The 72,089-nt window shown below is 39.4% G+C and overlaps 1 long non-coding RNA gene across 1 annotated transcript; it reads right to left on the bottom strand.

The window, feature by feature from the left end:
• Window positions 1-38,868: 38,868 nt before the first annotated feature.
• LOC112441988 (uncharacterized) lies at window positions 38,869-60,137 on the bottom strand. The gene is made up of 2 exons (XR_003029944.2): window positions 58,788-60,137; window positions 38,869-39,162 (listed from the first exon to the last, which is right to left on the bottom strand). It is a non-coding gene; the product is annotated as an uncharacterized lncRNA (long non-coding RNA).
• Window positions 60,138-72,089: the final 11,952 nt, after the last annotated feature.

Genomic DNA, 72,089 nt, shown 5'->3' with positions numbered 1-72,089 from the left:
ACATGTTCTATAAGGTGTGTTCATCACAGTGATGTCCTCACCTCTCAAGCCCTTGACACTTTGGCTCTCTCCAAATGGAGGCAGAGACCTCTTTAATTTGGACAAATCTTCTTTCCTATTTATGACAACTATGTCAAATAAGTTTTATGTAAATGAGTGATCTTTACTAAACCCTTTCAGTTCAGTTCAGTCGCTCAGTCATGTCTGATTCTTTGTGACCCCATAGACTGCAGCACGCCAGTCTTCCCTGTCCACCACCAATTTCTGAAGCTTGCTCAAATTCATGTCCATTGAGTCGGTGATGCCTTCTAACTATCTCATCCTCTGTTGTGCCCTTCTCCTGCCTTCAATCTTTCCCAGTATCAGGGTATTTTCCAATGAGCCAATTCTTCACATCAGGTGGCCAAAGTATTGGAGTTTCAGCTTCAGCATCAGTCCCTCCAATGAATATTCAGGGTTGACTCCTTTAGGGTTGACTGGTTTATTCTCCTTGTAGTCCAAGGGACTCTCAAGAGTCGTCTTCATCACCACAGTTCAAAAGCATCAATTCTTCACCACTCAGCTTTCTTTATGGTTCAACTCTCATATCCATACATGACCACTGGAAAAAACATAGCTTTGACTAGACGGACTTTTGTTGGCACAGTAAAGTCTCTGCTTTTTAATATGCTGTCTATGTTGGTCATTTCTTCCAAGGAGCAAGTGTCTTTTAGTTGCATGGCTGCAGTCACCATCTGCAGTGATTTTGGAGACCAAAAAAATAAAATCTCTCACTGTATTGTTTCCCCAGATATTTGCCATGAAGTGATGGAACTGGATACCATGATCTTCGTTTTTTGAATGCTGAGTTTTAAGCCAGCTTTTTCCATTCTCCTCTTTCACTTTCATCAAGAAGCTGTTTAGTTCCTCTTTGCTTTCTGCCATAAGTGTGGTGTCATCGGTGTTTCTGAGGTTATTGATATTTCTCACAGCAATATTGATTCCATCTTGTGCTTCATCTAGCCCAGCGTTTCTCATGATGTACTCTGCATATAAGTTAAATAAGCATGGTGAAAATGTACAACCTTGACATACTCCTTTCCCAATTTTGAACCAGTCTGTTTACCCATGTCCATTTCTAAATGAAACTTCTTGACCTGTATACACATTTCTCAGAAGGCAGATAAGATGTTCGGATATTCCCATCTCTGTAAGAATTTTCTGCAATTTGCTGTGACCCACACAGTCAAAGGCTTTGGTGTAGTCAATAAAGCAGAAGTAGATGTTTTTCTGGAACTTTCTTGCTTCTTCAATGATTCAGTGGATGTTGGCAATTTGATCTCGGTTCCTCTGCCTTTTCTAAATCCACCTTGAACATCTGGAAGTTCTTGGTTTCAGATCAGATCAGATCAGTCGCTCAGTCATGTCTGACTCTTTGTGACGCCATGAATCACAGCACGCCAGGCATCCCTGTCCATCACCAACTCCCAGAGTTCACTCAGACTCACGTCCATCGAGTCAGTGATGCCATCCAGCCATCTCATCCTCTGTCATCCCCTTCTCCTCCTGCCCCCAATCCCTCCCAGCATCACAGTCTTTTCCAATGAGTCAGCTCTTCACACGAGGTGGCCAAAGTACTGGAGTTTCAGCTTTAGCATCATTCCTTGCAAAGAAATCCCAGGGCTGATCTCCTTCAAAATGGACTGGTTGGATCTCCTTGCAGTCCAAGGGACTCTCAAGAAGCTTCTCCAACACCACAGTTCAAAAGCATCAATTCTTCGGTGCTCAGCCTTCTTCACAGTCCAACTCTCACATCCATACATGACCACAGGAAAAACCATAGCCTTGACTAGACGAACCTTTGTTGGCAAAGTAATGTCTCTGCTTTTCAATATGCTATCTAGGTTGGTCATAATTTTCCTTCCAAGGAGTAAGCGTCTTTTAATTTCATGGCTGCAGTCACCATCTGTAGTGATTTTGGAGCCCAGAAAAATTAAGTCTGACACTGTTTCCACTGTTTCCCCATCTATTTCCCATGAAGTGATGGAACCGGATGCCATGATCTTCGTTTTCTGAATGTTGAGCTTTAAGCCAACTTTTTCACTCTTCTCTTTCACTTTCATCAAGAGGCTTTTTTAGCTCCTCTTCACTTTCTGCCATAAAGGTGGTGTCATCTGCATATCTGAGGTTATTGATATTTCTCCCAGCAATCTTGATTCCAGCTTGTGTTTCTTCCAGTCCAGCATTTCTCATGATGTACTCTGCATATAAGTTAAATAAACAGGCTGACAATATACAGCCTTGATGGACTCCTTTTCCTATTTGGAACCAGTCTGTTGTTCCATGTCCAGTTCTAACTGTTGCTTCCTGACCTGCATACAAATTTCTCAAGAGGCAGATCACGTAGTCTGGTATTCTCATCTCTTTCAGAATTTTCCACAGTTTCTTGTGATCCACACAGTCAAAGGCCTTGGCATAGTCAATAAGCAGAAATAGATGTTTTTCTGGAACTCTCTTGGTTTTTCGATGATCCAGTGGATGTTGGCAATTTGATCTCTGGTACCTCTTCGTTTTCTAAAACCAGGTTGAACATCAGGAAGTTCACGGTTCACATATTGCTGAAGCCTGGCTTGGAGAATTTTGAGCATTACTTTACTAGCGTGTGAGATGAGTATAATTGTGCGATAGTTTGAGCATTCTTTGGCATTGCCTTTCTTTGGGATTGGAATAAAAACTGATCTTTTCCAGTCCTGTGGCCACTGCTGAGTTTTCCAAATTTTCTGGCATATTGAGTGCAGCACTTTCACAGCATCATATTTCAGGATTTGGAATAGCTGAACTGGAATTCTATCACCCCCACTAGCTTTGTTCGTAGTGATGCTTTCTAAGGCCCACTTGGCTTCACATTCCAGGATGTCTGGCTTTAGGTCAATATCACACCATCGTGATTATCTAGGTCATGAAGATCTTTTTTGTACAGTTCTTCTGTGTATTCTTGCCATCTCTTCTTAATATCTTCTGCTTCTGTTAGGTCCATGCCATTTCTGTCCTTTTTCGAGCCCATCTTTGCATGAAATATTCCTTTGGTATCTCTGATTTTCTTGAAGGGATCTCTAGTCTTTCCCATTCTGTTGTTTTCCTCTATTTCTTTGCATTGATCGCTGAAGAAGGCTTTCTTATCTCTTCTTGCTATTCTTTAGAACTCTGCATTCAGATGTTTATATCTTTCCTTTCCTCCTTTGCTTTTCACTTCTTTTCTTTTCACAGCTATTTGTAAGGCCTCTCCAGACAGCCATTTTGCTTTTTTGCATTTCTTTTCCATGGGGATGGTCTTGATCCCTGTCTCCTGTACAATGTCATGAATTTCTGTCCATAGTTCATCAGGCACTCTATCTATCAGATCTAGTTCCTTAAATCTATTTCTCACTTCCACTGTATAATCATAAGGGATTTGATTTAGGTCATACCTGAATGGTCTAGTGGTTTTCCCTACTTTCTTCAATTTAAGCCATAGTCAGCTCCTGGTCTTGTCTTTTGCTGACTGTATAGAGCTTTACTGTTAAAGCCTCACTTGGAGAATTTTGAGATGAGTGCAATTGTGTGGTAGTTTGAGCATTCTTTGGCATTGCCTTCCTTTGAGATTGGGATGAAAACTGACTTTTTCCAGTCCTGTGGCCACTGCTGAGTTTTCCAAATTTGCAGGCATATTGAGTGCAGCATTTTCAGAGCATCATCTTTTAGGACTTGAAATAGCTCAGCAGGAATTCCATCACCTCCACTAGCTTTGTTCATCGTGATGCTTCTAAGGCCTACTTGACTTCATGTTCCAGGATGCCTGGTTCCAGGTGAGTAATGACACCATCGCAGCTTTCTGGGGCATGAAGATCTCTTTTTGTAGAGTTCTTCTGTGTGCTGTTGCCACCTCTTCTTAATATCCTCTGCTTCTGTTAGGTCCATAATATTCCTGTCATTTATTGTGCCCATCTTGTATGAAATATACTTTTGGTGTCTCTAATTTTCTTGAAGAGATCTCTGGTCTCTTTAAATTCTCTAAACTTTTTAGGTACAAAATTATTTTCAGGTTGAATATTTCCCTTTACCCTTAATAACAGTCTAAATTTAAGCATGACTTACCTCAATTTTTCTTAAAACTGAGAAAATTGTTTTAAGAAACAGAAAATATCATATAATGGGAAAGAACCAGAATACTTATGCAAATAAGCATTTCAGTTAATATGGTCTATATAAAAAAGAATACTTCATAGCCAATAAACAAAAGATGTTATTTTCCTTCCCCCATTCTTTATAAACAAACTCATTTTCTTTTTCTGATAATAAAAGCTATGCATGGATATTGAAGACAATTTAGAAAGCAGAGTAAAGAGAAAAGCATGAATTACCTACAATCCCATGATGACATATAGTGTGGTACTGAGAGAGTCATTTCCTAGGCACGTTGATAAGGAGTCTAGGGGTTCCCAAGGAGAGAGGGGTCTGGAATTCTCGAGGAAGGAAGGACAAACCTTTTTCTTTCTCCACATTCCTTAGCATTATATAACAATAATGTATCCTGCCTAAGGACAGTCTCTGGACTAAACCTTCTGTTATCTTAAAATGTAAATTATGGGAGTAGACCTGGTCTTTACAAGGATGTATCCTGCCTGAGGACAGTGTTATCTTAAAGTGTAAATTATGGGAGTAGGTCTGATGAGGCCTTTACAACCTCCAGACATTCTTTGGATTATATAACTTCATTGTTAACACTAGCAAGCGGGTACTCTTTCTGCCCTCTTCTGATGCCTATGTCAGAAGCTTTCTCTATCTCCTTTATTCTTTAATAAAACTTTATTATACAAAAGCTCTGAGCGATCAAGCCTCATCTCTGGCCCCGGATTGAATTCTCCCCCAGGGGCCAAGAATCCCGGTGTCTTCACGTGATCCAACAACAACCTTTCAGTACTTTTAATATTTTTATAACCTCCTTGAATTAGGAAAAAACACTATTACTGTGTTTCTTTTTTGAACTTCTATTCTGTATAATTTAATTCCCATTCTTTTTATTGCTATAAAACATCTCCCTTCCACTTAAATCCTACGTGTGCAAAAAACTTGAAGTTTAAATTTTTTGTGTAGATGGGGATAATTATTAAATACAAACCAAGATGCTTTTAAATAATTTTAAAATCTATGTCTGGAAGGAATAAAAAAGGAAAGGACAATGGACAACCCCTCTTGTAATCCTTCTGGTCAAAATTATAATTAATTTTGAAGTCAGATTCACTCATACCAATCATTCTATTATTTTAATAATGAGAAAATAGAAGTTCAGGGAGTTTATATGCTTGTTCACGGTCACATGCTTTCTTAGTTCTCTCTTTTGCTGAATTTTCCAGTCAATGATACCTGCATTGGCCCTTCCATTTTTATGAATAATTTACACAGATTCGGATCTTACTGACAGTGCATGTGAGTAGATTTTCCTGAAAACATGTCTTTTGTCTTTATAATGTATTTTTTTAGATTAACATTGTCAATATCCATTCTATTGTACCTTGACAATTTCATTTTCTTGGAATTTAGCATTGCCTTGTATGATCTAAAGCTGATGCATGCATTTAGAATCATAATTTCAAGAACTATTCTGGGGACATTTATATTCAAGCAGTTTCTTTGTGAAATGCTTTCCTGGCATTGCTGGCTCTTGGCCAGGATTAGATGGCTTACTATGCATCAAAATTTAACAAACTCCCAGGCAAAGAGTCAGCATCTAAAATTGCTTCATTTTTGTCTGACGTTTTGCAACCCTATGGGCTGTAGACTCCCAGGTTCCTCTTTCCATGGGATTCAGGCAATAATACTAGAATGGGTTGCCATGCCCTCCTCCAGGGGATCTTCGCAACCCGTGGATCCAACCCACATCTCTTATATCTCCTGCATTGTCAGGCACGTTCTTTACCACTAGTGCCACCTGGATAATTTCTAGGACTTATGAATTAAGGAGAGACATCTAGATTTCAGAATAAAAGGATTATCCCTGAAAATTCAAATCAAAGGTAGGTCAACAGTCCTTGAGTCAAAAGTAGTTTGGAGGAATATTAAAGAAGGTGGTTGAGTGTAAGTTGTTTGAGCTCCTAGTGATATCCAGGCATAAGTAGAACCTGAAGATCAGAAGAAATTAGCTTTCATGAGTAACTAGGAAATTCATTTTGGGGAGCTAAACCTTGAATGAGAGCAGAGTGGCTTCAAAATGGTAATACAGAGTCCTTGGTAACAGAGTGAGTGAAGGATGGGTTGAAAAGAGGTTGAAGTTTTGAGAAGGCCTGAGTAAAATTCTTGCCACTGGCTAAGGAAATTTGTTTTTGGTTTTCCCTACAATTGTAACCCCAAACAAAAACAAACTACCCTTAACAATACAGAAAATTAGCAACAATATCATTTTTTCTTCTAGGGCTTTTACCTTTAAATATACTAAAATATAATGAATTTTCTGAGCAAATTATGGATGACACATTTCAAAAATTACAGAATGACAAAAAATGCAAAGCACACTAACATTTCAAGTTGTATATTTCAATTTTTTTTCTTAGAAAAACTCTTAAGTTTTACCCTATAGCATGAAAATATCTAGTGATGGTATATCATTCTACTCATTGAAATTCTTAGAGCCCAGGAATTTCTCTGTTCAAACATCAGTATGCTGGGTGGCAAATACTAGATTGGGTGGACTTCTAGATAAGACCTTGCAGACCAAAGCTGGTCAACATAGTCTTTGGATACCAATTAGTTTAGTACAGACATTGGAAAGTATTGTCAAGTAGACATCTGTTAGTGCTCTACTTTTCTACTGTTCTGTTTCCACAGTTCTCCTCCTCAAATTTAACAGTGCTCTCTTTGGGCACCAGAGAGTCTCTCACTCCAATTTAAATTATGCTCACTCACTATAAAAGACAACCACGATGGAGAAGGATTTGTAAACTATGTCGTAGAAGGAAGCGATAACCTCACTTTATGATGAGGAGCTTTAGGAGACACATGGAGCTGGACTTCAGACAGCTGAGAGATGACATACAGCGCAGGGGACAGATGCATTTCCTTTTGACAGAAGGAAAAACCAAGATCGCGTGATTGGAAATTTAGTGACTTAGGGATTCAGACTTCTACCAATTTATATACATTTTGTACAAGTTGAGGGAAATTATTTCAGGGAAAATTATTGACCTATTGCAAATGAATTTAGTCATAAATTGGATTTCTAACGGACATTGTAGAGGAAAATTCTGTTCTAAATGGGAGTATTGAACTGAGTATCAGTTCAGTCGCTCAGTTGTGCCTGACTCTGCACGACATAGACTGCAGCACGCCAGGGTTCCCTGTCCATCACCAACTCCTGGAGCTTACTTAAACTCATGTCCATAGTGTCAGTGATGCCATCCAACCATCTCATCCTCTGTCGTCCCCTTCTCCTCCTGCCCTCAATCTTTTCCAGTATCAGGGTCTTTTCCAATGTGTCAGCTCTTCACATCAGGTGGCCAAAGTATAGGAGTTTCAGCTTCAGCATCAGTCCTTCAATGAACACCCTGGACTGATCTCCTTTAGGATGGACTGGTTGGATCTCCTTGTAGTTCAAGGGACTCTCAAGAGTCTTCTCCAACACCACAGTTCAAAAGCATCAATTCTTCAGTGCCCAGCTTTCTTTATAGTCCAACTCTCACATCCGTACGTGACTACTGGAAAAAACATAGCTTTAACTATAGGGACCTTTTTTGGATAAAGTATTGTCTCTGCTTTTTAGTATGCTGACTAAATTGGTTATAACTTTTCTTCCAAGGAGCATGTGTCTTTTAATTTCATGACTGCAGTCACCATCTGCAGTGATTTTGGAGCCCCCCAAAATCAAGTCTCTCACTGTTTCCATTGTTTCCCCATCTATTTGCCATGAAGAGATGGGACCGGATCCCATGATCTTAGTTTTCTGAATGTTGAGTTATAAGCTAACTTTTTCACTTTCTTCTTTCACTTTCATCAAGAGCCTCTTTAGTTTCTCTTTGCTTACTGCCTTAAAGGTGGTGTCATCTGCATATCTGAGGTCATTGATATTTCTCCTGGCAATCTTGATTCCAGCTTGTGCTTCATCCAGCCTGGCATTTCACATGATGTACTCTGCGTATAAGTTCAATAAGTAGGGTGACAATATATAGACTTGAGGTACTCCTTTCCTGATTTAGAATCAGTCTGTTTTTACATGTCCAGTTCTAACTGTTGCTTCTTGACCTGAATACAGATTGAGAAATCTCCCTCCTGAGAAGGAGGCAGATCAGGTGGTCTGGTATTCCCATCTCTTTCAGAATTTTCCACAGTTTATTATGATCCACACAGCCAAAAGCTTTGAACGTAATCAATAAAGCAAAAGTAGTTGTTTTTCTGTAACTCTCTTGCTTTTTTGATGATGCAGCAGATGTTGGCAATTTGATCTATGGTTCCTCTGCCTTTTCTAAATCCACCTTGAAAATCTGGAAGTACACAGTTCACATACTGTTGAAGTCTGGCTGGAGAATTTTGAGCATTACTTTGCTAGCATGTGAGATGATTGCAATTGTGTGGTAGTTTGAGCATTCTTTGGCATTGCCTTCCTTTGGGATTGGAATGAAAACTGATCTTTTCCAGTCCTGTGGCCACTGCTGAGTTTTCCAAATTTTCTGGCATATTGAGTGCAGCACTTTCACAGCATCATCTTTCAGGATCTGAAATAGCTCAGCTGGAATTCCATCACCTCCACTAGCTTCACATTCCAGGATGTCTGGCTCTAGGTGAATGATCACACCATTGTGATGATCTGGGTCATGAAGATCTTTGAATATCACTTGAAGCTTTTCCAATCCTAAGATTCTCTGAGAGCTGAATATCAGAAAGGATTTAGATGAGATTTAACTGTATTTTCCATGGTCCCAGTAAACAATTTGACAGCCCTAGGAGTGAAACTAGAGAAAACTGTTGGTGAGACTGGCCTTGGGTAGAAATTGTTGTGACTGAGGAGGAAGAGGCATGACATTATGTGACACTATAGTGAGCAGTGGTTAGAGACTGAGCTCAGAGTCAAGGCCCAATGGAAGGGGAGTGAAGCCAGAGACTGATGGGAAGAATATTTTAAGGATTCTACTTCTTTCAGTTTCAATTGCCTTGAGCTTTTTGGAAAAAAATATGTTACTTGTTGAGTTGAAAATTAGTTAAGAATTGCTGTTGGCAGCACTGTACTATGTTTCAAGAGGATTTTTATTACTGTAATGGGTGTAGTTGCACAGGAGTGTTCAGTGGGGTTTTCTGTAGCCGCAGTAGTCCTGATGTGGGCACTGAATACTCCTCTCCCTGGTCTGGGTAAGGAAGGGTGACTCATCACAGGATTTCCACCCTAGCTTCCTTCAGCCCACACCGGTGGTTTTCATTCCCACCTCTTTGGATGCAGGCATCCTCTCAAGCTGGTAAAATTCTTTAGAGGAAACCTGCTCAGGTCTCCCCCTAGAAAACCCTCTGCACTTTCCTCTGTAAGGACTGTGGGAACCTTCTCGCGCCCCTCTTGTACTCTCTCAAAGCTGTAGGATAGCCACATATTCTGTCTGTGTTACGTATGCTGTACCGTAATCCTTAAATTTCCACAGCTATGGCACTTAACGTGAATCACAAAGTGTTTAGCACCTCAATGGAGGAGGAGGACATCCCAATAGTTATAAGAACTGACCTGAAATCATTTGGTTATGTATCACAATTAGGTGTTTGATAATATGTAAGGCAGCTACCAAAGAAATTTAAAGTGGTGGAAGTTGGCTACAGTCTATTATATTAAAATAAAATAAACTTTATGTTTCATATACAGTGATACATAAAACTAAGTTTATTAGCCTAGAACACTTTCAATATTTCCCACTCCAGTGTTTTTGCCTTGGGAATCCCATGGACAAAGGAGCCTGGTGGGCTACAGTCCATGGGATCGCAGAGTTGAACACAACTGAGCGACTAACACACATTCTACAGACTCACTAAAAGTCCCCATTCTTCATTCAGTTAGTTGCTCTGACCATACCTTGAATGAGGTATGGCAATAAAAGGTGTTAAATTTATCAAATAAAAAAAAAATAATAAAATGCTGGAAAATTAAGCTGTCAAAAAAAAAAAAAAAAAAGAAATTATACCAATTTTCTACAATCTTTTTTAAAAGACAAAAGTAGAGAAATATTAATACTTGCCAAGTTATTCTGAGGCCAGCATTACTCTCATACTGAAACCAGATGAAAGAAAACTGCTGACTAATACAAAGTATCCCTTGGTACCAGTTATATTCATTTCTAGGTTTTGAATATGGAGGATATTATCTAAATCTGTTTGATTGTTTTTTTTTTCCCCTGAGTTTTGGATAGTGTGTAGCTGGAGTTCTAAAAGCTTGAATAGAATTCTTGAACAGTGAGATACCTGTAGTGTGAATCAACTTTTAATTGTACTTCTGCCTAATGTGCTGAACTGGGACTAACTCATACCACAAGTAAGGAAGAGAGTTTAGAATAATCAGAAATGATTGAACAAACTTTTAGAGCACCTTGAAACAATAGAAGCTTTAATTAATATGCAGACTGGATAGAAAGTATGGTTTAACTAAGCCCTTTTGGGCCTTTAAAAATTAATTTAGGTGAGTAATCCATAAATACATGTTTGTTGTGGAAATTTAAAATATACAGAAATATATGGAAAAAAAAAAAGTTCACAACAGCATGGCAGAAGTGGGGTTCTTTTATCCTTATAGTTAGCATCACATATTCAGAATTCCTTCTATTATCAATGACAAGGTAAATGGCAGACTAGGGAATCAACACTCAGGTTTTATCTCTAGAGGTGAAAGATAGGTAGATTCTTATAACTTCTTCATCCAAGGATGGGGAGTGGATCTCAAATATTCCATCAACTCATATGTCATAAATGTTGGCCTGTTTCACCAACAAGAGCCAATCCTAAGACTTATATACTAAATGCTAAAGCCGTAAGTTTCAGTTGTGAAGACCCATGTCTGATACACAGGGTGATAATTGCCAAAGTGTCAATAGTTGATAAACACAGGATAAAAGAAGTACTTATAATAGTAACCTCTAGAGTATGCATGTTTTTGATATGCTAGTCGACCGTTCTGGACTGTGCAGTCTGATTTGGGCAACTGCCTCTAGACTTTAAGTTTTAACCAACTGCTGGAAATACATTATCACACAGTCCATACTGAAGTATTCAGAAGTCCATTATAGTCACTGCTATCAACTTCAAACCTTACAAGTGGTTCTCTGGAGACTACTGTTTGAAGTTCAAGGTGCTGTTCCTGTGTTTATCCCATCAGTGTAAGAGGAAGGGATGAACTCCAGTTTCTGTTCTCACCCAGAAGACCTTGCTCTATCCCTCCATCTAGCCACTTGTCTATGGATGTTGGGGAGTGTAGGAGTGAAAAGTATTGCCACACAACTTTTGCTGGATTGCAAATATATTACAGAGGGTAGTTGAAACCCACAGGGGAAATGGCACTTACATAGTAAAGCAATCACTAAATTTGTCTGTACTTGGAGCCATGCTTTCCTAGGACAGCTGTTTTCTGGCTCAGAATCTGGGTTTACTCTCAGAATCTTGGTTCTCAATGCAGTTTGTGTAGTGAAGGCTGTCCTTAGGATAAAGAAAGGAGAGAAAAGAAGAAAAAAAAAAAGAAAGAAACCCTCCACTCACCCCAACACTGTGGGAAATGCAAGAGCCCAGTTCCCCATTCCTCTTGCTAGAGTGAAGAATTTCCCCCTAAGATTCTGGGTACCCACTGCATGATTGACAGTACTGCTGCTACCCTAGCATTGCCATTTTGAGGCTGAGGCTAGCCTCAGGGAGGACCAAGGAGATTTAAAAAGAAAGAGAGAGGGAAAGGAGGGGATCTCTGTTTACCCATCAGCATGCAGAGGACCTCGTTTCTAGTTGTCTGGCTTGAGATAGAGTGTTTTTTTCTGGGGTTTCCACTGTTCATGCCTGTTGCACAGTTCCAGGACTTGGCCCACTTTTGGGTGAAAACGTGGAGATAAATGAGGATTTATGCTTTTGGCCATTTTTCATGTTTTGATTTTTCTTCTTAGTTATTTTCTACTATTTAATTTTCAGAGTTTTCAGGTAGTTGATTTTTATATTTCTCAAAGTGTATGTTTGTAGTCTGTTAGGAGACATAGTCCATACTAGGCTTACTCCATCTTGTTTGGTACCAGAAATAAGCACAATTTCTTCTAAAATGTTAATTCCTATATAGAACTGGTAGTGTAAACACTGGGAGTTGTTCCCCTCCACTTTTTTCTTTTTTTGTAATATAGGTGACTGATTGAAGCATCTATTTTAAAGAGACATCCACTTCAAAGACAGATCTCTCTCTTCTACCTCTGGAATACAGTAAATGCTGCCAGCCATAAGATGAGTGAAGAGCTGGGCAACCTCCTCCTACTTAGGCTCCTTAGTTTTAAAGAACTTGATTGATTTGGATAACTGCCATTTGGGCAACTTGTTTTTTCTCTTACAAATCTTTAAATTCCCACTCTTATTTTTTAAATTTACCACTGAAGAATGAACCCTTGAATTCCTTGGCCCATCCTTGACCCCAGTAAAAGCAGAACTCCAGGCTCCTATGCAGCATTTCAAACTTTCTTTCCATGACTCACAGAAGAATTACAGCAGGGAAAGAAGAATTTAGGGCTTAGGCAGGAAGTAAGAGTTTTCTTTCTGTGGTTCTTAGACTTTAAGTTGCTTCAGAGAACCTGACTCTGTAAGCCTAGGAAACTACAGCTTTAGCAGCTATATCCTCATTATTCTGAAACAGATAATTCTACAAGCAAACTGAATTCCATACTGCTTCTCTGGCAGGGTGATAAAAGTTGACCATATGCTGAATTCTGTTTGAAGTTGAATTTTTTTTGTTTTGTTTTGTGATGTTAACAGCATCACATCATGTCTCAGAGCACAAGAAATGACCCAAACAGCCTCTGCATTTGTGTCAGCCTTTCACATCAACTCTATGTATTTTGTTTAATGGGAACCACGTCTCCATAGGAAATGACAACCTTTTAGAAGTCACTCTCTTTGATTTGGGGGCAATATACCTTTTGCTCCTAATGTCACATCCATTGCTGTTATTAGCAGTTTCTCAGTTCTTGTTGCTTACCCTTGTCACCAGGTTCATTCTACTGTTGCAAGTGTTTTGAGATTCTGATGTGATTTGTCATCTCCTTCTATAAATTCACTATTCAGCTTTTGTCCTGGTTTAAAGGACAGAGCATAGATCAGGAGTCAGGAGACCTGTCTGGTGTCTCAGTCATGGTTAAGGTGACTTTTGTTCTTTGAGTCAACTGATACGAGCTGCTGTTTTACAAAATGACATTAGTAATCATTTCTAGAATTTTATTCTTTTGGTCTAGGGCTTCCCCGGTGGCTCTGACAGTAAGGAATCTGCCTGCAAACAAGAGACCCTGGATCGGGAAGATCCCCTGGAAAGGGAATGGCAACCCACTCCAATATTCTTACCTGGAGAAGTCAATGGACAGAAGAGCCTGGCGGGCTACAGTGCACGGGGTCTTAAATAGAGTCAGACACAATTGCTGCTAAGTCACTTCCGTCGTGTCCGATTCTGTGACACCCCAGAGACGGCAGCCCACCAGACTCCCCCATCCCTGGGATTCTCCAGGCAAGAACACTGGAGTGGGTTGCTAATTATTTTCTTTTAGTCTAATCTACCCTTAGGTGGCGCTAGTGGTCAAGAATCCACCTGCCAATACAGGAGACAAAAGACTCAAGTTCGATCCCTGAGTCTGGAATATCTCTTGGAGGAGGGAATGGCAATCTACTCCAGTATTCTTACCTGGAGAATCCCAGAGGAGCCCTGGACAGAGGAGCCTGGTCAGCTGTGGTCCAAAGGGTGGTGAAGAGTTGGACATGACCGAAGCAACCTAGTACACCCTATTTTTATTCCTTTTTGTCTCTAGCCCTAAAGTTAGTTGGAATAAAAAGATCCTAATTATGATAATATACCAAAAGTACTTCCAAGATGTCACTATTTTGAGCACATTTGCTACTGGACGGTAAATGTAGCTTAATTTCTAGATCTAGGAATGTATCATTATGTTAGGATTCTTTTAAGGTTCAACAGCCAGGTGGCAAGATTGTTAGGAATTTTGCCAAGTGAAATTCTATTTTGATGTCTATTATATTTAGTTTTCATGCTTTGAGGTTAATTAACCCTCCTCTGAAGCTCTTTTCTAATACCTCCAAATTCTCCTGGCACCATAAATACAGCTGCTGAGACAGCTCACCTAAGCATAGCATATCATAAACTCCTGGCAGGAGGCACTATCCCCTCTCCCTGGCAGCCTTAGCAAACAGTGTGCTCTCTGTGGTGCTCACCAAGCACCTGTAGGAAGGTTGAATTAATAAGCAGAATCCTTGTCCCCTATAATGTTTAGTTGACAGTGTGCCCCTATGGCACTTAGGAAGCACTTGGAAGTTTGAGTCATCTCTGTTTTGCTGAAGGAACTCATTTTGAGAGCAATAAATATCCTTATCTCATGAAATAAAGATTCAAAATAGGGAAACGGAAACTTCAATGTCTGGGTAAAGGCAGACAAAAAAATAGTTAACTACTTTTTCTCCCTTTTTAAATGGCGCATATGAGTTTGAACATTGCAAAAGCAGTTAAGAAAATGGCTTGTAGGAAATCGGAGAAATTGTAATAGCTAGAGGGGAAAGCATTTGTTCTAGTTCATCAGTCTCACAAAACATTTTGAGATTTCCTTCATTTCACTTATTGGATTTTTAATATCAACTATTTTTCTTGAGAAATTCTTATATTGAAACTGTTATCAGGGTTTAGCTAAGATTTCACTGATAATAAGCTTAGACAATCCATTTTGGGGTTATGAGTATAGTTATATAACATTGAATTTCAATTCTCTTTTGTGAGTGGTGATTCTTTGGCTTAGATGGTTATTTTTAAACAGCACAACAAGATAAAAGTTCTAAACTTGAGGAATCGCCAATGTATTTTAAGAAAAAATGCATTGGATGGATATTAGCTGATGATTCATTGATTCCAGAAATACCTAAATCTTGAAATATTCAGATACTAATAGAATTTTTTATTGGTCAAGTAAACTGTTCATTTGTCTTGCAAAATGAAGGAAAATTTAATAACTTAGGTGTGAACTAATATTTTAATGAAACAATATTGCCCAAGATTTCTACATATACAGTGTATTGAAATTAGGACAGCTCTATCTGCTATTAATTTAAACAATAATTACCATGTACCATAGCACATGGCACCCTTCAAAAACTGAGTTTTACTATTGACATTTTGTCAGTGAAGAGCAACATATTAGGTTTGAAAATGTGGCACAGAACTTCTGGTTTCTAGCTTAGAGTATAATGAGCTTAGAGGTCCCTAATCTGTCTTAATTGCTCAGTTTGTCCTCAGCTGAAGAAACTGAAAAATCATTATTTCTTGTTAGATCCAGAAGAAAAGTGAAGTCACAGAGCAAACTACAGCCCCTGGAGAGACAGTCACAACTTACTGGAGCATAAATTTGAGCAAAACCTTTGCAGAAACAGGTGCTGGGGTAGGCAAACTGGAACTATGGCTGCTACATTGCTACAGGCACAGTGGGGACAAGTCTGAGCGTTAAAAACTCCAGGGAAACACCGTCATAAGGTTCCTCTAGTTTGCGATTTCTACCAGCAAGAGTTCAACTTGGTTTTCATAGTAAATTTTGAACAAAAATCTCCTGGTGCTTCTATAGGAAGAGTAGAAAAGAACTATTCAGAAAAATGTCATAACATTTTGCTTTTCTTTATAAGACCTGCTTTCAGGTGAAATTATTTTATCAGATCAAAACCAGGTAGGGTTTTATCAGAGACTAACTTACCTGGGGAAAAGAAATATCCAATTCCAGCCCCCTCTAGCCTTTTAACTCCACCTTAAGAAGCAACTGTGAAATTCACAACCCAGGGCCAGAGATTCACCAAAAGTCTGAGACACAATCGTAAGACTACAGGGCATTTTCCCTCCCATCTTACCACTACATCCCTAAAGGTCTTTTACCAACTATGTCATGTCTATATTTCAACAGAAACTTATGAGGCATACTAACAGAAAGAAATGCAGCTGGAAGAGGCTGAGCGAGCCGCAGAAATAGAGTTTGGGAGGGCTTTGTGGACAAGATTGTGGAGGAGAAGGACTTGAACTCATCTCCTCTCATGAGCATACCAAAATCACAGCTAACTGCTGAAGAAACATTGATAAAAATGACTCTAACCTACCAAAGATATATTCTACATCCAAAGAAAGAAAGAATAAACCAAAACAAGATGATAGAAGGGGCACATTCATGATATAACCAATCCCATACATCGTGGATGGGTGGCCCATAAGCTGCAGAAAATTATATTACAGGAATTCTCCCATTAAGGAGTGAGAGTTCTGAACCCCATGTCAGGCTCATCAGCCCGGGAGTGCGCACTGGGAGAAGGAACCCCTGGAGCACTTGGTTTTGGAGGCCAACAGAACTTGATCTTGGAATTCCATAGGACTGGGGAAACACTCTGCTTTTGGAGGGCACACACGAGGACTCATGCATACCAGGACCCAGGGCAAAAGCAGTGATTTTAAAGCCTGGACCATACCTGCCTGTTGATCTTGGAAGGTCTTCTGGGGAAAGAGCTGGCTGTGGCTCACTCTGGGGACGCAGACACTGCTGGCAGAGGTATCAGGGAGCATTCACTGGTGTGAGTTCTTCTGGAGGCTGACATTTTGGCACCAAGAACTGCTCCACCCAACAGCCTGTAGGCTCCAGGACTCAGGCCAAACAACCATTAGAGTGGGAACATAGCCCCATCCATAAGCAGACCTAAAGATTTCCTGAGCCCACGGCCACCACTAGACACAACCCTCAACACAGCTCTGCCCACCAGAGGATCAAGACAAGCTCCACCCACAAGTGGACAGGCACTGTCCTGTCCTACCAAGAAGCCTGCACAGTTTTCTAGTTCAGCCTTACCCACTAGGGGGTAGACATAGGATGCAAGAAAATTATAATCATGCAGCCTGTGGAACTGAGTCCACAAATAAAAAAATTTAGACAAAACGTGACAGCAGAGGAATGTGCTCCAAATTAAAGAACAAGATATTAATAAAACCCCAGAAGAACAACTAAGGGAAGTTGGAAATGGCAACCTACCTGAGAAAGAATTCAAAGTAATGATGATGAACCAAGTTAGTTTATGAAGATGAACCAAGAACTTGGGGAAAGAATGGATGTGCAGAACAAGAAGTTACAAGAAGATTTTAATGAACATAAAATATAAAGAATAACCAGAGTTGAAGAATATAATAACTGAAATTAAAAATACACTTGGAGTAATCAATAACAGAATAAATGAAGCTGAAGAACAAGATAAGTGAACTAGAAAACAGAATGGTGGAAATCACTGCTATGAAAGAGAATAAAGAATAAAAATAAATGAGGACTGTTTAGAGACATCTGGGACAATATCAAACACACCATTTGCTATAGAGTTCCCAGGAGGAAAAGAGAGAGAAAAAAGGCCTGGGAAAGTATTTGAAGAGATAACATTAGCTGAATACTTTCTTAATACGGGAAGAAAACAGTCATCAAAGTATAGGAAGCTTGGAGATTCACACATAGTATTAACTCAAGGAGGAATATGCTGAGATATATAGTACTCAAACTGAAAATGATTGAAGATAAAAAGAAAATGCTGAAAGCATCAAGGGAAAAGAAACAAGTAGCAAACGACAGAATCTCCATAAGGTTATCAACTGATTTTTAGCAGAAATTCTACAGGCCAGAAGGGAGCGTCAAAAGGGATCAATACAAGAAGAAGATATTAATGTAACAGCTGTAAACATATATGCATCAGCACAAGAGCAACCCAGCTATTAGGCAAATGTTAAATGAAATAAAAGGAGAAGTTGACATTAACACAATAGTGCAGAACTTTAACATCCACTATGAGAAACGCTGGGCTGGAAGAAGCACAAGCTGGAATCAAGATTGCCGGGAGAAATATCAATAACCTCAGATATGCAGATGACACCACCATTATGGTAGAAAGTGAAGAGGAACTAAAAAGCCTCTTGATGAAAGTGAAAGTGGAGAGTGAAAAAGTTGGCTTAAAGCTCAACATTCAGAAAATCTAAGATCATGGCATCCGGTTCCATCACTTCATGGGAAATAGATGGGGAAACAGTGTCAGACTTTATTTTGTGGGGCTCCAAAATCACTGCAGATGGTGACTGCAGCCATGAAATTAAATGATGCTTACCTCTTGGAAGGAAAGTTATGACCAACCTAGATAGCATATTCAAAAGCAGAGACATTACTTGGCCAACAAAGGTTTGTATAGTCAAGGCTATGGTTTTTCCTGTGGTCATGTATGGATGTGAGAGTTGGACTGAGAAGAAGGCTGAGTGCCGAAGAATTGATGCTTTTGAACTGTGGTGTTGGAGAAGACTCTTGAGAGTCCCATGGACTGCAAGGAGATCCAACCAGTCCATCCTAAAGGAGATCAGTCCTGAGTGTTTTTTGGAAGGAAAGATGCTAAAGCTGAAACTCCAGTACTTTGGCCACCTCATGCGAAGAGTTGACTCATTGGAAAAGACTCTGATGCTGGGAGGGATTGGGGGCAGGAGGAGAAGGGGACGACAGAGGATGAGATGGCTGGACGGCATCACCGACTCGATGGATGTGAGTTTGAGTGGCCTCCGGGAGTTGGTGATGGACAGGGAGGCCTGGCGTGCTGCAATTCACGGGGTTGCAAAGAGTTGGACACAACTGAGCGTCTGATCTGAACTGAACTGAACTATGAAAAAAGTGGATATAAGAACCAAAGGCATGCATATCAGTACATGTTAATGATAATTATTTGCATTTTTCTGATGACATTATGTGGAATATTATTATTGGTATGCTTCCCTGGTGGCTTGGTGGTAAAGAATCTGCTTGCCAGTGCAGGAGACACAGGCTTGATCCCTGGGTTGGGAAGATCCCCTGCAGAAGGAAGTGGCAACCCACTCCAGTATTCTTGCCTGGGAAATCCCACGGGCAGAGGAGGCTGGTGGGCTACAGTCTATGTGGTTGCAAGGAGTTGGACACAACTTAGCGACTGAGCATGATGACATTATGTGGAGTATCATTTCACGTGCTCACATATTATCTGTATATCTTCTTTGGTGAGGTGCCTGTTAAGGTCTTTTATCCACTTTTCAATTGAATTATATATTTTCTTATTGCTGAGTTTTAAGAATTCTTTATATAGTTTGGATAAGTTCTTTTCCAGATATTTATTTTTGCCTTGCCTGTAACTTGTCTTTTAATTCTCTTGCAAAGCCAAAGTTTTAAATTTTAATATAGTTCAGCTTATTAATGATTTCTTTCATGGATTGTGTCTTTGGTGTAATTATTGCAATTTAAATCACAGACTATATATTTGCATCATGCTTTATTATGCTTTTTATGCACATCTTGAAACATAAATTAAAAACACAGAATAAAAATTTTATAATATTTCATTTACCTTAAGAAAAAGGTTATTGAACTTGACTGCTTTTTTCTGAAATAAGTGTTCTTTCAGTTTGCAAACATGAACATTTTATTTCATGCATCATTTTAATAAAAACAGAAAAATTCTGGAGTGCTGAAGTTGTTATGCATTATTTAACTGTAATGAAAATTACAATGCAGAACTCAACATGCTATATATTCTGGGTAATATTCTAGTTTTGTGATAATCACATATAGAATCTCTTCAATAAATATAAGTAACTATAAAGATATTTGTCATCTGTCATAAAAGCATATAAATCATATAAGTCATTAGCTTGGTTTCTTGTGTGTTTCCTTGAAATAGGCAAAAAACTTAACTGAATTGCTTCACACACTTTTAAAATTTGTCATTTTGACAAGTCTTTTTGAAAAATTATCTTGTAGTTTAAGTATTTATTTCTTTTCCTGTTTTCATGGTTGAGATAATAGTTTTCGGTAACAACTTAGGGGACAATTCAATTCAGTTCAGTCGCTCAGTCATGTCCTACTCTTTGCAACCCCATGAACCACAGCATGCCAGGCCTCCTTGTCCATCACCAACTCCTGGAGTCCACCCAAACCCATGTCCATTGAGTCAGTGATGCCATCTAACCATCTCATCCTCTGTCGTCTCCTTCTCCTCCTGCCCTCAATCTTTCCCAGCATCAGGGTCTTTTCAAATGAGTCATCTCTTTGCATCAGATAATGGCACCCGACTCCAGTATTCTTGCCTGGAAAATCCCATGGACGGAGGAGCCTGGTAGGCTGCAGTCCATGGGGTCACTGAGGGTCAGACACAACTGAGTGACTTCACTTTCATTTTTCACTTTCATGCATTGGAGAAGGAAATGGCAACCCATTCCAGTGTTCTTGCCTGGAGAATCCCAGGGATGGGGAAGCCTGGTGAGCTCCTGTCTATGGGGTCGCACAGAGTCAGACATGACTGAAGTGACTTAGCAGCAGCTTCAGCATTAGTTCTTCCAATGACTATTCAGGACTGATTTCCTTCAGGATGGACTGGTTGGATCTCCTTGCAGTCCAAGGGACTCTCAAGAGTCTTCTCCAACACCACAGTTTAAAAGCATCAATCCTTCAGTGCTCAGCTTTCCTTATAATCCAATTCTCACATCCATACATGACCACTGGAAAAATCATAGCCTTGACCAAACAGAACTTTGTTGACAAAATAATGTCTCTGATTTTTAATATGCTGTTCAGGTTGGTCATAACTTTCCCTCCAAGGAGTAAGCATCTTTTAATTTCATAGGCTGCAATCACCATCTGCAATGATTTTGGAGCCCAGAAAAACAAAGTCAGCCACTGTTTCCACTGTTTCCCCATCTATTTGCCATGAAGTGATGGAACTGGATGCCATGATCTTAGTTTTCTGAATGTTGAGCTTTAAGCCAACTTTTTCACTCTCCGTTTTCACTTTCATCAAGAGGCTCTTTAGTTCTTCTTCACTTTCTGCCATAAGGGTGGTGTCATCTGCATATCTGAGGTTATTGATATTTCTCCTGGCAATTTTGATTCCAGCTTGTGCATCTTCCAGCCCAGCATTTCTCATGATGTACTCTGCATATAAGTTAAACAAGCAGGGTGACAATATACAGCCTTGACATACTCCTTAGGAAAATAAAATTTGACTGTGCTTTGTAAATGTTTAGCATCTTGTGAGAAGAATTAATACAGAACTCTGGCAACTTAAAACTGGGTACTGATTGTGATTAAGGCTTGTCTTGCAGAGTTTAAATTTTAAGTTTTATTTGCCTTCTAAATAAGCATATTTGTATATATACTATACACATAGTTTAGAGTACATCATACTCAAGATTATAATTCTCTGTAAAATTCTGGAATTAAACCAAAGCAAAGATAAGGGTAATACTTGGGATAAAAACATTTTCTGTATCACTTCAGTGTAACTGCTCTGGTGAAGATAACTGATGACCTTCACACTTGTGGGCCCAGTGGTTAGTCTATAGTGTTTATTTCTCTTGAGCTTTTCACAGTGTTTACATTCTCTATTCTTGAAACATTTTCTTTGTGTGATGCATACTATTCTCTGAGTTTATCTTCTGTCACACACACCAGATCTTTTCAGTATTTTCATTTTTTCTATTTTACTATCTATTAATATCTATCATTTGCTTTATTCAAAATATACTGATTTAAAGGTATTTAAATCTGAAATTTAAATGCATTTAAATGTATAATTCATCTGAAAAATATCTTCACAGTGATATTTAGACTGATATTTGACAAAAATCTGGATTATTTGGTCTAGCCAAGTTGACTTATAACATTAACCATCCAATACACTATATATGATATACTATATTCATTGGAAGGACTGATGCTGAAGCTGAAGCTCCAATACTTTGGCCACCTGACGTGAAGAGTGAACTCATTGGAAAAGACCCTGATGCTGGGAAAGATTGGAGGCAAAAGGAGAAAGGAGCGGCAGAGGGGAAAACGGTTAAATAGCATCACCGACTCAATGGACATGAATCTGAGCTGACTCTGGGAGAGACACTGAGCTTGGTGTGCTACAATCCATGGGGTTGCAAAGAGTCGGACATGACTTAGGAACTGAACAATAATGAACAACACTACATATCTGTGTACCTACCTCAGAACCTCTATCTCTGTCTCTGATAGGGGTTTTATTCCATAAATATTGGAGTCTTTCTTGAATCCTGTATTTCTCTCACACTGAACATCCACAGAGTACTTTGACTTTACTTTTATAGTATATTCTGCACAAAGTTTTATATATATATATATATATATATATATATATATATATATATATTGGAGAAGGCAATGGCACCCCACTCCAGTACTCTTGCCTGGAAAATCCCATGGATGGAGGAGCCTGGTAGGCTGCAGTCCATGGGGTCGCTAAGAGTCAGATACGACTGAGCGACTTCACTTTCACTTTTCACTTTCATGCATTGGAGAAGGAAATGGCAACCCACTCCAGTATTCTTGCCTGGAGAATCCCAGGGACAGGGGAGCTTGGTGGGCTGCCGTCTATGGGGTTGCACAGAGTCGGACACGACTGAAGTGACTTAGCAGTAGCAGTATATATATATATATAGTCGTGAGTACCATCATCTCTTGTCTGGAAACTGTAATATCCTCTTAACTAGTCTCCTTGTCTCCTCTAAAACCTGTTTTGCAAACTGCAGCCACTGTGATTCTAAAGAAATGAAATATTATGTCCTTTTCAATCCTTTAAAACTGAAAATTTTGCCATGGGCACATTCTTGCTAGTCTGATCTCTAATAGCCTCTCTAGCCTTTCAAATTCTCCATCCCTGCAGGCCTCCTTGATATTCCTTGTAAACACAAAGATATTCCTTGAAGAAACAAAGACACACCCTTCCCAGAGACTTTGCACCTGTTATTGCCAGCGGCTTGAACTCTCTTCCCCATGTGCTCCTGTGGTCTGCACCCTCAGCCCCTCAGGTCTTTGATGACCTGACCACCCCGTCTAAAGCGGTACTCCCTGATAGTCACTGTCTCTTGACCTTCCTCGTCTTTTTGATTTTGTGCCTCTCATCCTTTCATAGTTTACCAGCCATCACAGACCTGATTGATCTTTTCAACCTCTGAAATGCCTTTTAAAGTGAATGTTATACATAATGGAGTAACATTAACCCTAAAATCATATAAGATTTTACATTTTACCCCCCTCAAACTCTTATTTCTATCTGACATTATTTGATGTAATTTTGTGTTTATTTATCGTTGTCTTTCTGCCTCACTAGAATGCAAGCTCAGTGAAGTCAGACTTAATCTGCCTTTAATTCCCAGAGCCTATAATAGTGTCTGCACAGTGTACGTGTTCAGTAGTGAATAAGCAGGTCAAGTCTTACAGCAGTCAATAGACATCGATCCACTGCTGACCAGTCCACAGAGTAATAACCTCCTTTAAAAAATCAAAACCAAATTTTCTGATGGAAAGAGCCACTTTAAGGTGAAAAAAATCTGTAAATAATCCTTTTTGTTAATTTGTTCAACACATCTGTTCTGTACACTCTTTATTTACAAAGCCCAGTTATGGATGTTGCATAAAAAAGTGAGAACAAAATTAAATAAGGAATTTATTGTGAATAAAGTATCTATGTATATAATTTTTGATAATGGAAAAATTTAGAATCCCAAATAAACTTAAAAACTTTTATTTTGTTTTTACTAAAGCTTTAAACCAAGGATTTCTTTTCTAACCAAACATACTGTTTCCACACACTTCAGTTAATATGGTGTCCATCAGCCTGTAATTATGGGAGAGGCTCTGTTTCAGAGAGCTTGCTGTCATGGGAAGCTGAGAAATGAGAACAGAGAAGATATAGGATCAAGGCATTAAAAAATACTAATTATTTTAGCATATTTTCATGCTGGTGGAAATGATAGAGAGGAAATCTACCTTGTGAGCACACTAAAATGTCATTTCCTATTTTAGGGATGTATTCCCAAGTGGCTCAGATGGTAAAGAATCCACCTGTAATGCAGGAGACCTGGGTTTGATCCCTGGGTCAGGAATATCCCCTGTAGTAGGAAATGGCAACCCATTTCAGCATTCTTGACTGGAAAATTCCATGGACAGAGGAGCCTGGCAGGTTATATAGTCCATGGGGTCACAAAGAGTCAGAGAATACTGAGCAATTTTCACTTTCACTTTTTTCTTGTGCTATAAGACAGCCTTCTCCAACCATAATGTCTCACTTTCTGTCTGCTGTTGTGAAACTGAAAGGATCCTTAGGGACTGTTCTGTCTAGCTCCACATGTTTTACAGATAAGATAGGCAAGATGCAAAGGTGCCCATTCTGTCACCACTTTCCTTAGGCTGCCACTGTCGCTTCCTCACTGACCTCCTCACGACTGCCCCCGAGTCATCCTCCACGTTGAAGCTGCATTTTCACAAACCACAGACCCTGTACTGCTTTGCCCTGCCTCCAACCCCCTTGCATCTAGGGCCCTAACACTTTACACTGCAAGTTCCAATGACCATACATTCCATTACTTTTAATTAGTACATGATTTGTAGGGCTTTTCTTTGTAAAAATAAACATAGATTAATTTGACACCTACTAACTTGGCTGGAGAAAGAAATACAATCTAATATCGTATGGTCCTCACTGGCTCTAGAAATCTGCTGTGCATTAGAATCACTCAGGGAGCTCTTAACAGTCCCAACACCTGCTTGACCTCAAAGTCCTCATCTGATCTGGCCTCTGCCTAGTCTCTGTTCCCTGCCTCACCCCAGCTCCCTGCACTTAGTCACTGGGGCCTCATTCTGTTCCTGGAACATCATGCTCCCTCCTGCCTCAGGGCCTTTGCATTTTCTGGTTACCTCTGCCAGGACTTTTTCCCTCCTGGATTGTATACTTAGACCCTAGTGGCTCTTCAAAGAGATCTCATCACACTTTAGTTATCTTCCCTTCACCCAAGGTTTTACATGAAGACAATTTGCTATATGCTCTCTTAGGACTGTCTTGGTAATTCCCCAGTGGCTTAGTCCGTTTAGTTCAGTCGCAGAGTCGTGTCCAACTCTTTGCGACCCTACGGACTGCAGCACGCCAGGCCTCCCCGTCCATCACCAACTCCTGGAGTTTACTCAGACTCATGTCCATTGAGTCGGTGATGCCAGCCAACCATCTCATCCTCTGTCGTCCCCTTCTCTTCCTGCCTTCAATCTTTCCCAGCATCAGGGTCTTTTCAAATGAGCCCGGTGACTCAGTAGTAAAGAATTGCCTGCAATACAGGAAACCTAACTTTGACCCCTGTGTGGGGAAGATCCCCTGGAGTAGGAAATGGCAACCCACTCCAATATTCTTGCCTAGAGAATTCCATAGACAGAGGACCCTGGCGGGCAGTCCATAGGGTCACTAAGAGTCGGACACGACTGAAATGACTTAGCACGCACACACATGCCAGGACTTCTTATTGACTTTCACTGCAGTTATCTCCAAGTATAATTAAGTGCTCACTCTTTGTCGTGATTAATGTTCCTCTTCCCCACCAGACTGCAACGTGCATGAATGTTATTGTTTGCACTTGTAACTTCTGTGCTTACTGAGCAGAATTACTTTTTAGGCACACCATAAATTTTTGTCAGGTGAATGAATGAATAATGAATTGCTGTGAAGAGGTCTGAGTAGTTTCTGTGAGACAGATTAGACATAAGGGAAATAACGCATTTACCTGATGATTATTTCCCAGTGGACCATTTATTTTTCTCTACCCTCCTACAAGTTTTGCCAATTTCCTACAAGATTCACAAGGGATTGATTATTTATTATTAGACATTATTAGAAATGTTTAATGGTGGTGATAGATACTTAAAATGAGCTTCAGCATGAAAAAATATCTTTTATTTTACTTTGCTTTGTTAAAAACCCTTGATACTCAGATCTTAGACCTAATATTTTGGTTTGGGTTTCCTTTGAGAGCAATGCTTATCCAATATATATAATGAAAATATTATAACTGTTTATTATTGTGCTCAGATAATTCCCATGAAGTCCTATTTTCTAGCCATCTAATACAGTGTTTCTCTTACATTAATTAGTTTTATATCAATATTTCAGAAAATAAAAAATTACAAAATTCTCATTGATGGTTAAATTTTGCATATTAGTGAATCTTACTAGATTTTTATCTTGGGCATCTTTTAGGGTTGCTATCTTTTATTTCTTCTTACCTGGGTTTTGCTATTAATTTGTTTGGTGGTTTTTCCTGCTGAGTGACATTCTGCAAATCGAGTCCCATGCCTTTTTAAAGCTGTTGGCTATAAGATGTTAAATCCCATTAAGAAGAATTTGTTTTGGTAGTGTCTATCATGTATTTCTTTTTGAAAATGAATAAAATATACCACTGCTTTATTTTAACCCAATATGATACATTCCTTGAGCAAGTGGTAGTTTTGATCATATTTGTAACTGTTAGTTCTACAGAATACTAAAACTCCTCTTGAGAACATCAAGATATTAGTGGGATGAACCAGATTGTTCCACCTGAGGCCAGCAAGACCAGGTTTTCACACAGGTCCTCTTTTTCACACACAGCAGTTATTTGAGCTTGGACAGTGTCTAAGTATTCTGAGTTCTGGTCTTCTAATCTATAATAAACAGTAAATAGTCACAAAACTGAGTATAGGTTAAATGAGGCAATACTTCACAGTGCTGGGAGAATGTATTTGATGTTTGTGAATCTTCTTTTTGTCTTACAGCTGATAAAATCCAAGTCCAGACAAATATGGGGGCTTTAAGCCTGTGCAAATATAAAGACAGACCTGTGGACTCAGGTCTTCTACACTGCATGTTCCCATTCCACTATATTTAATTGATAAGTAATTTTAATTTTTTCTTTTAATGAAAATATAATTATGAATGTGTTGGTAAGTTGTGTGTTGGTTGAATAGAAACAAAACCCTGTATGATCTAATACAGTGATTTCCACTGGTGCTTGAATGTCACTGCATGTTAGAATCATTTGAGAAACTTAAAACGTCATAATGTTCAGGCTATACCCCATTCCAATTAGATCACAATATCTGGGTCTGGCCGGGACCTAGGCATGTATTTCTTTTCTTTTTTTTTTATGACTTCCTATACAATTTGAAGGTCTGTCTGGGACCTAAGCATGAATTTTTTTTATGACTTCTTATACAATTTCATATATCAGATCAGATCAGATCAGTCGCTCAGTCGTGTCCGACTCTTTGCGACCCCATGAATCTCAGCACGCCAGGCCTCCCTGTCCATCACCAACTCCCGGAGTTCACTGAGACTCACGTCCATCGAGTCAGTGATGCCATCCAGCCATCTCATCCTCTGTCATCCCCTTCTCCTCCTGCCCCGAACCCCTCCCAGCATCAGAGTCTTTTTCGATGAGTCAACTCTTCGCATGAGGTGGCCAAAGTACTGGAGTTTCAGCTTTAGCATCATTCCTTCCAAAGAAATCCCAGGGCTGATCTCCTTCAGAATGGACTGGTTGGATCTCCTTGCAGTCCAAGGGACTCTCAAGAGGCTTCTCCAACACCATAGTTCAAAAGCATCAATTCTTTGGCGCTCAGCCTTCTTCACAGTCCAACTCTCACATCCATACATGACCACAGGAAAAACCATAGCCTTGACTAGACGAACCTTTGTTGGCAAAGTAATGTCGCTGCTTTTGAATATGCTATCTAGGTTGGTCATAACTTTCCTTCCAAGGAGTAAGCGTCTTTTAATTTCATGGCTGCAGTCACCATCTGCAGTGATTTTGGAGCCCCCAAAAATAAAATCTGACACTGTTTCCACTGTTTCCCCATCTATTTCCCATGAAGTGATGGGACTAGATGCCATGATCTTCGTTTTCTGAATGTTGAGCTTTAAGCCAACTTTTTCACTCTCCTCTTTCACTTTCATCAAGAGACTTTTTAGTTCCTCTTCACTTTCTGCCCTAAGGGTGGTGTCATCTGCATATCTGAGGTTATTGATATTTCTCCCAGCAATCTTGATTCCAGCTTGTTTTTCTTCTAGTCCAGCGTTTCTCATGATGTACTCTGCATATAAGTTAAATAAACAGGGTGACAATATACAGCCTTGACGAACTCCTTTTCCTATTTGGAACCAGTCTGTTGTTCCATGTCCAGTTCTAACTGTTGCTTCCTGACCTGCATACAAATTTCTCAAGAGGCAGATCAGGTGGTCTGGTACTCCCATCTCTTGAAGAATTTCCCACAGTTTATTGTGATCCACACAGTCAAAGGCTTTGGCATAGTCAATAAAGCAGAAACAGATGTTTTTCTGGAACTCTCTTGTTTTTTCTATGTTGGCAATTTGATTTCTGGTTCCTCTGCCTTTTCTAAAACCAGGTTGAACATCAGGAAGTTCACGGTTCACTATTGCTAAAGCCTGGCTTGGAGAATTTTGAGCATTACTTTACTAGCATGTGAGATGAGTGCAATTGTGTGGTAGTTTGAGCATTCTTTGGCATTGCCATTCTTTGGGATTGGAATGAAAACTGACCTTTTCCAGTCCTGTGGCCACTGCTGAGTTTTCCACATTTGCTGGCATATTGAGTGCAGCACTTTGTCAAAACTGCTGAGATACTCCAAACCATGTCTAGGACCATTTTTAAAGGTCTGTTCTTCTGTTAACAGATCATATATTGTAGGAACTGTATTAAGTACCTCTTTCTGGTTTTTTTTTCCAATATATTTTCCTTCTCCCGATTGAAGCACACCTCAAACCTCACATCTTGAGGTGGCTTCATCCATGTCACTAATCTGAATGCTGCTGCATTCCAAAGAGGTCAATACCTTATTTGTGTGCATCTCCAGATGCCTCTTAACAACACATCCTGCAAAGACAACAGACAAGGGCTCTTCCTTCTATAAGGACTCATTGTCCACATTTAATTCAACAGGGCTTAATGACCTTTATTTTAATCCCTTAATTAACTTTGTGCCTCTGGTATATATCCAGGCTTTCTGGATCAAGGGGTGGAAGTCTCCTTGGGTCCAGCCCTGCCCCTGCAGACTTGGCCAGAGCTTGTGTGGTGACACGCCTGACAGTTTAGCAGTGATAGGACAATGGTCTGGCGAGTCCAGGCCATTGATTTTGCAGTTGTTTTCCTTTCCTACCTCAGAATTTCCTGTAAGGAAGGGGTCCCCGACCGCTCGGATCTGAGGTGGAGCTGATGTAATAATAGAAATAAAGTGCACAATAAATGTAATGGTCTTCAATCATTGAGAAACCATCCCAATACCCCGGTCCATGGAAAAATTGTCTTCCACAAAACCCATCCCTGGTGCCAAAAAGATTGGGGCCCGCTACTATAAGGGATTAAAAGATGCTGGAGTTGTTCAGGTCACTGTTTCATCTCTGACGTTTTCTGTTTCTCACAGAAGATCAGAACAGGATCTGGAAACAGCTAGCTTTATTTTTATTACCTATCACAAAATAAGAAGGTGATATAAATGCACAGACAGTGTTTATCAGTTGCGGTCATAAGGGAATGATCCGCGTATTTTCTTGTACCCGAGGAATGTCATGGTTTCTTCATGTACATCTACCCAAAGTCAGTACCCAGACTATAGCAGTCCTAAACTAGTACTTCATTTTGTAAAGCTTCTTAATTTCTTTAATAGAAGTCTTCAATCTGACAGTAACTGTAAAGGCAGAAATAGATATAATTATATTCTTTCTATGGGAGCCTAGTACAGTAAAAGTTTGGTGCTTGAGGAAAGGAAAATTCCTATTAATTTTCTGAAAGCAAGAAACCTCTTTGATAACCTGTTATTTAAAGTATCTTAAAAGAATAAATGAGGCTTCCCAGGAGGCTCAGAGGTAAAGAATCTGCCTGCCAATGTAAGAGATGCGGATTCAGTTCCTGGGCTGGGGAGATCCCCTGGAGAAGGAAATGGCAACCCACTCCACTGTTCTAGCCTGGAGAATCCCATAGACAGAGAAGCCTGGTGAGTTACAGTCCATGGGGTTGCAAAACAGCTGGACATGACTGAGCATGCATGAACCTATATACACAAAAGAATAAACAAGATCTTGCTGTATAGCATAGGGAACTATATTCAATATTCTGTGATAAACCATAATGAAAAAGAATATATATGTATATATACATATATACGCATAACTGAATAATTTTTCTGTATAATGGAAATTAACACAGCATTGTAAAGCAACTATATCTCAATAAAAATTTTAAAAGTATCTCAAAAAGTGTTTCCCTACTTCAAGCACCACATCATTAAATAAAATTTGTAAACCAGATAAGCACAAATGAAAAATCAGAATCTGAATAATTCTAGTAGACAAATGTAAGCCTGTTATGTTCATTAACTGTTTTTTACTGCATGCACATACTTATATTTACGAAAGCAATTTCCTGATTATTGTTTTACAGGTTTTCCTGTTTATAATCGATATCCTATATTCTGAATATTTTTCACCTAGTTCTAAAACATCATTTTTAATAACTATGTAATATTTCAGTGTATGAATATACTTATTTAAGTATCACTTTTAATAGATATTTAGTAGGCTCCTGACATTTTTGGTATTATTAGTAGCCCTCTGCTAAACATTCTTATTGACAAATCTTTAACTGTGGACTTTCTTTTTTTTTTTTAAGAACAAATACCTCTGTTTGATGATCTTGGAGTGCCTTACCATTGACAATATGCATTTCAGTTTACAGCCCTACATGAAATTAATACTTGCCATAACTGCTAGTGAGGACTAGGACTGATTCATATAGGAAATTATTTCATTATCATATGCCTTGTTTTTTTTTTTTTCCTATCAGTCCAGTTCAGTTCAGTCACTCAGTCCTGTCTGTCTCTTTGCAACCCCATGGACTGCAGCACACCAGTCCTCTCTGTCCATGACAAATTCCTGGAGTTTACTCAAACTCATGTCCAATGAGTCAGTGGTGCCATCCAACCATCTCATCCTCTGTTTTCCCCTTCTCCTCCTGCCTTCAATCTTTCCCAGCATCAGGGTCTTTTAAAATGAGTCAGTTCTTTGCACCAGGTGGCCAAAGTATTGGAGTTTCAGCCTCAACATCAGTCCCTCCAATGAACACCCAGGACTGATTTCCTTTAGGATGAGCTGATTGGATCTCCTTGCAGCCCAAGGGACTCTCAAGAGTCTTCTCCAACACCACAGTTCAAAAGCATTACTTCTTTGGTGCTCAGCTTTCTTTATAGTCCAACTCTCATATCCATAAATGACCACTGGAAAAACTATAGCCTTGACTAGATGGACCTTTGTTAGCAAAGTAATGTCTCTGATTTTTAATATGCTATCTAGGTTGGTCATAACTTTTCTTTCAAGGAGTAAGTGTCTTTTAATTTCATGGCTGCAATCAACATCTGCAATGATTTTGGAGACCAAAAAAAATAAAGTCAGCCACTGTTTCCCCATCTATTTCCCATGAAGAAATGGGACCAGATGCCATGATCTTAGTTTTCTGAATTTTGAGCTTTAAGCCAACTTTTTCACTCTCCTCTTTAACTTTCATCAAGAGGCTCTTTAGTTCTTCTTCACTGTCTTCCATAAGGGTGGTGTCATCTGCATATCTGAGGTTATTGATATTTCTCCCGGCAATCTTGATTCCATCTTGTGCTTCATCCAGCCCAGTGTTTCTCATGATGTACTCTGCATATGAATTAAATAAGTAGGGTGACAATATACAGCCTTGATGTACTCCTTTTCCTATTTGGAACCAGTCTGTTCCATGTCCAATTCTAACTGTTGCTTCCTGACCTGCATACAGATTTCTCAGGAAGCAGATTAGGTGGTCTGGTATTCCCATCTCTTTAAGAATTTTCCAGTTTGTGATGATCCACACAGTCAAAGGCTTTGGCATAGGCAATAAAGCAGAAATAGATGTTTTTCTGGAACTCTCTTGCTGTTTTGATAATCCAACAGATGTTGGCAATTTGATCTCTGATTCCTCTGCCTTTTTTTCTATAAAATATATAATAATGGGAAAACTCAGTAATTATAATTTTATGTATATAACAACTGCTGTACAAATGTATAACAGTGAAATCACATTAATTATTTTCTTTTATCACTATGGCAGCAGTAGGTAGAAGCCAGGTCTGTCTCCTTGATAATGAAACAGTTCCTAAGATTAGTTAGACTGATTTTTAAGAATTATTCTTAGCATAATGGCTAAACTCATGTTGAAGATGTTATTAATATATTTTTGTTGATATTATCTTTAATATGTTTTCTAGAATATATGATCCTGAGTTTTTCCCATCTTAAGTTAACCCTCTGACCATATTTTTCTCTCTAGCTACCACCTGTTGTTCAGTGGCTCAGTTGTGTCCAGCTCATTACGACCCCATGGACTGCAGCATGCCAGGCTTCCCTGTTCTTCACCATCTCCCGGAGATTGCACAAACTCATGTCTATTGAGTCAGTGATGCCATCCAACCATCTCATCTGCTGTCATCCCCTTCTCCTCCTCTCTTCAATCTTTCCAGCATCAAAGTCCTTAGTAATGAGTCAGTTCTTCGCATCAGGTGGCCAAAGTATTCAAGTTTCAGCCTCAGTGTTGGTCCTTCCAATGAATATTCAGCATTGATTTCTATTAGGATTGAACGATTTGATCTCCTTGCAGTCCAAGGGACTCTCAAGAGTCTTCTCCAACACCACAGTTCAAAAGCATCAAATCTTTGGTGCTCAGCCTTCTTTTTGGTCCAACTTTCACATCCACACATACTGGATAAACCATAGCTTTGACTATATGGACTTCTGTTGGCAAAGTAATGTTTCTGCTTTTTAATACACTGTCTAGATTTGTCATAGTTTTTCTCCCAAGGAGCATTTGTCTTTTAATTTCATGGCTGAAGTCACCATCTTCAGTGATTTTGGAACCCAAGAAAATAAAGTCTGTCACTGTTTCCATTGTTTCCCCATCTATTTGCCATGAAGTGATGGGATCGAATGCCATGATCTTAGTTTTTTGAATGTTGAGTTTTAAGCCAACTTTTTCACTCTCATCTTCACTTTCATCAAGAGGCTCTTTAGTTCCTCTTCACTTTCTGCCTATCTGAGGTTATTAATATTTTTACTGGCAATCTTAATTCAGACTTGTGCTTCTTCCAGCCCAGCATTTTCCATGATGTATTCTGCATATAAATTAAATAAAGCAGGGTGACAATATGCAGCCTTGACTTACTCTTTTCCTAATTTTGAACCAGTCTGTTGTTCCATGTTCAGTTCTAACTATTGCTTCTTGACCTGCAAACAGATTTCTCAGAAGGCAGGTAAGGTATTTGGTATTCCCATCTCTTGAAGAATTTTCTGCAGTTTGTTGTGATATATACTGTCAAAGACTTTGGTGTGGTCAAAGAAGCAGGAGTAGATGTTTTTCTGCAAGTCTCTTGCTTTTTCTTTGATCCATCAGATGTTGGCAATTTGATCTCTGGTTCCTCTGCCTCTTCTAAATCCAGCTTGAAATCTAGAAGTTCATGATTCACATACTATTGAAGCTTAGCTTGAAGAATTTTGAACATTACTTTGTTAGCATGTTAAATGAGTGCATGTGTGCTGTAATTTGAACATTATTTGGCACTTCCTTTCTTTGGAATTGAAAGAAAACTGACCTTTTTCAGTCCTGTGGCCACTGCTGAGTTTTCCAAATTTGCTGGCATATTGAGTGCAACACTTTAACACCATCATTGTTTAGGATTTGAAATAGCTCCGCTGGAATTCCATCACCTCCACTAGCTTTATTCGTAGTGATGCTTCCTAAGCCCCATGACTTCGCACTCCAGCATGTCTGGCTGTCCTTAAGTAATCACACCATCATGGTTATCTAGGTCATGAGGATCTTTCTTGTATCATTCTTCTGTGTATTCTTGCCACCTCTTATTAGGTCCACACCATCTGTCCTTTATTGTGCCCATTGTTGCATGAATGTTCCCTGGGTATCTCTAATTTTCTTGAAGAGATCTCTAGTTTTTCCCATTCTATTAATTTCCTCTGTTTCTTTGCATTGATTACTTAGGAAGGCTTTCTTATCTCTCCTTGCTATTCTTTGGAACTCTGCATTCAGATGGGTTTATATTTCTTTTTCTCCTTTGCCTTTCACTTCTCTTCTTTTCTCAGCTATTTGTAAGGCCTCACCAGACAACCATTTTCCTTTACCTTTCTTTCTCATGGGGATGATTTTGATTATGGCCTCCTGTACAATATTACAAAGCTCTGTCCACAGTTCTTCAAGCACTCTGTCTATCAGATCTAATTTCTTGACTCTCTTTTTCATTTCCACTGTATAATTGTAAGGGATTTGATTTAGGTCATACCTGAATGGTCTAGTGATTTTCCCTACTTTTCAATTTATGTCTGAATTTGGCAATAAGGAGATCATTTTCTGAGCCACAGTCAGCTCCTGGTCTTTTTTGCTGACTATATAGAGCTTCTCCATCTTTGGCTGCAAAGAATAGAATTAATCCCTTCAGTTTTGACCTTCTGGTGATGTTCATGTGTAGAGTCTTCTCTTGTGTTTTTGGAAGAGGGTGTTTGCTATGACCAGTGCATTCTCTTGGCAAAACTGTTAGCTTTTGCCCTGTTTAGTTTTGTACTCAATGGCCAAGCTACCACATGTTTCCTTTATTTTCCACATTTTTAAAAGTTCCTTTATACTTTCCACAGTTCCATTTACTTTTCAGCTCACAGCTCCCCAACAACACCTCTTGCCTCTCAACTGAAATTGTTTCTTTGAGGCCAAGGTGCCTGCTCAGGATCACCACATCCAGGTGAATAGGTCTGTTCTAAATAATTTCAGAGGTGATTTGCAACCTTAGGGTTGTGTGAAGCACAGCTTATACAACTGGACCTGGTGGAACAGTCTACATAATTGGTCTTGGGCTTGATCACTGTTAACCACATCTGCTACCATTCCCATGGCCTCATTATTTCACCCTTTTCTTTATGCTTTCCTCATTATTGTTGTTTTCTGGGATTGGTCACTGGCCCACCCCTCATCTTATTCTACCTGTCCTCTCTGTAATATCACACTTGTCTACTACCTACACCTTTAGATATCCTTGTCTTTAGCTATTCCCATCTTTAGGTATATAGGGGAACAATCAGATAGGATGTCCCAGAGGTATAGCTAGAGTGCGAGGAGAAGTGTGTTAATCTGCTCTGGCTATAACAAAATGCAACAGACTGGAGGGCTTAATAAACAGAAACTAATTTCTCACATTCTGAAAGCTGGGAAATCTGAGATCAAGATGCTGGCCAATTCAGTTCCTGATAAGAGTTCTCTCCCTGGCTTGCAGATAGCCACTTTCTTGGTGTGTCTTCATGGGTGGAGAGGGAGTGAACTTTCTGGGGTTTATTCTGATAAGCACACTAGTGCTATCATATTTCAGAACTTACCTTACAATCTCATTTAACCTTAAATATCTCTAGCTCCAAATATGGTCACATTGGGAGTTAAGGCTTTAACATATGGATTTGGGGAAGGCACAGTTAAGTATATAGCACAGGACAATGATCAAATTCTGGTTTCTGGAGAACATCTGGATCTTCCCAATGCTTCAGTTTTAACTCAGCTGCCTGCTGGTTGGGCTTCCCAGGTGGCACTAGTGGTAAAGAACTCACCTGCCAATGCAGGAGACGTGAGACATGGGTTCTATCCCTGGGTCAGGAAGCTCACCTGGAGGAGGTCATGGAAACTCATGCCAGAATTCTTGCCTAGAGAATCCCATGGACAGAGGAGTCTGGTAGGCTACAGTTCATAAGGTCGCAAAAAGTCAGACACGACTGAAGTGACTTGGGACTCACACACACACCTGCTGGTTACTTACACCTGGAAACACCCAGGCATTTCACACTCATCTATCCTGAACTGAAAATAGCAATTGTCATTCTCCCAAGATCAACCCTGGCAGTTTTCTCTGACCCATTTCTCTCTTTTGACTCTATATTAAGTCCTGCTGATTCTATGTCCTACATGGTCTCTCATTGTCTTCTGTTCTAGTGTTATTACCACTGTCTTTGTTGGTGCCCTCATCATTTCCCCCCTAACCCAATGAAGCTGTTACTTTACTGGTTTTGCATCCTCATCTCACCCCTGCCAGACTGATATGAAATGGTAGTTTCCCATCACTTACACTCTGAAGCTCAAGCTGTGTCATGTAGCATAAAGGCTCCCATTACCTTGTACCTCTGCCCTCTCTAGTGCAGTGGTTCACTGAAACATTTTGTGTGTAAAATAATCTTTTTTTTGGAGCCAGTTGAAATGTAGACTCTCACTGTCAATCTCCCAGGTCCTGATTTGATGGGGCTAGATGAAGACCTGAAGAGTCTGTAGTTTTTTCAGGCTCACCAGACAATTCTGATGTACGCGGCTCCTCCACATTTTGAGAAAACTATCTCGGACTTATAGATCACATCTTTCTTTGTCACACTTTTTGCTCTAGAAACACATTCATCCTTGCATTTACCATCTTGCTGTTACCATTTATATGGCTGCAGTCACAATCTGCAGTGAATTTAGAGCCCAAGAAGAGGAAATCTTTCATTGCTTCCACCTTTCCACTTCTATTTGCCATGAAATGATAGCACTGAATGCCACGATCTTAGGTTTTATTTTAATATTGAGATTTAAGCTGACTTTTTCACTTTCCTCCTTCAGCCTCGTCGAAAGGCTCTTTAGTTCCTCTTCACTTTCTGCCATTAGAGTGGTACCATCTGCATATCTGTTGTTGATATTTCTCCTGGAAATCTCCTGGGCTACCTGTAGGAGATGGTGAGGGGTAGGGAAGCCTGGCATACTGCAGTCTATGGGGGTCACAGAGTCAGATACAAACTGGTGACTGAACAGCAATAACAATTACCATTTATGTAGCAGTCTTCCTTCAGTGGGCTAAGATTAGATAGGATTTGGGCCCAAAGTCAAAGTGAGAAATACAGTGCAGTGGTCCCTGACTGTGGCCCAGCAAGTATAGCCTCCATGGGAGAGGGCACACCTTTGGTTCCTTCTCAGGTCTCATGGCATAAAAGACATTGTGCTTATCAGAGTACAGTCAGAAAAACAGAAAGAACACTGGGTGTTCCTGAGTAGAAGGAATGCTGTACAGAGGATGGATTACATAGATGTTGAAGGATAGAGCATGAAAAAAACCCACCGAGGTAACCCAGACATTAGTGAAGGCAGGACGCAGCTACCTTTCTAAGTTGAGGCCACAGAAAATAACAACTGCAAAAGTGACTACAGATGTGGCTGGCAGGCCCAAGCCCCATGTCACAAGCGCAGAACAGAACAGGAGGGCAGGAGTGCGGGCTGAGGGCAGCAGGCACAATCCAGAGCAGTCAGCTGCCGTGGGCACTTTACCACCTGGCCTGGGCATTCTTGGTGACAACCAGTCTTAGGACACCTCCCTGAGACTCGCGGAAGGCCCTGGGGAGCCACGGCCACACTCAGGCATCCTGAACAGCACATGGAGTGTGCACTATTGGTTTACTGACCTAGGGGTTCAAAAGTAAAATCCACCTTAAGCCTCATCCTGTGACAATTTTGCCAGCCTTTGCATGCTGGTCAGTTGGTGGTCTAAGCAGCTGATTCTATCAGGCTCTGAGAGCAGAGTGTGTCCTTATGATCTGTGTGTCCTCAGAACCGAGCACAGTACTGGTGTACAGTAATCCCTTAACGACATTTTAATGAATGGAGTTTACTGTATAGAGAAGCAAAGTAGGTACATGTGATTTTATATCAGTTTTATAATTTCTGACTCTGGGAAAATCATTTGCCTGACTGAAAGATTGATGGGTCCAGGTGGTACTGGGTGAAACTGCCTGTTATCTTCATGGCAGATAAGAGTCAGCAACAAAGAGAAAGAAGGTCAAGGAATGGGGAGAGGAAGGCTTGGGAAGCAGGCAACACTAGAATGAGGGTGAGAGCTGCCCACCTGGCACTGAAACAGACAGAGCACCAGGAGTCAGGAGCAGATTCTTTCACTGCAGAAACTCTCCTGCCCCCCCCACCAACGTCATGCTCAAAAGCATTTCTGTGTGTTACTGCTTCCCTTCTTTGAAATCCTTTCATTGAAATGTCTGGTTGTATTCCCATGCTAGGGGTTGAAGATGGATAGGCGAGTAGGCTGTAGAGAAAGGGGAACCACCTTTGGCTATTTTTTTTTTTAACCAGTTTCTGCCTCTCATATAACAGAAACAGAAAACCATATATGCTAACCTCTGTGGTAACACAAACAGAAAACATACATGCTCTCTAGTACATACGCCTGTGTGTGCTCAGCTGTGTGCCTGCTCAGTTGCTTCAGTCGTGTCTGATTCTTTGCAGCCTTATGGACTCTAGCCCACTAGGCTTCTCTGTCCATGGCATTTTCCAGGCAAGAATACTGGAGTGGGTTGCCATGGCCTCCTCATGGGGATCCTCCTGACCCAGGAATATAACCCACATCTTCTGCATCTCCTGCATTGCAGGTGGATTCTTTACCCACTGAACCACCTGGGATCAGCCAAATCACCCCCAGCATCAATGAGGAGACAGCTCTTGAAGCCAGCTCACCCTCATATCCTCAGTGCATGTTTTCTATGGAAACTTTCCATGACTTCTCTGCTCTTCATTTATGACCACATTTTCCAAATGTATAGTTGTCTACAAAAGGTATGAAGACTTTAGGGCTTATGATAATAATAGTATTTATTGTTCAATCCTGACAAGAAACAGATGGCACATTTAGCTAGGATTTTAAAAGTCATTTTTAATGAAGGAACAATTGTTATTTACAGAGGATGGGGGAGAATAAAGGGAACCAAGAACGGTGAATCTGGTACATCCCTGGACTAGAATACAGAAAGCCATCAGCCCCTGACATAAACGGGAGTGGAGGCACAGTATTCCTGGTGATCCACATCCAGAGGAGATGTTGTTCAGTCTGAGCTGTAGTCAGGGAAGGTTCCTGCAAAGGAAAGAAGCAGGAGAGACTCCCCTGGAATTCTCTCTCTTCTTTCATTGTCATCTTCTAACAGTGCTTCCTGTTGGCCAGAACACAGGTTTGGGAGTCTGGGTGATAACAGTCTTTACAGGTCAGCAGAGAAATGGGACAGAGAAGTACAGAGAAAGAGTTAGTGCAAATGGAAACTATGTCAGACGTTATGTGAAATGGGTATTATCTATCACCAACTTACAGATGAGGAAATGGAGGCAGAGAGAGCTGAAAGTCACAGGTAGTAGGTCACTGACATGGGTCTACAAGCCCCTGGAGGCCAAGCCCTTCTAGCTTAGTTAGCTGCTTCATGTAGCACATGGCCCCTGCTCTTAACCAGACTGCGCTTTCCTGAGAGTAGCATTCAGGGCCAGATATAGTGGAGTTCAATGAAATGTCACTGGTTTCATGTCATAATTTCAAAGAATAGTCTTTTTTTTTTACTGCTTAAGTCATTATCTTAAAATTTTTATTGAGGTATAATTGATATAAAATATTATATTAGTTTCAGATGTACAACACAATGATACAATATCTATATATACTTTGAAATGATTGCCATAATAAGTCTAGTCAACATCTGTCACCACACATATTAATAATTTTTGTCCTGAGATGAGGGCTATTAAGATCTACTTTCTTAGCCATCTACACAGGATTATTATTTTTTTATATTATAGGGGTCTGTGGTCTCTTATAACATTGTGGCCTATTTAAATTTTTTTTAATTTAAATATAGTTGATTTACAATGTTGTGCTTTGGGTGTACAACACAGTATTCAGTCATACATACTCATATATGTATATATACATGTATATCTTTTTCTGATTTCTTCAGATTATGTTATTACAAGATTTTGAAACAGTTTCCTGTGCTATACAGTAAGTCCTTGTTGCTTATCTATTATGTGTATAGCAGTGTGTATATGTTCATCCCAAATTCTACTTTATCTTTCCTCACCCCACTGTTGATGGCATCACCAACTCAATGGACATGAGTTTGAGCATACTCTGGGAGTTGGTGAAGGACAGGGAAGCCTGGTGTACTGCAGTCCACGGAGTAGCAGGGTCGGACACAACTGAGTGACTGAACAATATGAACAACAGTGTACCCCACCACTGTACTCTTTGGTAACCATGTTTGTTTTCTGTTTATGAGTCTATTTCTTTCTTGTAAGTAAGTCCACTCATGCCATTTTTAAGATTCTACTTACAAGTATTAATAATATCACGTTTTTTGTCTTTGACTTACTTCACTTAATGTGTAATATCTATGTCCATCTGTGTTGCTGTAAATGGCACTATTTCATTCATTTTGATGCCTTGGTAATATTCATATGTATACATATATATACATATACACATACATACCACATCTTTATCCATTCATCTTTTGGTGGGCATTTAGGTTTCCATCGTGTATTGACTATTGTAAGTAGTATTGTTATGAACATTGAGGTGCATGTATCCTTTCAAATTAGAGCTTTCTCCAGACATATGCTCAGGAGTGGGATTGTTGGATCATCAGTTCAGTTCAGTTCAGTCGCTCAGTCGTGTCCGACTCTTTGCGACCCCATGAACTGCAGCACACCAGGCCTCCCTGTCCATCACCAACTCCCGGAGTTCACTCAGACTCACGTCCATCGAGTCGGTGATGCCATCCAGCCATCTCATCCTCTGTTGTCCCCTTCTCCTCCTGCCCTCAATCCCTCCCAGCATCAGAGTCTTTGCCAATGAGTCAACTCTTCGCATGAGGTGGCCAAAGTACTGGAGCATATGAGGACCTCCATACTGTTCTCCATAGTGGCTGCACCAATTTACATTCCCACTAACACTGCAGGAGGCTTCCTTTTCCTCCACATGCCCTGCAGCATTTATTATTTGTAGACATTTTGATAATGACCATTCTGATTGGAATGAAGTGATACTTCATTTTAGTTTTGATGTGCATTTTTCTAACAGTTAGTGAGGTTGAACACTTTTTCCTGTGAAAGTCAGCCATCTGTATGTCTTCTTTGCTATCTTTATTTTGTAAGGGGAAATTCATACCTTTTGACCCCCTTGAGGGAGGCTCAAAGGGAGGGTGTATATATATATATATACACACACATATACTGCTGCTGCTAAGTCACTTCAGTCGTGTCCGACTCTGTGCGACCCCATAGACGGCAGCCCACCAGGCTCCCCCGTCCCTGGGATTCTCCAGGCAAGAACACTGGAGTGGGTTGCCATTTCCTTCTCCAGTGCATGAAAGTGAAAAGTGAAAGTGAAGTCGCTCAGTCGTGTCTGACTCTTAGCAACCCCATGGACTGCAGCCCACCAGGCTTCTCTGTCCATGGGATTTTCCAGGCAAGAGTACTGGAGTGGGGTGCCATTGCCTTCTCCAATGTATATATATATATACATATGGCTAATTCATGCTGTTGTACAGCAGGAAAACCAACACAAGATTGTAAAGCAATTATCCTCCAATTTAAAAATATTTGTAAAATTGCTATGAGAATCAGAAGAAATTATGAGATTGTTTTAGTAATTTGGAGATTATCTTCTAGCTCTCAGAGTATATAACATGGACCTAAATGTGCTTTATATTCTGTAAAGAACTAATCAAATGTAAAGGCTTATGGGATAAAATGAGACGCTGCAGTATGTAAACCATTACAATGTTCTGTCTGAGATTTTTAATGAGAGAAGCTTTATTTTAACTTCAAGATAAAAGTAGAGGAGTTAAATGTATGAGAGCAAGTATTTAGAAGGATGTTAGAGTTTATTCAACAGGGATTTTTGTTATAGCTTTTTCCCCAACTCCACATATTAACTTCATATGAAGTTACTCTTTGGATTTTGTACACTTGACACCTTGAAGAATCTGAGAAAGGCACAAAGGATGCCTTGTACCTTGCAGGCAGGCAGTGATTAACTGTTACACTGTGTCCTGGGGAAGCTACACGTAGTGCTGCAGTCACAGTCCATACTCCACTCAAGAGGTGGGAAAGTGGTTCTTCAGTTGCCAGAGAAAGCAAAAAAGCTGCCGATGCTGTTGTATTAAATAACAAAACAAAGGAAGAAGAAGCATTTCAAAAGACTGATTTCTAACGTTATATTCTTATTTTGAAAAATGATTTTGGGGGCTATAGGTTTACCTAGACTATGAGAACTGAAGAGTCTGAATGATACTGGCAGATGAGAGAGGGGAGGATTCAGGCACTTGCTCTGTATTAGCTGGCGATTTTGTTATCAGGGAGAAAGCTGGAGATGGAAAGCGAACAGTGGGGATGTGACCCTCCAGAAAACTCTCATGTAAAGAGAAGCCTAAAAAATAATCTCTTATAGATTGGAAGCCTGACCTAATTCAATATATCAAGTGAACTTAGTCCAAAATCCTTTACAGTGGAAATCCACTTCAGCAGACATGAACAGGTTGTTGTGTGTGGAGGAGAGATTAAAATTAAAAGAATCACAGTGTGTACAAAGAAATGGTGGGAAATAGTGGGAACTGTGAGGGAAAGGGTTAAGAACAACTGGGGAAGGGAAGATTACGATTTCAACTATTTGTTGGGCTTTAATCAGAAATAAGAAACCCATGCTAGAGAGAGGAGCAGGGACAACAGCGTTGAACTCAGACTTATAGGAGTTTATATCCAGCACCAAGTGGCTGTGCAGTCCTAGCAAAGTTACTTCCTTACTGATGTTCAACATCCCTTTGTGTAAATGGGAATCATTATGGATGAAGTGATTTAATGAAACAACATATGTACAGTTTTCTTAGATAACCCTCATTAAAAAGTAATATAGTTTCATTTATTGCTTTTTTTTTTCCTCAGTGGAGGATAGAATTAAGTGGACAGATGGAATTTACAGGGAGTTTTGGTTCAATATGAAGAACAATGTGGAGAACAAGACAGCGGAGGAGTAGGTGGATGTGGAGTACATCTCTCTCTACGGACACATCAGGAACACACCTTCAGACACAGAAGTGCATGCAGAACACCAGCTGACAGCAGACACGAGTACCTGACCAGTGGAAAAGAATATATAGAACCACGCAGAACTCTGTAGGACGAAGGAACTAGGGGAAAAACAGCAGTGTTAGCAGGACTGGACCTGCCCTCAGCAGGTGGGGGAACTGAGGCAGGGGTCTGATCCCCACATCAGGGGAATTGTCTGAGACAGAGGAGAAACATTTAAGGCTGAGAGTGAAACAGCTGATCTGTGGCAACATAAATGGAATGAGAATCAGACAGTCCTTGCCACAGCCATATATATGGTGGGCAGGAACGCAGGTCTCCTGGAAGGGGCAGCGGCTGGGAGCAAGAGTATAGAGATTGTGGCACAATCCCAGTGCAAGGGCTGCTGTTGACTGTGGCAAGATGGATCTAGGGGATGTGAGGGAGGAGATCATGGTGGGAAATGCCTGTGGAGGAAAGTCAGGTAGCCATGGAAGCAAGGCAATACTGCTGAGTCATACCGTATGGGGGTGGAGCCATCACTGCAGCCTCTATCTCCCCACATGCCAGCATCTGCAGCTGAACAGTATAGTCTGGCCCATCAAGGACCTGATGGATGGAACAACAGAGTAAGACCCCATTCAAGGTCCCCCTTTAAGTGCCTGATGCACCAATCTACCGAGTAGGACTGCAGCCAGGGGGTGTCCCTCTATGTGCCTGATACATGGAACAACAGAGAAGGACCCCAAACAAGGGAGCCTTATAAGTGCCTGAATGGGCAGAGCTGTGGAGGAAAACTAGCCAAAGAGGGCTTCTGATCACCCGTAACCAGAGGCTCAAAAAAAAAAAAAAAAAAGGCTCCGATAGGGCCATAACTCCTGCGGCTGAAGCAGTCTCTGTCCCTGCACACTTGGAGGCATCAGGGTCCCCACGACCCAAGCAGCTGTGCCATCTTCACTGTCAATCTTCACTGGAGCAGGGCTGCTACAGGCAAAAAAAAAAAAAAAAAAAGTCTTGCATTTATGCAAAACAGGGTTGCTTCAGTTGCGTCCAACTCTCTGTGACCCTGACGACTGTGGCTGGCCAGGCATCTCTGTCAGTGGAGTTCTCCAGGCAAGAATACTGGAGTGGGTTGCCATACCCTTCTAGAGCACTATATTTCCTGCTGCCCTAGCTGCCAACTCCCCTGAGTACCTGGTGCTGCCAGAACCCCTGCGGCCCAAGTAGCTGCACCACCTCCACACCTGGCCCTCACTGGGAAAGACCCAGGGCCTCCAGGGCAGCCTCAGGAGCAAACCCCAGTGGATGACCCACAAGCAGTTGTGGAAATAAAACCACAATTGAAACCCAGGGCAGGGTGGCTAAGGAAGAAGACTCAAAACCTTCCCACCAGCTGTACAAACTGCAAATTAATCCACATGATAAACTAAGCAGGCTCTGTGTCTATGGAATATATAAAAGCCATTGAGAGTTCCCACAAAAGAAAACACACTAACTCTGATAGCTGTGGGCATTGGAGGCAGGAACACACAGGAGTAGGACCAGATTAGAGTCTGAGCAGTCCCCACATCAGGTCTACAGATGAGTACAGTGTTGGAGGGCATCCTAGGGAGGTAAGGTGGACTGTGATTCCCTTTGTGGGAAAGGACTCTTACAGCAGTAACTCAAGAGAAACATTTATTATTGTTATTTTTTAACTTGTTTTGTTGATTCGTTTGGATTCCTCCCCCCACCCCCTCTGTTGTAGTTGTTGATTTTTAAAGTGCACATGGAACATTCTCCAGGATAGACCACACCTTGGGTCACAAATCAAACCTAAGTAAATTTAAGAAAATTGAAATTGTATTAAGCATTTTCTCCAACCACAATGCTATGAGACAAGATATCAATTACAAGAAAAAAAAAAAAAAACCTGCAAGAAATGCAAACACATGGATTAAACAACACATTTCTAAATAACCAATAGGTTACTGAAGAAATAAAAAGGGAAGTCAAAAAATTTCTAGAGACAAATGACAACAAAAACACGACTCCCGGGGTCCAGCCCCGGTGGATCCAGGGAATTCGAAGTGGGGACGGCGTCGGCGAGGATCAGGAAACAATTGCTTAATTAAAGATTAATTAGAGATATAAAGAGTAATAGAATAAGGATAGCTCAGTGAGGAAATTTAGTGGAGAAAAGAGGCTGAATAATTCAGCCAGAAGGTGAGAGAAAGAATGACATGGGGAGACCAAGCTTCGGTGAACAAGGCCCACACTTTATTTTCCAATGTAGTTTTTATACCTTAGGTTATGCATAGAGGATAATGGGGGAAGGGGTAGAGTCATGCAGTAAGCCAGGCTTTCTTCCTGCAAACTTATCATATGCAAAAGTTTAGGTGATTTGCATCATCTTCTGGCCTGGAGGCCTGTTAACATTTTAAGACCCTTTCTTCAGAAAACTTATTTTTCTCTAAAGGTGATTAGTCAGGCGTCACCCTCCAAAAGCATTAGATAAAGTTGCATTCCTATAGGGCAAAGGTGTGGTGGGCTATAACAAGAAAAAGAATTAACTCAAGGGTCCAAGGTTACAAACATTAAAGCTACTACTTACACCAATTATATTAATCAATACACTGCCAGGGACACAGTAGGTAAGGGATATGGAGACTTAGCAGCAAACATTGGCCCAACAAGTGCAAAACCCTTCACCAATACAATTTCTAATCAATCTTTTAACTGCTCAAAGGAATCTGTATTTAGACAGTTTAGAACATCTCATGCCTCTCACAGTTGGGAGGCTCTGAACAATCACATGTGGCCGGAAAAACCTATTCAGGCAGGCTAGAGGACTTCTAGAGGAGTTTGTAGATTGAAACACTGTCACACCCAGGAATTATTAACTGGAGCTGTAAGTTAACACTTTTTTCAGAGAGAGGTAGTGGGGGACAGCCCCCCATAAAGTCAGAGGTGTAGGTGAGAGTACAAAGCACAAAGTAGGCAGACTCTGGTTTTGGGGGTAGATGCTCGAGAATTTCCAGGGGGACTCCTGAGGCTCGATCCCGCCTTTGTGTATGCCGAGCCTCCTTCCTCATGACCTTTTCCACGGGTGGAGCTCCTCACGCCGGCTCCCGGCAACAACTCAAAACCTATGGGATGCGGCAAAAGCAAAAGCAGTTCTGCTGCTGCTGCTAAGTCGCTTCAGTTGTGTCCAACTTTATGCGACCCCATAGACGGCAGCCCACCAGGTTCCTCCACCCCTGGGATTCTCCAGGCAAGAACACTGGAGTGGGTTGCCATTTCCTTCTCCAATGCATGAAAGTGAAAAGTGAAAGTGAAGTCGCTCAGTCACGTCTGACTCTTAGTGACCCCATGGACTGCAGCCCACCAGGCTCCTCCATCCATGGGATTTTCCAGGCAAGAGTTCTGGAGTGGGGTGCCATTGCCTTCTCTAAGAGGGACGTTTATAGAAATATAGGACTATCTCAAGAAACAAGAAAAGCATCAACTAGACAACCTAACTTTACACCTAAAGCAACTGGACAAAGACGAAGAAAAAGAACCTAAAATTGCTAGAAGGAAAGAAATGATAAAGATGCAGGCAAAAATAAAGAAAAAGAAATGAAAGAAACAATAGTAAAGATTAATAAAACTAAAAGATGGTTTTTCGAGAAGATAAACAAAATTGACAAAACCTTAGCCAGACTCATTAAGAAAGAAAGAGAGAAGAATCAAATAAAAAAAATTAGAAATGAAAAAGGAGAGGTTACAACAGACAGTGCAGAAATACAAAGGATCATAAGAGACTATTATGAACAACTATATGGCAATAAAATAGGTAACCTGGAAGAAATGGACAGATTCTTAGAAAAGTTCAATCTTCCAAGACTGAACCAGGAAGAAATAGAAACTATGAACAACCCAATTACAAGCACTGAAATTGAAGCTGTGATCAAAAATCCCTCCCCGCCGCCCGACCCCTGCAAAGAAAAAACAAAAGCCCAGGACCAGATGGCTTCACAGGAGAATTCTATCAAACATTTAGAGATGAGCTAATGTCTATCCTTCTAAAATTCTTTCAAAAAATTGCAGAGGAACACATCCAAACTCATTCTATGAGGCCACCATCACCCTGGTACCAAAACGATACAAAGACAACACAAAAAAAGAAAACTACAGGCCAATATCACTGATGAACATAGATGCAAAAATCTTCAACAAAATTTTAGCAAACAGAATTTAGCAACACATCAAAAAGCTCATACACCATGATCAAGTTGGGTTTATTCCAGGGATGCAAAGATTCTTCAGTATATGGAAATTAATTGATGTGATGCACCATATTAACAAATTGAAAGATAAAAACCATATGATCATCTCAATAGATGCATAAAAAGCCTTTGACAAAATTCAGCACCCATTTATGATTAAAACTCTTCAAAAAACAGGCACAGAAGTAACCTACCTCAACATAGTAAAGACCATATATGATAAGCCTACAGCAAACATTATTCTCAATGGTGAAAAACTGAAAGCATTCCTCTTAAGATGAGGAACAAGACAAGGGTGTCCACTTTCACCATTATTATTCAATATAATTCTGGAAGTCCTGGCTACAGCAATCAGAGAATAAAAAGAAATGAAAGGAATCCAGATCAGAAAAGAAGAAGTAAAGCTCTCACTATTTCAGATGACATGATACTGTACATAGAAAACCCTAAAGATAGTATCAGAAAATTACTAGAGCTAATCAGTGAATTTAGCAAAGTTGGAACATACAAAATCAATACACAAAAATCACTTGCATTTCTATATACTAACAATGAAAAATCAGAAAGAGAAATTAAGGAATCAATCCCATTCACCATTGCAACAAAAAGAATTAAATATCTAGGAATGAAATTACCTAAGGAGACAAAAGAACTGTACACAGAAAATTATAAGACACTAATTTAAGAAATCAAAGATAACATAAACAGATGGAGAGCTACTCCATGTTCCTGGGTAGGAAGAATCGATATTGTGAAAATGATTCTACTACCAAATGCAATCTATTGATTTAATACAATCCCTACCAAATTATCAATGGCATTTTTCACAGAACTAGAACAAGAAATTTCATAATTCATATGGAAATGAAAAAAACCCTGAATACAGAAAGCCATCTTGAGAAAGAAGAATGGAGCTGGAGGAATCAACCTTCCTGACTTCAGATTATACTACAAAGCTACAGTCCTCAAGACAGTATGGTACTAGCACAAAAACAGAAATATAGGTCAATGGAACAAGACAGAAAGTGCAGAAATAAACCCATGCATCTATGGGTACTTTTTTTTGACAAAGGAGGCAAGAATATACAATGGAGCACAGATGGCCTCTTCAAGTGGTTCTGGGAAAACTTGACAGCTACATATAAAAGAATGAAATTAGAACACTTCTTAACACCATACACAAAGATAAACTCAAAATGGATTAAAGACCTAAATGTAAGACCAGAAACTTTACAACTCTTAGAGGAAAACAAAGGCAGAACACTCAATGACATAAAGCAACATCCTCTATGACCCACCTCCTAGAGTAATGGAAATATAAACAAAAGTAAACAAATAGGGCCTGATTAAATGTAAAAGCTTTTGCACAACAAAGGAATCTATAAGCAAGGTGAAAAGACAACCCTTGGAATGGGAGAAAATAATAGCAATGGAAACAACTGACAGAGGATTAATTTCCAAAATATTCAAGCAGCTCATACAACTCTATACCAGAAAAACAAACAACCAAACCAAAAAGGTGGAAAAAGACCTAAAGAGACATTTCCCCAAAGAAGACATACAGATAGCCAACAAACACATGAAAAGATGCTCAACATCACTCGTTATAAGAGAATTGGAAATCAAAACTACAATGAGATATCACTTCACACGGGTCAAAATGGCCATCAACAAAAAGTCTACAAACAATAAATGCTGGAGAAGGTGTGGAGAAAAGGGAATGCTCTTGCACTGTTGGTGGGAATGCAAATTGATACAGTCACTATGGAAGACATATGGAGATTCCTTAAAAAGCTATGCATAAAACCACCATATGACCCAGCAATTCCACTCCCAGGCTTACACAGAAAACAGCAAAATTCTGTAAAGCAATTATCCTTCAATAAATAATTAACTTAAAAAAAGATAATATATATGAAGCATTGAGGCAAATCTGGTAAATAGTAGGTGCTCAATAAATTATAGCTAGTTTTTTAATAAAAAAGAACAACAATGTTATGATTATTAGTTCTATATAAATAGGAATTTCTAACTGCATCTGCAAGTTGCCCAAATGAAAAAAAAAGGAAATGACATGTGCATATTTGCCTTTCTATTTGAAAATATCAGTCAAAAATATTTATCAGTTTCCAACTGTTTCAAAGAACTATACAGTATAAAATACTAGTCATTAAAAGTTATGGTTCATTTTCTCAAAAGTTTGTTAGTCTCAAAACATCTTGAAAATATTAGTTGGTAAAATAGTATTTCAACAGGAACATAATAGCATCTATATAAAGATTCAAAAAGTTAAAATTCTATTATTGAACATGTATCTTCTAGGACACTGAGTCTGGGGGATGAATCATCAGGATTAATAACATTTTAATTTACATAAGAAAATCATGGAATTCAAATGTCAACTACAAAATCCTAAAATCAACTTTCTATGTTGTGTATATTCCAGGGGTCTCACCAGATGGGAATCTAAATTTAATTCTTTATTCCACCTCATCAATCATTAAAAGATAAAAATGAATTTATAAAATTTTCTTTGCAATCAAAATTATTTTGAGTAAAGTGTACCAGTGTTTATTTATTTTTTCTTTTCTTAGATGTATTTCCTTTAGGATGGACTTACATGTCAATGACTCACTCTCAAAAGAGAAATTTATACTTTTTCTAAATTATCCATTAGTCTCTGACGATCACATCAAAATTTTATATCATTTTTTTTCATCTTTTTCAAGTGTTTTCTCAAATGTTTACATCTCAATGAGGATTACTTTGGCCAGGCTTTTTAAAGTTCTTGGCCCTCTTGATCACTTTTACTTAGCTTTCCTTTTTCCTTCCATTATTATTATATTTCAATATGTGGCATATTTTTCTTATTTACTATATTTATTGCTTCTTGTTCATCTTCCTCTGGAGAATATAAGCATCTTGACTTTGTTCTGGGCAGTGATTTTTTTTTTGTTTTTAATAAGCATCTTGGAATTGGTCTGGGTAGCAAAAGCAAAAGTAAACAAATAGGATTGTGTCAAACTAACAAGCTTCTGCATAGCAAAGGGAACAATCAATAAGCAACAGAATGAAAAGGCAACCTATGGAATGGAAAAAAAAAATTGCAAACCATGTATCTGAAGAGAAGTTAATATCCAAAGAATAAAAGGGACTCATAGAACTCAGTAGAAAACTGCAAACAAACAAAACCCCAACAAGACAACAACAACAAAAAAAAACCAAATCCTAAATAAACTGATTGAAAAATGGGCAAAGAATCTTATATATATATATATATATATATAAATGATCAATTGGTATATGGAAAACTGCTCATCAAAAATCATCAGGAAAATGTAAATTAAAACCACAGTATCACCTCATATTTGTTAGAATGGCTTTGCCAAAAAGCAAGTTATTACAACTTTTGATGGGAAATAGTTGTAATTGTGGAAAATAAGAAAGTTGTAATAGTGGAAAATAAGAAATCCTGTACACTGCGGGTGAGAATATACATAGGCACAACTATTATGGAAAACAATATAGAAATCTTCATAAAATAAAAAATAAACCTCTCAGTTGATACTGAAATCTCACTTTTGGTTACATATTCAAAGGAAATGAAATCAGGATTTTGGGAAGATATCTGCATTCCTATGTTTATTGCAGCATTACTCAAAATAACCAACATGTGAAAACAACGTAATAGTCCACAGATGAATGGAAGCATATATACACAGATTGGAATGTTATTCAATCTTAAAAACAGTGAAATCCTGACATTTGAGACAGTGTGGATGAATCTGGAAAACATTATGCTAAATGCTTCATTTAAGCCAGGCACAGAAAGCCAGACACAGATCAGTGCATGATCTCACTTTTATGTGGAATCTAAAATGGCCAAAATTTTAAAAGCAGAGAGTAGAATGGAGGCTGCAATGGGCTGGAGTGGCAAGAGGGAAGCGGGGAGATGTTGATCAAAGAGTTTCAAGCTTCATTTATACAAGATAATCATCTTGTTCTGGAGATCTGATGTATCAATGTGACTGTGATTAACAATACTATAGAGTATGCAATCATCCCTCAGTGATACTCATGGGAAATTGGTTCTAAAATCACCAGCAGATACCAAAATCTGTGGATGCTCAAGTCCTTTTTATTAAATGGCATAGTACAGTCGATCCCTGGACAACATGGGTCTGAACGGTGCAGGCCCACATACGTTTGGATATTTTTGAATAAGTATGTAGACTGGTACTACATAATCTTCATGAACAAGATAATCATGATGGTGTGATCACTCAACTAGAGCCAGACATCCTGGAGTGTGAAGTCAAGTGGGCCTTAGAAAGCATCACTATGAACAAAGCTAGTGGAGGTGATGGAATTCCAGTTGAGCTGTTCCAAATCCTGAAAGATGATGCTGTGAAAGTGCTGCACTCAATATGCCAGCAAATTTGGAAAACTCAGCAGTGGCCACAGGACTGGAAAAGGTCTGTTTTCTTTCCAATCCCAAAAAAAGGCAATGCCAAAGAATGCTCAAACTACTACACAATTGCACTCATCTCACACGCTAGTAAACTAATGCTCAAAATTCTCCAAGCCAGGCTTCAGCAATACGTGAACCATGAACTTCCTGATGTTCAAGCTGGTTTTAGAAAAGGCAGAGGAACCAGAGATCAAATTGCCAACATCTGCTGGATCATCGAAAAAGCAAAAGAGTTCCAGAAAAACATGTATTTCTGCTTTATTGACTATGCCAAAGCCTTTGACTGTGTGGATCACAAGAAACTCTGGAAAATTCTGAAAGAGATGAGAATACCAGACCACCTGACCTGCCTCTTAAGAAACCTATATGCAGGTCAGGAAGCAGCAGTTAGAACTGGACATGGAACAACAGCATGGTCCCAAGTCGGCAAAGGAGTACGTCAAGGCTGTATATTGTCACCTTGCTTATTTAACTTATGTGCAGAGCACATCATGAGAAGCGCTGGGCTGGAAGAAGCACAAGCTGGAATCAAGATTGCTGGGAGAAATATCAATAACCTCAGATATGCAGATGACACCACCCTTATGGCAGAAAGTGAAGAGGAAGTAAAGGGCCTCTTGATGAAAGTGAAAGAGGAGAGTGAAAAAGTTGGCTTAAAGCTCAGCATTCAGAAAACTAAGATCATGGCATCTGGTCCCATCACTTCATGGGAAATAGATGGGGAAACAGGGGAAACAGTGGAAACAGTGTCAGACTTTATTTTTTTGGGCTCCAAACTCACTGCAGATGGTGACTGCAGCCACGAAATTAAAAGACGCTTACTCCTTAGAAGGAAAGTTATGACGAACCTAGATAGCATATTCAAAAGCAGAGACATTACTTTGCCAACAAAGGTCTGTCTAGTCAAGGGTATGGTTTTTCCAGTGGTCATGTATGGATGTGAGAGTTGGACTGTGAAGAAAGCTGAGTGCTGAAGAATTGATGCTTTTGAACTATGGTGTTGGAGAAGACTCTTGAGTGTCCCTTGCACTGTAAGGAGATCCAACCAGTCCATCCTAAAGGAGACCAGTCCTGGGTGTTCATTGGAAGGACTGATGCTAAAGCTGAAACTCCAATACTTTGGCCACCTCATGCAAAAAGTTGACTCATTGGAAAAGACTCTGATGCTGGGAGGGATTGGGGGCAGTAGGAGAAGGGGATGACAAAGGATGAGATGGCTGGATAGCATCACTGACTTGATGGACACGAGTTTGAGTAGACTCCGGGAGTTGGTGATGGACAGGGAGGCCTGGCATGCTGCAATTCATGGGATCACAAAGAGTCAGACATGACTGAGCAACTGAACTGAACTGAACTGAACTGAATAACACCCTGCAGCTTGATTAATAAACATACATTTACCTATTTTGTGATTACCTCTCTTAATTCTTTTGTGTATTTTTTAACTTGTATTTCTAGGAGATATTTCCGTGAGTATTTCAGTATCAAACTGCCAGATTCAAGAAAATGTGGTAAAATATATAGCCATGATATATTCCTTTCCCAGTTTTGTTCTAGTCTGTTCCATGTCCAGTTTTAACTGTTGCTTCTTGACCTGCATGCACATTTCTCAGAAAGCAGGTAAGGTGGTCTGGTATTAGCATCTCTTGAATAAAAATTTTTCACCATTTGTTGTGTGATCCAGACAGTCAAAGACTTTAGTGTAGTCAGTAAATCTGGAATTCTCTAGCTTTTTCTATGATCTAATGGCTGCTGGCACTTTAATCTCTGGTCTGTCTGCCTTTTCTAAATCCAGCTTGAACATCTGAAAGTTCTCAGTTCATATACTGTCGAAGCCTAGCTTGGAGGATTTTGAGCATTACTTTGCTAGCATGTGAAATGCGTGCAATTGTGCTGTAGTTTGGACATTCTTTGGCACTGCCTTTCTTTGGGATTGGAATGAAAACTGACTTTTTTCCAGTCCTGTGGCCACTACTGAGTTTTCCATATCTGCTAGCATATTGAGTACAGCACTTTAACAACATCATCTTTTAGGATTTGAAATAGCTCGGCTGGAATTCCATCACCTCCACTAGCTTTTTTTGAAAGGATACTTCCTTTCAAAAGGATACTTTCCTCTAAAGTCAGGAACAAGACAAGGGTGCCCACTTTCACCATTACTATTCAACATAGTTTTGGAAGTTTTGGCCACAGCAATCAGAGCAGAAAAAGAAATAAAAGGAATCCAAATTGGAAAAGAAGAAGTAAAACTCTCACTATTTGCAGATGACATGATCCTCTACATAGAAAACCCTAAAGATTCCACCAGAAAATTACTAGAAATAATCAATGACTATAGTAAAGTTGCAGGATATAAAATCAACACACAGAAATCCCTTGCATTCCTATACACTAATAATGAGAAAACAGAAAGAGAAATTAAGGAAACAATTCCATTCACCATTGCAATGGAAAGAATAAAATACTTAGGAATATATCTACCTAAAGAAACTAAAGACCTATATATAGAAAACTATAAAACACTGGTGAAAGAAATCAAAGAGGACACTAATAGATGGAGAAATATACCATGTTCATGGATTGGAAGAATCAATATAGTGAAAATGAGTATACTACCCAAAGCAATTTATAGATTCAACGCAATCCCTATCAAGCTACCAACAGTATTCTTCACAGAGCTAGAACAAATAATTTCACAATTTGTATGGAAATACAAAAAACCTCGAATAGCCAAAGCGATCTTGAGAAAGAAGAATGGAACTGGAGGAATCAACCTACCTGACTTCAGGCTCTACTACAAAGCCACAGTTATCAAGACAGTATGGTACTGGCACAAAGACAGAAATATTGATCAATGGAATAAAATAGAAAGCCCAGAGATAAATCCACGCACATATGGACACCTTATCTTTGACAAAGGAGGCAAGAATATACAATGGATTAAAGACAATCTCTTTAACAAGTGGTGCTGGGAAATCTGGTCAACCACTTGTAAAAGAATGAAACTGGACCACTTTCTAACACCATACACAAAAATAAACTCAAAATGGATTAAAGATCTAAATGTAAGACCAGAAATTATAAAGCTCCTAGAGGAGAACATAGGCAAAACACTCTCTGACATACATCACAGCAGGATCCTCTATGACCCACCTCCCAGAATATTGGAAATAAAAGCAAAAATAAACAAATGGGACCTAATTAACCTTAAAAGCTTCTGCACATCAAAGGAAACTATTAGCAAGGTGAAAAGGCAGCCTTCAGAATGGGAGAAAATAATAGCAAATGAAGCAACCGACAAACAACTAATCTCAAAAATATACAAGCAACTCCTACAGCTCAACTCCAGAAAAATAAACGACCCAATCAAAAAATGGGCCAAAGAACTAAATAGACATTTCTCCAAAGAAGACATACAGATGGCTAACAAACACATGAAAAGATGCTCAACATCATTCATTATCAGAGAAATGCAAATCAAAACCACTATGAGGTACCATTTCACACCAGTCAGAATGGCTGCGATCCAAAAGTCTACAAATAATAAATGCTGGAGAGGGTGTGGAGAAAAGGGAACCCTCTTACACTGTTGGTGGGAATGCAACCTAGTACAGCCACTATGGAGAACAGTATGGAGATTCCTTAAAAAACTGGAAATAGAACTGCCTTATGATCCAGCAATCCCACTGCTGGGCATACACACTGAGGAAACCAGAAGGGAAAGAGACACGTGTACCCCAATGTTCATCGCAGCACTGTTTATAATAGGCAGGACATGGAAGCAACCTAGATGTCCATCAGCAGATGAATGGATAAGAAAGCTGTGGTACATATACACAATGGAGTATTACTCAGCCATTAAAAAGAATACATTTGAATCAGTTCTAATGAGGTGGATGAAACTGGAGCCTATTATACAGAGTGAAGTAAGCCAGAAGGAAAAACATAAATACAGTATACTAACACATATATATGGAATTTAGAAAGATGGTAACAATAACTCTGTATACGAGACAGCAAAAGAGACACTGATGTATAGAACAGTCTTATGGACTCTGTGGGAGAGGGTGGGAAGATTTGGGAGAATGGCATTGAAACATGTAAAATATCATGTAGGAAACGAGTTGCCAGTCCAGGTTCGATGCACGATGCTGGATGCTTGGGGCTGGTGCACTGGGACGACCCAGAGGGTTGGTATGAGGAGGGATGAGGGAGGAGGGTTCGGGATGGGGAACACATGTATACCTGTGGCGGATTCATTTTGATATTTGGCAAAACTAATACAATTATGTAAAGATTAAAAATAAAATAAAATTAGAAAAAAATACAAAAAAAATACAAAAAAAAAAAAGAAAGGATACTTCCTAAAGCCCACTTGACCCTGCACTCCCAGCATGTCTGGTTCTAGGTGAGTGATCACACCGTCGTGGTTATCTGGGTCATTAAGATCTTTTTTTGTATGGTTCTTCTGTGTATTCATGCCACCTCTTATTAATATATTCTATTTCTGTTAGGTCCATACCATTTCTGTCCTTTATTGTGCCGATCATTGCATGAAATGTTCCCTTGGTATCTCTAATTTTCTTGAAGAGATCCCATTCTATTAAATTGTTTCCCATTCTATTGTTTTCCTCTATTTCTTTGCATTGTCCACTTAGGAAGGCTTTCTTATCTTTCTTGTTATTCTTTGGAAATCTGCATTCAGATGGGTATATCCTTTCCTTTTCTGCTTTGTCTTTCATTTTTTTCTTTTCTCAACTATTTGTAAGTCCTCCTCAGACAACCATTTTGCCTAAATGCCATGTAACTATTTGCAATAAAATGTAAATAGTATGTGAATAGTTACTTGTGCACAGCAAATTGAAGTTTTTCTTTTTGGAACCTCCCAGATTTTTTTGTTTTTTTTTTAGTATTTTTGATTTGTAGTTGATTGAGTTACAGATGTGAAACCTGTGGATTTAGAGGGCTGACTATATTTGAAGTTTCTTAAGATGGTAGATCTTAAGTGTTCTTAACATACAAAAAGCAAAGAAGAAAGAAAATAATAAGCAATAGAGGAGATAGATCGTTTGTGATAATTATTTCACAATTTATAAATATATCAAAACATTAAATTTATAGCTTAAATTTATACAATTTTTACTTGCCAGAAAAATGGATTCTAAATCCTGGTTGAAAATCTAGTTAGTCCAGCTGAATTTCCGCTGTGTAACATGACATGATGCTAACCACATAGAATGTTAGCTGAATACCTCTCTGAATAGACTCTCAAGTGATAGTCTCTTGGCTAAAAATCTGACCCTCTTACAGACAAGAATTCTCTAAAGATTTGGGCAATTAAAAACCAATTCCTGGGAGATAGAGTTTGGAATATTTTCTTTGTGCTCTTATGCTTTCTCACTTTTTGTCTCACTATATCGAATTCGTATTTCTGCTTTACTTTTTACTTTACATTATTGCCTACTACTTTGCAGGCTCCTTGAAGAAAAAAAGAAAAGTTTTTCTTTCTTGTATCTGCAGTGGTTAGCACAAATAAGTATAGATTAATATTTCTGCATATATTACTATTTTTATAGACGGTATTGATGAAAGGATTAGAATTTTGTATTGAGTAATAATTTCTCTTTAAAGCTACCAACAAGCACTTGCTGGTTAATACTGGTAAATCAGTGGCTTTTAAACTTTTCTAATTTTAACCCATAAGTAAGGATTTCTTTGTATGTTGTGATCCAGTTCATACAATCATGCATAGGCATTTGAGATATAAAAAAGTTGTATAAAAAGACTATAGTTAGTAATACTGAACTGCATACAGGAAGCCCCACTTAGGAACCTTCAAGCTGTGAACTTTGAAAGATGCAAATGTGCATTGCTCATCCAACCTGTGGACCAGAAAGTTATAGTGACTTTCAAGAAATGTTGTTTACACTGTTCACCCGAAACTGTCACAACATTTGTGAGAGGTTATGGCAGTCACCATGAATAGGCTTCAGTAGTACATAAACCAAGGGCAGAACACATTTTAAAAATATTTTTCTCCCAAATTTCTTGTGTTTTTTTCAGTGATATCTGTTTGAATGCAATAAGGACTGGTAGATATCAGGGTCCTAAATTTTTGCCCAAATACAGCTCTCTTTTATTTCTGCTCATTCAGTATCATCCACTTTCTCAAAACCCAGCCTAAATCTCACTTCCCCAAGTGTTTTCACAGACCTCTCCTTGTACTCTTTCGCTCTGAATTTCATCAGCCTCTGGCTTTATGTATCCTTGCTTCCTGAGTGCATGCTTTGTTTTTCAGTCATCAGGTTCTGTGGGATAGCAATGAACATACACCACTAGGATGGCATTTTTCAAGCTGCTGGTCATAATGCCCATTGTGAGGAATGATACTGATTTAGTGGAACCAGCCAAGATTTGTTTAATAAAATTACATAAAATAGGAAATACCAGAAAGAAATACATAAATTATTTCATGGAACTTTTTATTTTTTGAGATATAATTGACATATAATATAGTATTAGTTTAACGTGTACAACTTAATGAGTCCATCTGCATATATTGCAAAATGATCACTGTGATAAGTCTAGTTAATATTCATCACCACATATAGTTAAAAATTTTATTTCTTCTGATGAGAACTTTTAATATCTACTCTCTTGCTGCTGCTGCTGCTCAGTTGTTTCAGTCGTGTCCGACTCTGTGCGACCCCATGGACTGCAGCCTACCAGGTTTCTCCATCCATGGGATTCTCCAGGCAAGAACACTGGAGTGGGTTGCCATTTCCTCCTCCAATCTACTCTCTTAACTATTTTCAAATACAGCAAGTTCCCTGCATATGAATGAGAGCGTGTTCATAAGGCCAATTGTTCGTAAGTCCAACAAAGTTAGCCTAAGGACAAAACCAACATGTAGCTCTGAACAGTGATAGCTTTATAATACTTTTCAAAGATACAATGCATAAAACCAAACACAATAATAAACATTTTTAATCTTTCAGTAAATTACCTTCAAGTGCATAGTAGTATAATACAGCAGCTGGCATCCAGGGGCTGGCACTGAGCGAACAGCAGGAAGAGTTCCTGACTGGAGGAGGTGGAGGAGGTGGGGCTGGTAGAGCTGAAGGCTCAGCAGCAACAGGAGAGGGAGGCAAGCTGCAATTTCACTCATACCTAACACTGATGGCACAGGTTCTGGTTCCTTGTTGGACTCAATTCTATCAACATTCTTGAGAAAAATATACAATGATTTCTTGGTAACAGTACTTTTTTTTTCTCATTGTAGATGAGACAGTAGCACTGGCTTGCATCATAATCAGCTGCTGGAATCTTTGTGTACCATTCTACAGTTGGGTCTTGAGCATCAAGAACTAACAGTCCTCCTCAAATAAAGAAAATTCCCTTGCCATTTCCTGCATTGTGAATCTCTTCAGTTCTTCAGTTACTTCTTGTCTGCCTTCATCCTTTCTCTGGGCATCTGATTCCATTATGCCCTGATTAGTCAGCTCTTCGTGTTGCACAGCAAGAAGTTCAGTGAAGTCACCCTGTTGCAACTCTAGCTCCAGCTTCTCACTGAGGGTCACTAAGTTGGTGAAGACCTCTTTGAACTACTTAATCATCCTGTAAAATCCATGAAAATTTTGAACAAACTGTGGGCAAAGGTTCTTTCAGAAGACTAGCTTGAAGAATTTTGAGCATAATTTTGCTAGCATGTGAAATGAGTGACATTGTATGGCAATTTGAATATTCTTTGCCATTGCCTTTCTTTGAGATTGGGATGAAAATCGACCTTTTCCGTTCCTGTGTCCACTGCTGAGTTTTTCAAATTTGCTGACATACTGAGTGTAGCATTTTAGCAGAAGCATCTTTTAGGATTTTAGGACTCTGCAAAGATCTATTAGTCAAAGCTATGGTTTTTCCAGTAGTCATTTATAGATGTGAGAGTTGGACAGTAAAGAAGGCTGAACACCGAAGAAATGATGTTTTAAAATTATGGTGCTGGAGAAGACTCTTGAGAGTCCCTTGGACTGCAAGCAGATCAAACAAATCAATCCTAAAGGAATCAACCCTGAATATTCATTGGAAGGACTGATGCTAAAGTTGAAGCTCCAATACAGCCACCTGATGTGAAGAGCTGACTCATTGGAAAAGACCCTGATGCTGGGAAAGACTGAAGGCAATAGGAGAAGGGGGCAGCAGAGGATGAGATGGTTGGATGGCATCACTGACTCAATAGACATGAGTTTGAGCAAACTCTGGAAGACAGTGAAGGATAGGGAAGCCTGTCGTGCTACAGTCTATGGGGTCTCAAAGAGTCTACATGACAGCAACTGAACCACAACAAAAGCAACAAATTCTGTCCTCAGATTGTTTCAGCTCCATCTTTTAAGTTCTCACTACTATTTTTTTTTTAAATGAAGCTTGACATCGTAGACTGTGTTATTGGTGTGAAAACAAGAAGCTTGGCCTAATGTCAAAAGATTGGTGAGTGAATGAATATTTATATGTTTGAAGTTTGTATACAGTGAATTTTACTTTAACAGGCTTATTGTTACGAATGAAGGGCTCTCTCTCCAATGCTGAAGAGTCCCAAGATAGATGAAATAAAGAGCACTTTTAAACATGAACTTTAATGAAAATCTCAAGGGCATATTTCTGAATTCCAGGCATGTTTTTGCAGCTGAGCTTCTTTTCACATGGGCAACTCTGTGTGGAGGGTCCTGGTTGTATATAATGGGAGATTGATTCATTGATGTAAAGACAGTTAATGATTCTCTCAAGCTCTATGGGGGATGGTGGAAGTGAGAACTCTTGAGGATGCCTGTGAACTGAGGAATGGAGGGAAGATAGTACAAGGTCCTCATTCTGAGTATACTGAGAAATAGAAACAGACAAAAAAAGACTTGTTAAGACAGTATTTTGTAGAGGGTCACATGCCTTCTTCATTTACTCTGGAGAACATGCCTTTACAATTGTCAGTTTGCTTATCAATGCCCAGAAAGACCTCTGATTTGGATTTTATAAAGAAAATCTGAAGATTTATTTAAAAATATAAAATCCACATTTTTGAGTCAGAATTCTTGACTCAATTCTTGACTTAATGGGACAGCTAAATGGGCTCTTATGATTACATTAATCTTTTATGGTTCTGATATTCTGATACATTTTCCCTGGGAAATTGATTAGTCTTTACTAGGTGAATTTATGGAGAAGGCAATGGCACCCCACTCCAATACTCTTGCCTGGAAAATCCCATGGATGGAGGAGCCTGGTAGGCTGCAGTCCATGGGGTCGCTAAGAGTCAGATATGACTGAGAAACTTCACTATCACTTTTCACTTTCATGCATTGGAGAAGGAAATGGCAACCCACTCCAGTGTTCTTGCCTGGAGAATCCCAGGGACGGGGGAGCCTGGTGGGCTGCCATCTATGGGGTCGCACAGAGTCGGACACGACTGAAGTGACTTAGCAGCAGCAGCAGCAGGTGAATTTGATAAGAATCTCTCTTTTCTGGTCTGTTGTCTATTCCCTTCTGCTTCTGTCATTCTGTTTCTTGAAGCAGTTTCTTCTTTGTGCTGTACTGTCCTTGTCCCATGCCTGTTTGCCCTGGGAATGATTGTTGCTGGCACTAGGATTTGTAATAACTATTTCAGAAAATAAGAGTTCTCCATAATTATCCACAACAGTTTAAAGGACAGGGTTTGGAGTAGAGTTCTTGAAACTAGTGTTCGTATTGAGCAGTTTTAGAGGTGGTTTGAGGATCCATTTTGTTAAAATGTTTAAAACCTTAAAAAAATATTTGACTTAGTTAAAAATGTTTAACAAAAATTGCAATTTCAAAACAGATAGCAATTTCAAAAACAAAATTGTAAAAATCTCTTCACATTTTAAGTCATGCAATACCATTTTATGTGGGATATGGTTATATTAATATTATAACATGTTTGATATAATCAAGTTAGTCACGATTCCTGTGTTTCTGCCTCAGAGCCTTCTCTAAATTAAGAGAGACAGATTAGCTCTTGCTTTCAGTTGGGCTTGGGATGGTAGGGAAGTCAGGGCAACTCTGGGCCAATGCTTGGTCTCCTGTCCTCAGGTGGAGAATGTGGGAAGCTTTCTGTATGCTTCCCTGAGGTTTGTAGAAGCAAGCCCTTTGCCCATAGCACACCTTGGGTGTATCACACAGCCTTGTACTGGTTTTTCCTCCTTCTCTGTTACTCTCCCAATTCCCGCAGTCCTACTTCCTCAGGCCACCAAGTAAATACCTGAGGGTAAGTCTCAAGGTTTGCTTCCAGAGAAACACAAATGATGATGGACCATCTTTCTATTTATACAAGGAATGGTAGACCCTTTCTTCCTGTTCCTGAAGTTTCAAAAATCTGTGCAGGTAGAGGTTTCATTTATAGACTCTACTTTGACTTCTTTCCTGTAAAGAGAGATCAGTTTTCATGTTGATATCCAAATGGAGACCTAAATGTGCATCTGGGCAGAGTTCTTGGATTCCAAAATCTTTCCTGGGTGTCATTCCCCTGCAGCTGTTCCACTGTCTGCATCTTCCCGAGGTTTTACTGAATGACAGATTACCTACACTGTAGGCAAATTTCAAATAACTTGGGAATGTGACATGAAAAGATACATGAGTCGTAACACTAATGGACCTTGATGAAATAGGAAGTTAGGTGCTGTATATTCTTTGGTCAAATTTAAAATAAAACAAGGGGCTTTCCCAGATGTTGCAGTGGTAAAGAATCCATCTGCCGAAGGAGGAGATGTAAGAGAACCAGGTTCAATTTCTGGGTGGGAAAATCCCCTGGAGAAGGAAATGCAATGCACTCCAGTATTCTTGCCCATGGACAGAGGAGTGAGAATGGCGGACAGTCAAAGGATTACAAAGAGATGGATACAACTGTGTGACTGAGCAAAACATACAAAATAATACATAGCCCAGTGAAACCTGGTTGCTGCACGAGGACCGGAGATCAAAGGAGCTATTCAGAGATTGTTTTTAGAATCTGTACCATAACTGAGGGAAGCTTGTCCCTGAGTGGTGGTGGCTGGGGAGCACTGAATCTGAGAGGCATAGCATGTCAAAATTACTCCATATTTAACATGATGAAATGTGTAATGCAAGTCAGAAAGAAAGCAAACAAAGTAACTTAAGGAAAATGGTCATAGTACTAATGGCCGTGGAGAAGTTGGTGGCAGAAATGGTAAGTTTAACTTCGAATGTGATACTTTTTCATGCCTTTGAGATGGTCTAATGTGGCATAAAGAGCGTAGGTTTGGGTGCGCGAATTTTTGTGTTCTATTTGCAGTTCAATTCCACTGTAAGTGATGTGAGTTTCAATTAAGTCATTCACCTCTCTGACCCTCAGATAAAAGAATGAGCAATAACTATACTCCATAATAGTTTTAAAGATTAATGGAACTAATTCTTGCTAGATAAAAGCTCCAAAATTATAGCTATTGCAACTATACAGATGGCAACACTGGGGGGCAGTTGGGGGTGTGACACTGGCAAGAGAAAGATGCCTTGTCTAGATATGTAGACTTGATATTTTCCTTCCTGTAGGTGCAGGGGAGAAGCATTGACTGAAACAGAAGAAAATTATAGCACAGTTTTGATATATTTTAAGTGAATAAATAAAGGGAGATTAAGTGAGATGGATGGTGGGTAGAAGAAAATCCTTAAAAGTGAGAGAAAAAGTTTCTTTAGAGAGAACTAAGATCTTTCTCTGAAAGTTAAATATTTGGTGTAAAATAATAATAGTGGCTAAGGTTTTACTGTACACCAGCCTTCACAGATGTTAACTTATCTATATCCTAAGATATAAGTATTACCTTACATAGGAGGAAACTGAAATACAGAAAATTTACGCAACTGGTAAGTTTGTTCTCAACCACATACTATCTAGTATAGCTAGAAAATATAATTGATAAATATTTAGATGATTTCTATGCTATTTTATATCCATTAGGACAAAGTACTATTGGTCCTTTTGAGACAAAAAATAGAATGTTAACATTATTAATATTTTTCCTTTAACTATTACTTTATCATCATTCATTCTATCTCATTGGTAAGACTGTTGAAATAATGTGAGGGAGAAGAGCGTGAAGTCTCTGTTTCAAAATCAAATTTGACTGTTGACTTGATTCTTAATCCTACACTGTATGTGTACCTGTTGGTCACTCGGTTATGTCCGACTCTTTGCGACCCCATGGACTGTAGCCCACCAGGCTCCTCTGTCCGTGGGATTCTCCAGGCAGGAATACTGGAGTGGATTGCCATTTCCTTCTCCAGGGGATAAAGCTAACCCAGGGATCGAATCCAGGTCTCCTGCATTGTGGGCAGATTCTTTACTGTCTGTTTGTTACTCAAGTGCTGTTTGTTAAACACTATTAGGCATTTGGCACAAGGCTTTGGGTCTGCTTTTGTAAAATACATTTGAACTATTGTGGATGAAGGTATCAGTACAACTCACATGCACATGCAACAGGTAGGTACCATGTAAGGCTGTATGATTAAGATGCAGTAAGATTCTGATCCAGGAGGTGGGACCAAAATTCTGTCTTTCTAACAAGTACCAGGTAACATACATGCTCCTGGTCAACGGATCATAATTTGAAGCTCCAGGTCATGAGACAACATTTATAGTGTTAACTGTTTTTTGCTAGGGTGCAAATTGTTAAACATCTTTGAAACTTTTATTGTAGTTTCTCTACATAAAGGAAACAATCCATAAGAATGGATTGGCAGAAGCATAAATCATCATAGTGCTCAATCAATTAAGACAAAGCATTTCCCTCTTTTCCCACAGTACAGATTATTTGTTGTGTATTTATTTGCTACACTCACTAGACAAAGTTATAGACTGTAGGCAAAAGTTGGGTGGTAGGTGTCACTAATCTAGCACTGACAGATAATATGGTTTTGGAGAAAAGCAATGCTAAATAGAAGAGCATAAAGAAAATGGAAACTCTACGCAAATAGTACAAACTATTTTGTCTCTGAGTGACTTGAAGGGATATGAGAATAACATTTAAGCCAAAGTATTTAGAAAGTAAGTTTGTTGATTTTAGTTTATTATTTTACTTTTAAGACTATTTAAATTTTAGCTTGACCTTTTGAAAGTAGGGAATTGTTGTTTGTCCTCTTGTAGATTTAGGTAGTGAATTCAATTCAATTTGACTAAAGAATTTTCAGTTACTGTGTGTAAGATGTGAGGGTATAATTAAGTACAAAATGTAAGAGTACATGTTGCTTATTGTGACAAATACATGCGTGTGTGACAAAAATGTGAAACATAAGAGAGAAGCAGACATTGACTTCAGACCTGGTTTTGTTCTGAAAAAGAGAAGAAGGCAAATGTGAAGAATGGGCTAACTATAGCCATATTTGTAATATTAAGTATTTTTAAAATATCTGAAATAAAAATTGCAGTTATAGATCATTAAATGTTAATATTATTAAAGTAGTATTTTTAAACATAAGTCAAAGGTACACAGATGCTTATTATTTTCTGTATGTTTGAAATATTCCACAGTGAAAGAACAATGAATTCTACTTTTCAAGGAATTTACTATATGGAGTAATAATTCATAAAAAGTGTTTACAATCAAGTAGCTTTAGCTTTCTGAAGTGGAGCCAAATCCAGAATTAAGATCACTGTGTTTTGGGTTTGGGGATTCAATTTTTAAGTAAGTATAGGTACTTTTGATAAGGCCTAATATTTTCTATATGAGGCAAGCTAGGTATGGTGTTGGGAGATAAAGCATATATAGTTAATCGGCTATGGATTTTAGATTATTTTAAGTTTATGACAGTCATGGATCCAAAGAAACACTACTAAGTGGAAATTTTCTTAAGTCATATTGTTACCAAGTTTAGAACATCTATTCTTTTGTGTCATAGGTTGCTCAGGACTGAGGGATTAATCAGAACAAGGACACTTCAGTGCTAAAATTGGGACAGGCAAACTGGGAATGTTGGTGACTCTACTGCTGCTGCTGCTGCTGCTAAGTCACTTCAGTCGTGTCTGACTCTGTGCGGCCCCATAGACGGCAGCCCCCCAGGCTCCTCTGTCCCCGGGATTCTCTAGGCAAGAATACTGGATTGGGTTGCCATTTCCTGCTCCAATGCCTGAAAGTGAAAAGTGAAAGTGAAGTCGTTCAGTCATGTCCGACTCTTCTGACCCCATGGACTGTAGCCTACCAAGCCCCTCCATCCATGGGATTTTCCAGGCAAGAGTACTGGACTGGGGCGCCATGTCCTTCTCCAGTGACTCTACTATTGGGTACCATTTTAGAGTGGTGAAAAGACACTTGGTATTTTGTTTTTGAGGACAGTTTATTGATGTTAATTAACCCCATTTGTGCTTCCCAGGCTTGGGTATGGGTAGTTTGTTCAGTTATACAACTACATGAGAAAAAGAGCATAGGTGAGGAAATGGTGTGCATGATTCATTAAAAAAGTTAGGAAAGCATCAAAGATGAGTCACATTTTGAGATATGTCTACATAACCTGCCAGTAGGCAGGATGCAATAAACTGCTTAGCCTTCATCAAGTCAAGTTTTCATAACTAACCTTTGGTGCATCTTCTACTAACAATTAAACCCTTGATGTGAACCAAGGAAAGTAACAGCCAGAAAAAAAGCAGAAAAACTGATGGGAAAGTGGAATTAAATATATTTTTGTTGAGAAATGTACTTTGGAGCTTTGAAATCAGAAGGGGAGATTGTCAAGTACTGAAAAACAAGATATTTTTTATCTTAAAAAGCAAATTAAGTTCAAGCAATTTAATTATACATATTTGAACTTAAGAGTATTTTTCCAGGGTGGAGAAGAAACCAGGAAAGTCTTCATAATACAAAGTATGTTAGAGTTTCAGTTTAGTTTGCTTTGTTTTATCAGTTTACAAAATAAGGAAAGGTAAGTGCTACATTTTTAATCTTTTGTTTTGACTTATTAGAATACATTCTTGTGTATCCTACACAAGGTGCCAAGAACACAATGAACTTTGATATATGTATTTGAAATTCTATCAGTTTTCTGGCCAGTGACTTTGTCAAGGCAAGTATAAGGCAGTATTTACAACTAGAATGGGGACTTAATTCTTGTGATTAATTGCACTCAAACTTCTCTTTCCTCAAGGATAGAGAAACACAGAGAGAGGAAGTACAACTTAGAATGACTATTTTATCTTTGGCTAAAATAATGAACCATTGCTCATCATAAAAAAAAAAAAGACATAAAAAAGAAATGACATCTGGATTGCTGTAGGAATGAGTTATTAACTTGGCTCTATTTAAGTAAAACAGAGATTCTAACATCTAACCTTTGAGGTTTGAAGACAGCTTCCTTCCCCCAACACACACTCCGTCTCAGCAGTCACCTCTCACCTGGAGGGTGTGTCAGGAAGCCCTAAGTCTTTCAGTTATGTATGCCTATCTTGTGTTAATGAGCTTCAACTAGAGAATACATGGGCTGCCAGCCAGCAGCTGGTGGTTAGGAATTTGCCGCTTGAGCTGGAATGAAACTTGGGCCATGATTCTGCAACTCATTCTTTGTCATTTTTGAGAGATTCGGAGGGAGGAGCGACAACAGAGGAAAACCTCAGCAAGGAGCCAAGGAGACCCCGTCTTCCATTAGCTTCTGTCAGTCTTGTGCAGCTCAGCCTTAAGAAGCTAAGTTGTCCTAAACAGTGAGGTATTTCTGACCACATCATGCCCATTGGAAAGGGCAAATGTTGTTACTGAAAGAGCAGAGGGAGTGGCAGATCCCTGTCCTGTCAACATAGAATAATGGCTGGACCCGAACCCTGGCAAGCTGAGTGGTGACCTGCTGTCTTCCTGTGGAGTGCAGTGCAGCAGAGTTTTTTGTGGAGAGGGACTTGGGTCCAGAGGATATAGGTTTGAAGAAACTCCTCATCAAGGGACACACTTGGTAATACTTGAAGAACTGAAGTTCTGTGATGCATTGTGAGACTATGGGTTACTGCTACTTTTCTCTGTTGTGTGGCAGGATAAGATGCTCTGTTTCCTTTTACCTTTTTGTTTCCTCTCTTCCTAATTTTTTGATAGAAAGGGTAATTTTAGCATAACTGTGTATTGGAATTACTATGAAAGACAATATCAATAAGAGATGACTTTTTACTTGTTGATTGAGGCTGTGGAGCATGGTTTCCTGTGGACTGGAATCTGAACCTATAAAAACAGTAAAAATAGTATTTTGCACCAGGAATGTTGGTGATTAACTACCATTTTCATCTGGTAATGCGGCATACTTGGCTGCCTCTCAGATGTTGCAGTGTGTTAGGGAAGTTACAGAAAGTTTTCCTCTTCTCCTCCCATCCCACGAAGCTCTCCTCTGCTATTGTGTTTTGCATTCTGAGGAAAGGGTATCTGCGTCCTGTGATGTCTGCAGCTGCTGCTGCTGCGTTGCTTCAGTCGTGTCCGACTCTGTGCGACCCCATAGATGGCAGCCCATCAGGCTCCACCGTCCCTGGGATTCTCCAGGCAAGAACACTGGAGTGGGTTGCTATTTCCTTCTCCAATGCATGAAAGTGAAATGTGAAAGTGAATTCACTCAGTTGTGTCCAACTCTTAGCGACCCCATGGACTGCAGCCTACCAGGCTCCTCCATCCATGGGATTTTCCAGGCAAGAGGACTGGAGTGGGCTGCCATTTCCTTCTCTGCTGAAGGTTGGCCGGTACTTATTGCTACTTAGGTCTGCCCACCTGCTGTGATTCCTTGGAAACAGAGACACTGGAAGCATCCTGTTGTACATTAGTCTAGGAAGGCCACCAGCCATTGTTCCACGTCCTAGGGTTTTTAATAAAGGTCTTTGACTAATGGCAGCAAAGCTGCACTGCTGCTTGCCAGTCTGAGATTTGGAAGAGGGAGCTGGTTAAGGTGTCTGATATTACCTCCCACGTGCCTTTCCCACAGTTTTTGAAAGTGCCCCACCCCAGTCCTTCGGCTTCTGTATGCTTTGGTGGGAAACATAGTGGTCTCTCTGTTCCTTCTGCTCACAGTGAGCAGAAAATGTCCTGTTTTGTGGAGCTAGAGCTTGGTGGCTAATGAAGTGAATTCAGACTCCCTGGATGTTTTTTTAGTTTCACTACTCAAATAGCTGTGTAACCCTGTGATGTATTGATTTCTTGCCCCAGAGGTTTAATCACATGGATGATGATAAGCAACCTCTTTACTGCTGTAAGGATTAAATAGAATAAATTTGCAAAGTACCTGATCCACATAATAAAACATATTTCTATTTTTCTGTTTGTTTTTGGTAATTCTTGCAGATGTATGTTCTGCTGTTTCTGTATCCTCTTTCCTGCAGTTTGTTCAGGTAGTAGATCTGAAACTGAGAGGACCCAGTAGAGCCTTCCTAGGAACAGACCCTCTCCCCTCCCCCACCTGGACATATCCGCCACATTTTCTTTGCAGAAAAGCTTTAGCCTCCTAAACCTTCACAGAGTTCCAAAGAGCAAATTTAATTAGAAAAATTAGAAAATGCAAAAACAAAGGAAAGCAGTCAAACAAGACAAAATAATAATAGTTTCAGTTCAGTTCAGTTCAGTCACTCAGTCGTGTCTGACTCTTTGTGACCCCATGAACCACGGCATGCCAGGCCTCCCTGTCCATCACCACCTCCCGGAGTTTACCCAAACTCATATCCATCGAGTCAGTGATGCCATCCAACCATCTCATCCTCTGTTGTCCCCTTCTCCTCCCAGCTTCAATTTTTCCCAACATCAGGGTCTTTTCAAATGAGTCAGTTCTTCGCATCAGGTGGCCAAAGTATTGGAGTTTCAGCTTCAACATCAGTCCTTCCAATAATAGTTTAGCCATAAAACAAAGTCAAGCACCTTTATGTCCTCCTCAAGAGCCATAGACAATATTCTGAGCCATGTCCTTGAGCTGTTTTGCAGATGTTAAAACTCCTACCAGGTGGAGGAAGTTAACTGCATCTTGACCACCAGAGTAAATTTCAGGCTGATTGAAGTTTTTGAAACATCACCCTGTTACTTTACCATCAACCAATCAGAGAATTGTGAACTAGCTGATCATGCATATTGTCTTTACAAATCCTACCCTGAAAGCCACTGGGGAATTTGGGCTTTTGAGCACAAACTGCCTGTTCTCTTTGCTTCATACCCGCAATAAATGCTGTACATTCTTTCACCACAGCCAGGTATCAGTAGATTGGCTTTGGTATATGTCAGGTGAGGGGACCCAAGTTCAGTTTGGTAACAGATATGGGGTGGTCATGGAAATTTCTATTTATAAAATGTTTCCCACTTGATATTGTTTAGAAATCCTTGCCTGATAGTACTTATAGTAGAATTTGGGAATAAATATAAGGGTGAAGGTGAGAACTGCATGCATACATGTAAAAAAAGATGCCAAATGCTGTTTCCTATTACCATTCTTTTACAGAGAACAGTCTAACTGTGGTCTTAAAAAAACTAATGCATATATATGGAATTTAGTAAGATGGTAACAATAACCCTGTATGCGAAACAGCAAAAGAGACACAGATGTATAGAACAGTCTTTTTGACTCTGTGGGAGAGGGAGAGGGTGGGATGATTTGGGAGAATAGCATTGAAACATGTATAATATCATATAAGAAATGAATCGCCAGTCCAGGTTCGATGCAGGATACAGGATGCTTGGGGCTGGTGCACTGGGATGACCCAGACGGATGGTACAGGGAGGGAGGTGGGAGTGGGGTTCTGGATTGGGAACATGTGTACAGCTGTGGTGGATTCATGTTGATGTATGGCAAAACCAACACAATATTGTAAAGTAATTAGCCTCCAATTAAAATAAATAAATTTAAATTAAAAAAACAACAACTTGGCTTTGGCATCAATTTTGTAGAAACATGTCTAAGAAAAGTGAAGACAGGGATATGATAGACTGCATTATCTCTTTTATTTCTGCAACTTTAGTGTCAAATTTAGTTGATTGCTTGATGCACTTTGGGGAGGAAGTTACAAATCAGAATGAACACTGAAAGGTCTGTGTTTTTGGAACTGTGGTCTGGACCAAAAGAGGGAAAATAAAGGCTTTGAGCCACAACCAAATATGGACTGGCAGCTTTATTTTCTTTGTGGTCAATGCACAAACAAACTTTTGGATTAGGGATAATGAAGCAATTTAAGGAACACTTGCCTTCATCTTCACTCTTACTAGATCTTATAATAGATACCTATGTTGAAAAAAGTTTTGGCTCTTCTGTGGAGTAAAAAGACTAATTATTTGTTTTCACTGATAAGGTTCTTGAATAATTGCTTGTCTTCATCAATTCTGGTAACCCAGATAATAATGAAAGCAGCAATATAGGAAGCAAATAATCCTTGACTACACTGAAGTCTACTTCTGCTTGTCAACTTATCACCAAACCATCAGTTTGGTTAGATTAGTGACAGTGGAGTCTCTCGTCATTCCTCTTGCTGGAGGAGCACATGCCGCAGTCTCCTCCAAGTTCTCTTAGATGTCTAGCTCCAAAAAGCCCCAGGGTAATTGTTAGAATCTTTCTTATTTTCATCTACAGGATTCATTGCCATATTGTTCTTCCCTCACCTCTTCTTTCTCTTCCTTCCAAACTCTGGATCCCTACACATGTCGGTTGCTCTTGCACAATGCCCCCTTCTCCCAGTCAGAGGTCTTTGAACTCCAACTTTACTTTTTTCTATTATCTCAGAAAATGAAGAAAAATGTCTATCTCCATCTTTTTTTTTTTTTTCACAATATAATGTTGATAGTTTACCATGAAGAAATTAACAAAAGAGAATAGTTTCTAATGTTTATCCAAGTATTGACTGTTCATAGTGCTCTTTACTCCTTCCTGTATTTCCCAGTTTTGTTTTGATATTATCATCATTCATAAAGGACTTTATCATTTTTTATAGCTCGTGCATGCTTCCTTAGCTTTCATTTCTCTGAAGGTGTTTTCACCCCCATTTCAAAAGATACTTTCAATGAATATCTATTACAGAATTGACAGCTTTAATTTTTCAGCACTTTATTTATTTTTTTTTTGATAAATTTAACGCCTTTTATTGCCATACCTCATTTTACTGTGCTTTGCTTTAGTGAGCTTTATAGATACATGTTTTTTTTTTTTTTTTCCTTGTTAATTTTCTGTTTAGTTGATCTATCCATAAGTGTGAGTGGGGTATTAAAGTCTCCCACTATTATTGTGTTATTGTTAATTTCTCCTTTCATACTTGTTAGGATTTGTCTTACATACTGCGGTGCTCCCATGTTGGGTGGATATATATTTATAATTGTTATAT

This window comes from Bos taurus, chromosome 17, assembly GCF_002263795.3.
Source record: "Bos taurus isolate L1 Dominette 01449 registration number 42190680 breed Hereford chromosome 17, ARS-UCD2.0, whole genome shotgun sequence".
NCBI classification, from domain to species: domain Eukaryota; kingdom Metazoa; phylum Chordata; class Mammalia; order Artiodactyla; family Bovidae; genus Bos; species Bos taurus.
This window is presented reverse-complemented; position numbering and strand designations above follow the sequence as displayed.